This window comes from Camellia sinensis, chromosome 3 (assembly GCF_055761805.1).
Source record: "Camellia sinensis isolate YWXY chromosome 3, ASM5576180v1, whole genome shotgun sequence".
Taxonomy (NCBI): domain Eukaryota; kingdom Viridiplantae; phylum Streptophyta; class Magnoliopsida; order Ericales; family Theaceae; genus Camellia; species Camellia sinensis.
Genome location: NC_138963.1, coordinates 74,254,628 through 74,326,716, shown reverse-complemented (window position 1 = coordinate 74,326,716; position 72,089 = coordinate 74,254,628). Strand labels below are relative to the sequence as shown.

General features: G+C 34.5%; 2 protein-coding genes across 6 annotated transcripts; one reads left to right on the top strand and one right to left on the bottom strand.

The window, feature by feature from the left end:
* The first annotated feature begins 17,967 nt into the window (after positions 1-17,967).
* Positions 17,968-26,094, top strand: LOC114279392 (eukaryotic translation initiation factor 2 subunit beta). 5 transcript variants are annotated; one of them, XR_014364156.1, is made up of 12 exons: positions 18,000-18,105; positions 18,384-18,454; positions 18,558-18,619; positions 20,015-20,126; positions 20,240-20,295; positions 20,401-20,455; positions 20,559-20,650; positions 23,018-23,163; positions 23,914-24,056; positions 24,290-24,375; positions 25,506-25,663; positions 25,816-25,927. XR_014364156.1 is itself a non-coding variant. In XM_028221621.2 (11 exons), the coding sequence occupies exons 3-11, from the start codon at positions 18,572-18,574 to the stop codon at positions 25,891-25,893; spliced, it is 816 nt and encodes a 271-aa protein (XP_028077422.2). In that variant the 5' UTR covers positions 18,000-18,105; positions 18,384-18,454; positions 18,558-18,571; the 3' UTR covers positions 25,894-26,094. The 5 variants fall into 5 exon arrangements, 3 of the variants coding, with proteins under 3 accessions (XP_028077421.2, XP_028077422.2, XP_082776203.1); XR_014364155.1 differs by lacking the exon at positions 18,384-18,454 and having other exon boundaries at positions 17,968-18,105; XM_028221621.2 differs by lacking the exon at positions 25,506-25,663 and having other exon boundaries at positions 25,816-26,094.
* A 14,576-nt stretch (positions 26,095-40,670) lies between these two features.
* Positions 40,671-69,324, bottom strand: LOC114279394 (DEAD-box ATP-dependent RNA helicase 20). Its single transcript, XM_028221623.2, has 15 exons — positions 68,910-69,324; positions 56,647-56,739; positions 56,386-56,550; positions 56,156-56,251; positions 55,145-55,219; positions 50,592-50,753; positions 49,394-49,474; positions 48,508-48,606; positions 44,004-44,099; positions 43,163-43,294; positions 42,154-42,228; positions 41,784-41,873; positions 41,579-41,653; positions 41,038-41,276; positions 40,671-40,889 (listed from the first exon to the last, which is right to left on the bottom strand). Exons 1-14 carry the CDS (start codon positions 69,177-69,179, stop codon positions 41,100-41,102), a joined length of 1,686 nt encoding a protein of 561 aa, XP_028077424.2. The 5' UTR covers positions 69,180-69,324; the 3' UTR covers positions 40,671-40,889; positions 41,038-41,099.
* Positions 69,325-72,089: the final 2,765 nt, after the last annotated feature.

Sequence of the window (72,089 nt, the reverse complement as noted above, 5' to 3'; positions counted from 1 at the left end):
TTTTAATTGATTGTCACATTACTAGACTTAAAAATTGAATCTAATTTTTTATCATGAATAGTAATGCTCTTTTCATTTTTGTCTCAAACTTTGGAAACATGATACGATTAATCAAAGGTAATGTTTGGTTAACTAGAATGGAATTGAATGAAATAATTATTCCATCAAAATATTTATTCTCACTTTTGGTTGGTTAAAAAACATACATCACAAATGAAATCATAAGGGAATAATCATTTCATAAGGAATTCTAAGAAATAATCATTTCATTCCATTTCATCTCATTTTAATGAACTAAATTGAACATTAACATAGATGAGTTTGAAAGATCAACAATTGTCCAAAGATCAAGTTTTGGGTGGTGAGCATAAAACAAGTATAATAAGTTTTTGATACCTTAGTAAGATGGCATACTAAAATTACCTAATAATCGTTTAAAACAAGATTTGAAATGAAATCCAAACAAAACACACAGATCATCTTATTCTAATATAAAATAGTTATATCCTGCCTTTATTCTCGAATCAAACATGGTCTTAAGGCATCATCCTCTTTTTGAGGGATATGTTGCATGATTTGTGACTAAACAAAAACCATTGACACTTTTGAGTCTAATTTTTTTTTTTTTTAAATAAAAAGAAAAAGATAAACTCGAATCTAATTCTTGAAGAGAGGAAAAGCAAAAGAGATTTAGTTCATGTAACAAAGAAACCTATAAATCTTGCACCCCTTTATTTCAACCAGAATAGTCAATCAAATAATTTGTATGTACCATGCTGTTTTGGAATCTATACCCTACTCAAACTTTTCAAAACATAACATCCAACTTATTATTATCGTATTCTTTTTCTCATAAAAAAGTTAAAAAAGTCAAAAACCTTTCCTAAACGAGATTTTTTAGCCCCAGGTTAAAATACTCAAAAAATCCAAAATGCCAACCCACTTCCTAAACGAACCTGTAGTCACCGAGCAATGTTTTAACAAAATTATTAAATATTTATTTTATACAATATTTACATGAGTGTGGACTCAAGTAATAAAACTGCAGGTTCTTGGCCAACATAGGGAAATAATGTGCAAATAAATAATTGTCCTATTTCATCCTAGTAGTTACCTTTTTATATATATAGATATATATACCGGTAAATTTAATATGAAAAATGCATGCAGCTCATAATGGTGATAGGCGTTTTCAAAATTATAAGAGTTGATCAAGATGGATAGGATCTTAAAAGTTTTGTTTTATAATAGATTAATTCGAAATTTGATTAGTATACAATATAACTAGATTGGGTGATTTTGAGAGAGAAGAAAAAAGGAAATAGATTTTATTTGGTCTTAATCATTTATTTGAATTAATAAAGAGAAGAGAAATGAGAATAAATGTAAAGAAATAGATTTATCTCACAACTACTTTTTGAATCACTCCAAAATTGGAGAGATTGAAAGAGAAAATAAATAGGATGATTATTAATTTTAGGGCAAAATTCACTTTATCCTCTTGTGAATTTGTCTCAAAGTGCTTTACCCATTTATGATTCAAATATATACCGAGACATCCCTTATAATTTTAACCTAAAGTGCTATAGTTAATTTTTTCGTTAAATATAACGAAAGGTGTGTCACACTATCTCAAATTAAGAATAGACAATACAGAAGTCTTAAGTTAAAGTCAAAAATTGAATCAAATGTCAATAATATGCTCATATTCATCTTATTTTCCAAATAAATCTTAGTCCTAACCCAACCCTAACCCTAATTGTCATCTTTTATATAATTTTTTTTTTTAATTTAGCATGTTATTAAATGATAAATTGGGTGAAAATTAAATAATATATTAAGGTAATTTTATGATAATAAATTAGAGTAATTAGGTTAATTTATGTTTAATTTAATATACATATATATGTAAATGTTTAATTTAAAATATTATTAAATAATAAATTAGGTTAAAAATTAAAAATTGGATTAAGGTAATTTTATGATTTAATTTTATGGCAATAAATTAAGATATTTAGGTTAATTTATTATTGAAGTTGTTAAATATATATTTCTATGTTTAATTTAAAATGTTATTAAATAAGGTAATTTCTATAATTAAGGTGTTCTGTCTAATTTGTTGAATATATACATTCATATGTTTAATTAAAAATGTTATTAAATATGGTAATTTTATGGTAATAAATTAGGGTATTTAGTTTAATTTATGATTTAATTAGTTATATGGATGCTTATTTTAAAATTTTATTAAATAAGAAATTTTATTAAACAATTAAAAATTAGATTAAGATAAATTTAAGGTAATAAATTAAGGTGTTTAAATTAATCTTATGGTTTAATTTATGGTAATTTTATATTTAATTTAAAATGTTATTAAATAAGGAATTGAGTTAAAAATTAAAATTAGACTAAGGTAATTTTATGATAGTAAATTACGGTGTTTAGTTTATTATGATTTTATTTGTTAAATATGTGGTTAAGATAGAAAATTATATATATTAAAGAAGAGAGAAAAAGAATATACTATAGGGGCATTTAGGTAATTTTATCCTTATTTATAATAGAGTTAACTTTGCATTTTAATCCAAAACCATAAGCGGGTTTTTTGCCTTTATTTGAACTATAAGGCCTCGTTTGTTTTTAGAGATAGAACGAAGAGGATTGATAGTGAATGGATTACTGGTGATAGGATTATTAGTGAGGGGTTTGATAGTGAGGGGATTAGGTAAAATTGTATTTGTTTTGATGGTAGTTGTTAATGTGGAGATTGATAAATTATTACCCTATAAAAGAAATATAAAATATTAAAACAAATAAAATTATGATTTTTACTTGACAAAAAATACAAAAATATTAAACATTAATGTTTAAAAAAATTGCCCATCATGTAAATAAAAAAAATAAAAAATAAAAAAATAAAATAAACCTAATCCCATGTGACTAATTTCCCAATACCATCTCTATCTCCTCTATCTTAATTCCAACTCCAAGGCCCATTCTAATCATATGGGATTATGAATCCCCTCTCCATCTCCTAAAACAAAACAACATATAGTGGGTCCTACCTCAACCTCAATCCCAATCCCAATCCCAATCCCAATCCCACCTCTTTCTCCTAAAACAAACGGGGCCTATGGGGATAAAGTGTTTAGAGACAAAATCGCAAGGGAGTGAAGTGAATTTTTCCCTTAATTTTATATAATACCAAAACTGTCCATCTAAATACTAAATAAAAACATAAAAAAAAATATTTTAGTAATATAACCCGTAAGAGTTTCTTTTTTTTAGGTAGTTTATCCAAACAAGATTGAAGAGAAATCACAATTTTCTCTTTTCTCTTTTCTCTCAAGCTTAACCAAACAAGAGGGAGAGAAATCCATATATACATATATATATATATATATATTTCCCGTCCTAACTTAATTTTTTTTTTTTTTTTTTTTGCGAAGATTGTAGGATGTTAGTTTGTTAGTAAAATTAAATTACAACTAAAGGTAATATATATTTTTCCTCTCCAAACTTAATAAATTATTTCCTCTCTCTCTCTTTGTGCCAAGATTTTAGGATGTTAGTTTGTAAGTGTGATGTCCCGGGTATATCACCCGCTTTATTCTCCTTTTAGTTTCGTTTAATTTCTTAATTTTGAAACTTTGATTTCAATTCGAGGTCTCATCGGTTGTGTGAGTTCACCTTCTAAATTTTTCTTGAGTTAACATCCTAAGCTAGTTCCGAAGTCTAATTTTATAGCGAACCGGGGTGGAGAAGAACTTAGTTAAAACTTCGAATTACATCTGGGTAAACAAAATTGCACATGCGGGGAAGGAGCCGCACGTGTGGGGTGTGGTGCCGCATGTACGGTGATGGGTAGAGTTTTGAGGCTTAACTTTTGGAATAAAAGCATATGCAAGGGAAGAAAACTGTACATGTGGAGGGGAGGAACCACACATGCAACCTAGGGCCTATACGTGCAGAAGGGGGGCGCCGCACATGCAGCAAAAGGTGCACACGTGCGGGAATGTTTAGTGAATATGAAATTCTCTCTCTCTCTCTCTCGCTCTCTCTTTTCTTTTTTTTTCCTTTGTTTTCACTTCTATTACTTTTCTCTCTTTCTCTACTTCATCTTTTCTACTCCCTCTTTATACATTTACTTCACCAATCTTACATTTCCTTTGATCTCTCTAAACTAATTAGGATTTTGATTCTAGTGCTTTGGGACTTCTTGGAGAACTCCTCAAGGGTTGCATTTTGTGCGGTGAAGATCAGATTTCAACACCTTTGATTCAAGGGCTTTTCTTCTTTCAGGTAGGGTGTTACTGTGAGTTATATGTATGATTTTAGCATGTCTAGCTCTTCTTTGACAAATCCATGGCATTATGAGTAGAGTTTTGTAATGTTGGGTTTTGGAAATGCTTGAAAATGTGACATTTCTCATGTTTTTGCCCAAATTGACTTGTTTCATGAACTTATGAGACTCTTGGATGTCCATTGAGGAAAATATCGTTTGAAAATGAGAGAAATTTATTTTTGAGAAAGACCCTAGATTTTGGAAATTGGGAAAAGGTGGATTTTGTGAAAAACTCATGCAAATGTTGGGACTTCTAGTGAGAAAATGATGAACTTTCATAAGCGATGTATTGCTGAGGCACCCATGAGATGGGTGGGTTGTCTTGTTGAGAAATTACCCCTGATAGTATGATTGATACATGCTTGGATTTTGAAAATTTGATATTGATTGTAAATATGAAAGATAGTCATATGTCACACACACACACACAAACACACACACACACACACACACATATATATTGTTGAATGATATTCGAGGAATATCAATGATTGGGATAAATTTGAAAAATGTTGAACATTGTTTTAGCATTGAGAACAATTGAAAATGTGGGAATTTCTCATTGAGAATGTGTATATGTAATTACATTCTATTGCATTCAATACATAGCTTTTGAATAATGCCTTATTAAAACTACGATTTTGGAAAGGAGTCACTGTTTTGAGATGCCTTTTGAAACTTGAATTGTTTTGGGGTAAATACAGTGGTAAGTCCGGATAAGATGTGTAGATTGAGAATTAAGTTAGCCTGAGTGTCTAAGGTAAAATATTGAAAATACGCGCAGGGTAGGTGCCACGTACCTTTTGGTTATGAGCTGGTAAAGTGGGTTTGGTAGAGTCTTGAGGGACCTATTTATAGACACTAGCCTAAAGATTACCTGGGTTGTATTTACCACTTCGTATTGTGATTTTATTGCATCGATGTATTTATGTTTTCAAAATGAGCAATGACATGAGATTTCAAAAATATATAACTCATGGTTTTTTGGAGCATGACATGACATTGCATGCATATTCATGAGACTATTTAAAACATATATAATTTGTTAATATCTTCCTACTGTGCACTATGCTCACCCCTAGTGGATTTATGTAAGAAATGATTTTGTGTTTCAGCCTCAGTGAAGGTGAGTAGATGTTTTGTAAGTGTAAAGCTCTTTTGTTTACTTGTTATATTTTGACAAGCTAAGGGCTTATGTGTATGGGTTTGTAACCATTTATTTGTAACCGTGCTTAAGTCTTGGAACTTGTGGCCCAAAGGGCTTTATTTTGTATTTGTTTCTTTTGTCATCTATCTGTATTACATGCTATAGATTCATACCTTAAGAGGAGATTGAATATGTAATTGCATGTGAACCCATTTTGTAAATCTCTTATATATCAACAGATTCAACTATAGATATTTGATTAGTTAATGATGATATCAAAGTGTTATGATTATTCAACTGAGATGGATCAACTCAGAGTTATCATGTGTTAATTATTTGAGGGCGTTTGTAGACACCCCATTTTTGACCGTCCTCGAGACTTGGTTGTGCTTGTAGGTACACCCAACAACTAGTTCGATTGCTCGCTGAGTACTCGACTGTCACGGCGGAACATCACCGGTTTGAGCTTCCCGGACCCTGTATCCTTTCTGCCCATTTTTTGGACCTCGACTAGGTCCTGTCAAAGTGGACCTTTTGGTGCACTGCCGGCCATGGCATGGCACTGCCGGCTATGTCTTGGTTCTTGCCGGCCATTGGTGATGCCCTGCCGGCCATCAGTGAGCCACTGCCGGCCATTGCTGATGGCCGGCACCCCCCTATCTCAGCTGGTTTTCCTCCAGATCTTTTGAGCCAGCTGGATTTTCATTTGCTCCCCTCCATAAACGTGTACGGAGGGATGAAGGCCTTGCAAAGCTTCTTGAAGAAGCTTTGGCTTTTCATTCCTCTATAAGGAAGAGGCTTCTTCCTTAGACAGAGGTTCTGAACTTTTGAAAGAGAAAAAACTTCTCTTTCTCGATATATTGTGTGTGTTTTGTGCTTTGAAGTTGGATTTCCTTGCACTTTTACACTACAACACCTAGATATACACCACCACCATTGAACCAAGCTTCTTGGGAGGTCTTCTTGAGGTCTGAAAGAAAGCTTCCACCCCCTGAAATTGCTGGTTTCGAAGAGGGTCTTCAAGGGTGAGCATTTCTCTCATTTTTGTACTTTTTTGCACCTTACTTTAGCCCTCTTTTCATATTGATTTAGGCTTTGCTTATAACTGGAAAAAGTCTTGTTTTTAAGTGCTTTTTAAGTTTGGTTAAGGTCATTTTGCTGTTTAGGGTGTGTAGCCCCCTTGCATGCTTTGTTTGGCTTTGTTTTAAGCCATATCTTGAGGCCTCTGAGCTAGCCTTGGTTTGGTCTTCCTACCACTGAAATCCAGTGGGATTTTGGTGGTAGAGGTGTGGTTTTGAGGTCCTAAATCAGAGGGGGTAGTCCCCTCTCTTTGTGTTCCTCTTTGCTTGCATTTTTGGCCTTCCAAAGGACCATCCCTTTATGCATTTTTGAGGCTTGGTTCAGGCCTATTTTTGTGACTTCTAGGACCTGCCTTGGCCCTGTCCAAGGCTGGTTTGGTCATGTCTTGCTTGCATCTAGCATGTGTAGTGTAACAACATCCATAGCTCATCAAAGTAGCATGTGTGCTTGGCTTTTGTTAAGTCCATTTCAATCCATTTTTGGTGATGTTTTACCATGCCATGAACTTGTTTTGGATTGGTTTTGTTACTCCATGCTTGCATGATGCACTTGTAGTGTAAATCCCCTAAAGTAGCGTCATATGCTCCATGCTTTGCCATGTCATTTTAGCTTGTTTGGTTTACATTTCAGCATGTATTTGGTCATCATTTGGCATGATATGACCCTATCCATAGTTGGTTTAATCATCCTTTGCATGCTCCATATAGTTGTAGAACAAATCATGTTTACTAGCCCTTTGTGCATGATGTTTTGACTCATCATACTAGTATCTTTTGGCTTTGCTCAAACTTGATTTATGCTTATTTTGAAGTGTTCTAGGACTTTTTTAGGCTCCCTTGTCCATACCACTTATTCTTTGTATAGCTATAATGCAAATGCTTAGGCTAGTCTTGGGTTTTGAGGCCCCTACCATGCCATACATGTGATGTTTGAATGCCTTGCCCTCATTCCACATGCTATTTCGGTCCATGAAATGTTGTCATACACTTGCATTTGACATGCCTTGAATGCTTTGTATAGCTTGTGCTTTATGCCTCAAGAATGAGCTTTTGTGCATGCCATTAAGCCTAAGCCTTTAGCTCATCATTTCAGTGCATTTTGGGTCTTATTATACCATGATGTAACTCTGTTTTTGGTTGTCCAAGGCATGCCATGATTGGTTCTAATAGGTGCAGTGTATTGCCTCTTTTGTAGCCTTGCATGTCCTATGTTTTAGTATTGTATGCTAGCTTGCTTTGGCCTACTTTCATACATGTTTTAGTCTCATATCAGTATGTACTAGGACTGTTTTGGGTTGCCCTTGCCATATCCTTCATGCTTCGTATAGCTGTAGTGCAATTGGCCTTGCAAGCTTCGTGTTTCGGTGATTCACGCATGCTATTCTCGAGCTATTTAAATGATTTGGCATCATTTATCATCTCATTTCAGTGCATATAGTATTGTTACACTTGCACATTTGTCACTTCTTAGGCACTTTTGAGAGTTGCCCTTTTAGGCCCCTTTGATGAACCTTTCGCATTTCGCATGCTTGAATGTGTTGTTTGGCTTAATTCATCGCTTTGGCTAATGATTTGGACCTAGTTGAGAGCCGTCCATCTTTGGTGTAAGCCCATCTTACCATGTTGTCGCATGCTTGTTTCATTTCGTATGTTGTCGCATACTTGTTTAGCTTTGCATACCTTGCATGCTCACATGTTCATGTTGCATTTTGTCATGTTGTCCAAGGTCATCACCTCACATCATGCTTATATGCTTGTCGCATGCTTGGTTTAGTTGCATGTTTGCACATTTAGGTCATGTTGCATGTTTGCCATGCTTATGTGTTGCATTGCTTGGATTAAGTGTTAATCCGAGCACGAGGAACGACGGGCGTTTCATACTTCAAGTGATGGAACGTGTCTCAATTCTCGGTCGCTGAAGCTCTTGACGATTTATGATAGAGTTCTAGGCTTTACTTGCCTTATTTGTGCATTCATTTTCATATTGATTTGCATAAGTTGGATCTTTGGCCATCATGCATCGGGATGCGTGATTGATGGTTGGGGATCCGACTAGGCCTCTCTCTTGATGTTTTGAGGTGATTTGGCGTGCCATGGTGCGTACATGTCCTTTGGAAACCCTCCATTTTCTTTATTTTGTGCTTCGTTGCAGTTTGGTGTCACAGCACACCAGTGGCCGGCAGTGCCCTGTTGTTGGCCGGCAGTGATCCTTCCATGGCCGGCAGGCCACTGGTGACTTTCCCTACAGTGTTTTGGTAAGGTCCAGCAACAAGCACTGGAAGACACCCTGCAAACAGAGCCTCTAAAGAGCAACCGGAAGGCCTTCCAAAGTAAGGAACCGAAGCGAGCATGCATGTCTCCCTTCTTCAAATAGAGCTTGAACAGCATCGTTTACTGCTTTCCCTATTTGTTTGTTGTCTTTCATTTGATAGTTAATTAATTTGTTAATTGATTAAGTTGTGTAATAATTAGTTGTAGCTAGTTATTCAATTCGGTTCTGTAATAATTAATTAGCTTGTGAGTTAGTTAATTAGATGGCTTGTATTATTTATTCGGACCCTCCGAGCGAGGGCACAATTGTAATAAGTGTGGGTGCGTGTGTGCATGTCTTCCAACCCCATTTCTTTCTCCCTTTTATTTAACCGCTTATAATGGTTAGATTTAGGGCATATTTCAATTAGCATACCTTATGCTATGCATGTGTGCATTCATTCATCTGTATTGCATGCACCGGGCTCGGCGCACCATACTAACTGCATAGTATTTCAAATCTAACTTGAATACGTGTTATCTGTTGCATTTCACATGCCGTCCTAGGATTAGCCGAGCCTATTCTAGACTGCATTCTGTATGCGATACATTAGGCACTTAACATGGACTTGGATCATGCATGATTGCTAACGAGTTCTCTGTTTTGGCGCGGAGTACGATGTAAGTATTTATGCTTTAGCATCTCGCATGAATGTGATTGTTAGCATGACAACATGCTTACCATGTGGCTATATGCTTATGTGATATACCTGCCTGAATGCCTGTGGGTGAAGGCTGGATTACTTGAATTGAGATAATTCATTGAAATCCGCATTTTAGCCTACTTGCGGGTAGCAAACTTCAAACATTTCCAAACAAACGGATATGCAATGCTTTGTTCCAAATTAGGTGATCTAGTCTATACTTGTATGCTGTGCGCATCACACAGTAATTCTAGCTAATTAATCGGAATAAAAACGCATAATGTTTTCAAAACTAGATATCATGGTTAGCAGAAGCCGATCTTTGATCGGGCGAGTGGGGGTGCTCACGAAATGACCTTCCCCAATCGTACCCAAGTTCCCGAGCCGAGGCAACTTTGGTGATGACGAACACGTGGCCTTAGGCAATGAGTCAGGGTTTCCTAAATTTTCTAAAATAAAATATTTAGGTGGCGACTCTGTATCTGGCAAAGCAGTCCATGTTTGGCACTTCTTTCAAAAAAATCTGTTTTCAAAAATGATTTGCCGGATTTGGACTCTTTGATGATTTCATCGGTCTTGCATTGCACTCTGCAAGATTAGATATAGGACCGTGACATTGAGTCCTAAACTATAGTGAGCCCAAATGAACAAAACGGGGGATTCATCCTCCCGGGACGTTCGAGGATGCCTACAGCGTTATGGTTAGTAAAGTTAGATTACTACTAAAGGGTCCACTGCTGCTCCATTAGTTCAAATTCTTGATTTTTCCCTCATTACACCCTAATGTGTGGTTACAAGACTATTGGGTCAAACCTAGGCTCATTTTATTCTCTCTTATAGATATCCAAACCTAGTGCAGAAGAACATGCAAATTCAAATGCAAATGCTAATAATAACATGTATAATTTTTTTTATTTGTTTGGTGGGGAATATTAGAGGGGAGTGGTGAGTAGGACTGCAAATGAATAGAGCCATTCATGAATAGGTTTGAACTCAGCTCGATAAAGGCTCGTTCAAATGTGGTTCATTAAATTTTTATTACATTCGAGTTTGAGTTCCAACTCGTTAAAATCTTAATAAACAAGTTTAAACATATTAAAATTCACATCGTTAGTTAGCTCATTTAACATTTATTAAATAATATAATAAATATAATATTTATATATAAATAATGTAAAAATATGTATAAAAAATAGAATAAACATGTTATTTATATATTTAAATAATATAAATGTAAATAATAGCTGAATTTATTTATATGTAAATAATAGCTAAGTATAGATAATACATTTATGTAATAATAGTAGTAGATATTATTATTTTGGTAAGATATTGATTTTTTTTTTTATAGTATGTTTATATATATTGTATATATAGTTATATAATTAAAATTTCAATTGTAACTTTAGTCTCATATGCAAGTATAAATTTATAATTTTCTTTGATTGTTAAGGTTGGTGAACAAACTCAAACTCAAGTCAAACATGGAAAATGCTAGAGGCTCCAAAATTTCTACTAAATATTTTACTAAATGTCTCACATGGATGTGGACCCCACACTTATGTGGGACCCATCTTATATGAGATATTTGGTAGAAATTTTAGTATTTCTTGCATTACTTGTCAAACAAATGCCAACTTGACTCAAGTTTGATTCTTTAAATTTTTATTGAGTTTGGGTTCAAGTTCAAACTCGTTAAAATCTTAGCCTCCGTTTAGGAAGTGGGTTGGCTTTTTAGCTTTTTGGCTATTTTAGCCTGGGCTATTTTAGCCTGGTTTGGGAAGGACTTTTTGGCTTTTCGGCTTTTTTAGTTTTTTTTTGTGAGAGAGGATTGCAATGATTATGGGTTGGATTTGATGTTTTGCTTTTTGTGGCTAAAATAACCTATTTTATTTTTTGTGACTATTTTAGCCCCAAACCAAGTTCCCAAACAATGCCTTAATAACTCTAAACATGCTAAAATTCAATTCACCCAACTCGTTTACAGCCCTGACGGAGAGAAAAGCCCTTTACACTTTCTTTTGGAGAATACATTAATGTTAATAAATGCCCATTTAGATTTCATTAGTCGGATAAAAAAAGCAAAACAATGGATTCAAATAAGTAAGCAATGGGAGAGAATATATATATATTTATTTTATTTATTCTATTAATTCTCTCAAAAGAAAAATACCTACAAATTTCCTAATAAATGGGCTTTAAATTCTTTGTGTACAAATCCTCTAACATAATACTAAGGAACTCAATTTTTTTTTTTTGTAAATTTTCATAAAATAAAGACATCAATCTGAAATTAAATGAAGCCAATATATTGCATCACTTGGAATACTCTCTTGCCAAACACAAACACTCATTTAAAGAAAGGCTTTTTAGGGATTCATACCAAAACAAATTTGGCAGACCTAGACTTAATGAACCTTTGTCCTTAGCCATTTTAGGAATTATCACTAGAAATCAAACATCCAAATGTATTTTGCAATTATTAACAAATGTATTAGTAAAGTTTGCAATTAATTCTTGAAGTTTTCTCAAGTTCAAATTTAAATTTAAGACAAATCTAACTTTATAAAAATTTTGAAAAAAAGTTTACCTTTTTCTTTTTGGGGATTTAAGCGAGATTCTATCCTTTTTATTCACGAAAGCCTATATTTTCATATTCATATTTTCTCCCTCTACGGTACAAATCACATCTCTCTTTAAAATTTATACATCGAAACTTGTGGGGCAGATTTGGATTTGGATTAACAATTTGTGGGGCCATCGAAACTTTGTTTGGTTGTGTTAAAATGTTAGGAGACTATTAGTCTAATGGATTACCAATCCCTCCGATATTTTCATTGGAGTTGGGATTGCTAGTAGGTAATTCTATTTTCTCACACAAATTTCTTTCAGTACACACACTTCATAAATACATTTTTAGTAGATAAGTGGTGCTACATGTACTAATTAGTGTACTAATTAGTGTATTAACATTAATTAGTGCACTAATTGGTGCATATAGCATTAGTCTTAGTAAACACATAAAAAAATATAAAATTCTCAGTACACATCTCTTTATTACAATAACACCCTTATCTTCAATTTCAAAAATCTTAATTTTTTTTTCCATTCACTCACCCTTTATTCACCGCCATTGTCGCCACTCTTAAGCCTCCATTGCCACCACCACTGCTATTTCCAACTTATCCTTTTTCATCCTAGACCTTCACAATTAACCTCAAATACGAGTGGTTCACAGTGAAGAGCTTGTGGGAGCATATGGTTCATAGCAAAATGTAGTCGCATTTAGAGGGAAAAATAGGCAATGTGAGAGGGATGATAGATGAGACATGTAATGCTAGTGATAAATGATTAGTGTGGTGTTTTAGAATTAGGGTTGGATTGCTGTGGTGTTCTAGAATTATGATATTTTTGTTCTAGAATAAAATTGTATTAAGAAATTTTTTTATTAAGTGTGTGAATTAATGAGAGTTGGTGTATAAAAATAGAATTATCCATTGTTAATCCAATCCCCTAGAATTGAAGGTGAAATACTAATTATCCTATTTTCACAAAAAAAAAAAAAAAAAAGTCTCATTTACATGTAGTGCTGTATGCTACAAATGTCACAACTAAATTCTCATCCAGTCAAAACTATACACAAAAAATAATACTAATAATTATAATTATAACAAAATACCACATAAGATAACTAAATATCTTTTGAATCATAATTAAAATAATGTCATAATTAATATCACAATGAGTCATAATTAACACCACAAGAGTCGTAACTAATACCACAATAAGTCATAATAAATGACCACAAAAATCGTAATTAATGTGCATATGGTACACACTCCTTATAGAATAAATTTTTTTACGTAATTTTATAAATTTAATCTAAACCAACTAATACCACCACACTAGTACACAAACAAGTAGAATTTATCTTATATCTCTAACCTAATATCATTATACTAGTAATCTCATCACTAAATTTCATCGTACTCATTTGCCTACCTTACCTAATCTACGAAACAAACATCGCCTTAAGCTTATTGGAGACTTGATTTTAAATTTTTATTTTTTTTCCTATCTCTTTTTATCGTTTTGCTAAATTTCTTTTAATTAAAATTATTATTTACGTTTTAAAAGCTATTATCAAACATATAATTAGAAGGGGTGGGCATAGGTCCATTGGCCCACCCAACCCAGCCTTATAGTTTTAGGATTTGAGAATATAATTTTAGTCCAGAAGGCTGGGTTAAGTTGATCCCATTAATAAATGGGTTGGGTTTGAAAATTGTACTTCTGGCCTCGCCCAACTCGTTGCATATTTAATTTAATAAATAAATTAATTGATATAATATATTAAAAATATGTATACCCTTTTAATTGAATAGTTTTCTAATTGATGTTAATAATTTATTTGTGATAATGTAGGAAACTAGTATCATCAGAAACAATGTTTAATGGTGATTCTAGCTCTTCAAAATATGATAATGAAAAAGAGGAAGAAGTTTGAAATTTAAACCATAGATTTTTTTTTTTTTTTTTTTTTTCAGTTTGATATACTACTAACAGTTTGGTTTTAAAAACTTTGAGCTTATAGAATTATGGGTGTGTTTGGTTTAAAAAAACTTTATAATGTTTTAATTAATATGGTATTGAATATCTAATTGTTAGTTGCTCGATAGGTCTTAGTTTATTTATGAAAAAATAATAGGCACTATAATGTTTAGTTTTTTCTTAATAACTTATGTACAAGGCTTGATAGACGGCTTTGAAAATTATAATTTATATTAGGGCTGGACTCGAGGCGGGGTCACTGCTGTGCAATGTTTCCTGTTATGCTTAATACTGCATAATTTTTATTTTTATTTTTATTTTTTTTATGTTCTCATTATGTTTTTTAGCATGATAAATTATATATATATATATATATGTTTTATTTTAGGGTTTAGAATTTAGGGTTTAATTCTTAAAATTTATTTTTTTTTATTTTGGGGTTTAAGGTTTAATTCTTAAAATTTATTTATTTATTTTTTATTTTAAGGTTTAAGATTTAGAGTTTAATTCTTTATTTTTTTTATTTTTTATTTTAGGATTTATGGTTTAAGGTTTAGGGTTTAGTGTTTAATTTTTAAAATTTATTTATTTTTATTTTAGGGTTTAAGATTTAGAGTTTAATTTTTAAAATTTATTTAATTTATTTTTTTATTTTAGGGTTTACGATTTAATTATTAAAATTTATTATTTTTTATTTTAAGGTTTAGGATTTAGAATTTAGGACAAAGTGTAATTTATCACGCCAAAAAACATAGTGAGACACGTGAAAAAAAAAAAAAAAGAGGCTAAAGTTGTGCCATTTTAAACACAGTAGGAAACAATAGTGGGGTCACAGTAGTGACCCCGTATCCAGCTGGATTGGAGATGATTATGAAGGTCCAATGTTTGTGTCAGGCAAGTTTGGGCAGATATAAAATCCCTTATTAGATAGTGTCAGCCCAACCTGGCTTGGTGAATGACCACCTCCAATAATTAGGGACTAATATAATATAATTTTTTTTTTGAAATTTGTTTAAAATATGAATTATTTTCTATAATTTTAAAAATTACAAATACCCCTTATCAGAAATTTTTTATTTAACAGAATTAACAGACAATATGAAATTCCTAACAACTCTTCTATGTAACCAAAAAAAAAAATCAAAATTATTAATTGAAATATGTTTTTGACATCATTAAGGCTGTGTTTGGTTAGGAGATTCGAGAAAAGATTTGAAAAATGAAAGGAAAAAGGTAGGTAAAATGTGCATAAAATATACTTATATTTCACTAGTTTCACATAAGTTTTCCCTTTTCCTTTCCAAACCCCTTCTCAAATCTCCTAACCAAACACAGCCTAAAAAATATAAACTAACTTAATGATTTATTAATAAAAAAGATAATTTGTTATGTAATTAAAAATCTGAAGGGGTAAGATGTATTTTCCAAAATCATAAGAGATAATTTGTATTTTAAACAAATCTTAGGAAGTATATTTGTAATGAGGGCTGCTATTAACACCTATCTTATTTTTTTGAACCCCCACCTTAAATCCTAAATTTTAATAAGATTTCTTTTAACATCTCACTTAATACCAATTTTATCCCTATTCAAAATATCATTACATCTAAGTGCACACCCTCCTAATTTTACACACTTTCTCTTGTTGAAGAACAACGACGATGCTTCTCCTGTTGAAGAACGATAACAATCCATCTCTTTCTCTTTGATTTATTCGAAGCCATTATCAGTGAATGACATCATCTTAGGTAACCTCTCAATCAAATCGTCAGAAATCTCTTTTTCTTTTTTGGTTTATTTCGAAGTAAAACCTTCAATACAGGGTGGTTTTAGAGGGAAAAACTCTCAGAAAAGACATAAGTAAAAACTCTCAGAAAAAACACAAGTAGGGGAAAAATCCTACAAAATCAAACTATTCGGCATACTAGTGTTGATTAGATACAGTACTGTTCCGAACCCATCTTCCGAACAAAACCTTAACAGTCGGCAAACCAGTATTGATCAAGTTCAAACAAAACATAATGCAAGATAAATTAACTTACCAATGCAACGACAACCTCATCAGAATCATTGTCGTTGTCCTTCATTACTCTATAAGTATCAACAAATGATGAAATCTTAAACTGATATGTGGTATGAATAGTGCAACAATTTGAAACGACTTGAACGTGCAATATCAAACGACTTGAACGATGAAGTTCAATACATTTAAGGTGATGATGAAGAAAAATACGTTTTGGGTGTGTTTGTTTGGACAGATTGGATAAGGAGAGATTGGAATCTACCAGATTATTAATCCTGAGATATATTGTTCCTAGACTATTTGGTTAGATTGGATTTGGATCCCATATTGTTTAGTCATTGGATTAGATGTCAAGAAAGAACTATTTAATTGGATAGGATATGAGTCCTATGTTTGTTTGGAATATTATGGAGAATGATATATGTTCAAATGACTATTTTACCATTTTTAATTATTTACTAAGTAATAGCAATATTAAACATATCTTTAATATTTTAATTATTTTTAACTAGATTAAATAAAAAATTATTTTCTTTTATTTTTTACACAATTAAATAAATTTATTTTTTAAAAGTTAAATAAATAAAATATCAATAAAAATATATGTTATTTTTTAATTAAAATTTTAAATAAATTTATTTAAAAAAATAATAATACTTAAATAATGAAATTAAATAAAACATCTATTAAAATTTAAATAATGAAATTAAATAAAATATAAACAAAATTTCAAAATAAAACATCAATAAAATATCTATAAAAAATTATTTAAAAAATTAAATAAATAAAACATCAATAAAAATTATAAAATTATAATAGAATTTTACTAAATATAATACATAATTAAATAGTAGAGAGTCAAAATGGTCATTTCATCACCTAATCCCATATCCTCTCTTATCCCTCTATTTGTGTCCCATCTCCCTCATAGGATACAATAGTCCAATGAATTTGAGAAATAGTCCGGCGTAAAAATTTTGAACCAAATAGTGGATGGACTAATAGTTAAATCCCACCCCCCACAATCTCTCAAAACAAACACCACGTTAGGGATTAAGTTGGTGATGAAGATGGATTTCAATCACGGTCGAATGGTTTGGTGGGGTTGGAAGTTGATAGACAATATTGTAGAGTGTTATTCTAATAGTCTTTATTTGGTGAATGAGTGTTCCATTAAAAGTTATCCTTTAGACCCCGTTTGTTTGGAGAGTTATGGGGAGGATTGTGATTGGTAGTGAAGTGCGATCCACTAATATTATGTTTGTTTTGAAAAATGAGGAGGGGATTGATAGTGAGCTCCGGATTATAAATCCCATCGGGGAGGAGATTTAGATGGGCTTTCAAGATTTGGTATTAGAAAAATAGTCTGTTGGACTAGAAATTTTTTATTTTTTACATGTTGAGCATTTTTTTTGAACATTAATATTTAATTTTTTATATTTTTTGTTAAGTAAAAATCATTATTTTATTTATTTTATTTTTTTTGAAATTTTTTATTATTTTTTATTTTTTTAATTTTTTTTATATGTTGGGTATTTTTTTAAAAATATTAAGTTTAATATTTTTGTATTTATTTATTTATTTTATATAAAAATAATTTAACAATCCATACACTAACAATTATCATCAAAACAAATACAATTTTACTCGATTCCTTCATTAACAATCCCCTCATTATAATTTCCCTTTTTTTCTACTTCTAAAAACAAATGAGACCTTAATATAACTTCACTATAAGGTATAATTGTAATAAAAAAAAAATGAAAATTAGGGATTCAAAAAAATAAGGTAACTGTTTTTTTTAGATTAAAGGTCTGTTAATACAGTTTTTTTTATTTTTTTTTATTTTTTTTTATTTTTTAAAAAAAAATTTACGGAATAAATATTTAAAAAAAGGCTCGGCCAAACGAAGCCTTACTTTGGTAGACAAGGTGCCCTAATAACAGTTCAGCAGAGTTCATCGTTCTTTTCGCGAGAGACACACACTCCACAGTTTCTTCCCGGTGGTAACGTTTTTCGAAATAGATCTCGTCTTTAATTCTTCTATTTGATCTAATTTTTGAATTTCATGTCAAGTTCAATATGATTCCATGCTTTTTGATTTAGGATATGTATAGTATTTCCACACGTTTTTGTGCGTAAACACTACGCACTTTTGTATTCGAATTATATTAATCAATCGTATGTATCAAATATTGAGCAGTCAGTCATATTTGAATGGTTTCTGGTTTCGAATTTTTTGTATTTTTAATCAAGTTAACGTTTTTTTTGTTTTCTCATCTAGGGTTTAATTTAATGAAAGTCAGGTTACTGTTAATATCTAGACCCAATCATATCTAACTTGTTTGTTTTGAGGTGCAAATTTGATTTACTTTTTATTTTTCCTCTGAATTGAAGCTGCTAGATTTTGTTGTACTTTTCTGTGTATTTGTTTATTTGATTTGTTACTTTCTTGTAGATTTTGATTCAATCATGGCTGACGAAGAAATTCCAAATGAAGTGAAGGAGGATGTGGCAGATGTAAGTTTCTTTTATTCGTGTAATTATCATGTTTTATTTTTTGGGGGATAATTGATTACAGGGTAATGGTTTTTTTGTTGTGTTTGTGGTCATACATGATTGCTCTTTTATTAGTTTTCACTGTTACACTTGTCCCTTTTGTTGTGTTTAATGAAATGGGCACAATTAATATTTCAGTGTTCCCAATCTATATGTATCTTATATATTGTTGGGCTTGTTATGTGATTGTATTAGGGACTGGGTTGCGACTTGCGATTAAGATGTCTAGGTAATGCACATGCTATCGGGCATGCCTTTGAACTTGTGGTTTGTTGACAAGATCTAATGTTACGTTACCTATATGTATATATTGACATGCAATGATGCTTTACTTATTTAAAACATTCACTAAAATAAGTGCTTTTATGTTGTTTTATTATATTTTTGAGGTGTGGTTTTCTTGTGTAACATATCCTATTTTTTGTGTTTTAAAAAAAGAATGTTTGATTGAAATAGTATTTCAAAATGAGAATTGACATAGTGAACAACATGACTCATGAGGTACGTTTTTATCTGTTGCCAATTTCAAAGTATAAGGGAGTAACTTAGGCAATGTTTGGTAATGTTGACAGGTTTTTGTTTTCATTTTATTTATGTAAACAAGAAACATGATTTTGTTGTTTTGCAAAAAAAAAAAACAAAACAAAGAACAGATAAATATGTTTCCAAAACAAATTAAAACACAAACAAGAGCACATGTTTGGTGAATTTTTGGAGGGGCTAGAGTGGCTGGAGGGTGATGTTTGAGTGGCCGGAGGGAGGAGGAAATGGATACTTTTTTCTCAAAACAAATGAGAACACTTCTTTCCCCCCAACAAATTTTGAAATTTTGAAAACAGTTTCCATTTTTGCGGAAACAAAACAGCTACCAAAACGTATCAAAATAATAATAATGATACCAACCATGCCAGACTCCACCACACAACTTATAACCCATAGCATACTTGATTTTGGAATATTTTCTCTTGCATTTATTTGTGAAGGTAAGTATTCTTTCAACAAGTGTATGGAAAAGCAATAAATTCGAACACTGAAAGTTAGGATGTCATCTGATTTGGGCCATTTGAATGTTGTGTTTTGTTTTCACATTGCCAGAAACAAACTGTTGCATTATTGCATACCTAAAATATGTTGCTCAATTTAAACAAAGGTCTCATCTTGATTTTAGTTACATGAAATATTTTTATTCTTGGATGAAGCATCATATTTGTGTTACCATTGGTTTATGATTTTGTGCCACTCAACCCCCATAAGCCTATTAGATTAGTGTATATGCATTTATCCTTGTGAAATTTGCTAGATGATACCTTGAGTTTAGCATTGCGTCGTAGGTCTTAATATATAATTACATTGCAGATTGCCCCATTTGATCCTACTAAGAAGAAGAAAAAGAAGAAGGTTGTAATTCAAGATCCTGCAGATGATGATGCTGTGGACAAATTGGCTGAGAAAACTGAAAGTTTATCAGGTATATGAACTTCACAACCAAGAATTACTGGTAAAGTTATTTTCTTATCTTGTTAGACTTGCTTTACTTTGTTGAAGAATTTGTTAATTTTGAGACATGCATTGCGCCTGCAGTGTCTGATGGTCTTGAGAATACCTTTTCTGGTTTGAAAAAGAAGAAGAAAAAACCAGTGAGTTTTATCATGTCTATTGAGTTATCATGATGTTTACGTTAAACAAATTGAATTATGCTGAAATTTTATTGATGTGCTGGTGACCTTGGTAAATTATTTCAGGTGCAGACTGATGTCTTGAGTGACGAGAAAGAAAATTTGGGGGATGATTTTGATGGTAAGAAGTTCTGTAATCAACACTTGCAATTAATTAACTGGTGGATTGAAGTTATATTTGTCATTTGTAAACGGAATGTAAGAAGTTTCCGTGCACTTTGTAGATCATATTGGTGAGGATGAAGAAGGAGAAGGAATCATCTTGCAACCGCAATTTCCATGGGAAGGGAGCGACCGAGATTATGAATATGAGGAGGTACAGCCCCCTTTTCTCTTCCGCCAAAACAATGTAATTTATATCACTAGAATATTCAACAATGCTAGGGACAGGAACATGCTTTCTAACAATCTTGCTAGCTGACTCATAAGCCTTGGTGGAACCCACTATCAATTGGTGTGGGACTCACAAAAAGTTTTTGAGCGTGTGTTAGTAGGAGTGCCAGTGTCCCTAACAATTTCTCTAATAACTTAGGGTGAGACTCATTCTTTATTCTTATATTATGCCTGTGATTGTTATTTGTATATGCATATGTGGTTTGCATCATTGTCGTTGGAATACTAGAAATTTTAGTGTTCACTGCTTACTGATATGGATTTTGAGGTTCTCTTAATATCTTCCAAGTCATGTTAGTATCATTTGGCAATGAGACCAAATGTAACATTATGGGTGATGCAATTAATGTTTGTTTTTTGCATCCACAAAGCCGCCATGTGTTGGGGCTCAAGGGTTGCCTGACATTTAGCTCTACCCATACAAGGCTCAAATCCTGGCTTTGGGCATCTTCAAGTGATGGAAACTTGGGGTGCTAGATGTGAAGGCACTGGACTTGATCTTTAAAAGCTTTCCCACACTAAATAATTGTTGGAGGCAAGTCAGTACACATTGGATAGCCTTGTGTCAATCTAGTTTGTGATTATATTTGCTTGCAAGCTTAGAAGAGCATAATTACTACTGGTTATATTCAAATCACTAGGGAGTGAGTGTCCTGGCACTAGTAGTTAGCCAAGTAATGTTGAGATTGGATCTGATTAGGCTAATGTAATTACAAATTCATAATCAAATTTCTAATATCAGAGTTAGAACCTAAGTTGTGAATCACATTATGTGCATGATCTAAAGTTCGACCATTGATTTATTAGATGAAAATTAAGTTGCTTGTGGAGGTTAGGCTGGTCTGAACTAGCACTTGATTCTTAGCTGGCTGGTTAGGGTTAGCATGAACCGTACAAATGGCTGGCCTGACATTTGCCTAGCAGCGCCTTTTACCCACTCTGTAGTTTTAGGTGCTGGCTTGACGTGATTGTCCCACAATGTTGTCCGGACACTTTCCACTCAATTAGTCTGATAAATCTTTTGGAAATATCCTTAAACATATTGTTTGTGGCTGTTGAAGAAATTCCTGTAAAAGTTTAAATTAGAATTCCTTGTGATGTTTATTAATCTATAACTAAGCCCCATGATACATATATATTTTTTGTGATTTGGTTTGTATTACGGATGTGTAAATACAATGAATGATGTGGATGTGCTGTCAAGTACAATTTTATTTCTTTATTATTTAGTGAGGGGTCTGCCAACCTGAATATGATTTTTACAAATGATTGATGTTAATTGCCATTAATTTTAATTATCGTATTGCAATTACATTTGTACTCTCTTTTCATTGGAAGATGGAAACACACAGTGGCGGAGCCAAAATTTTGGCTCAGAGGGGGCACCATTGAGTTGAAATCTTAACAAAAATCACAATCAAACTTAACCTAATTTTTATTTGATGGTACGAATAAAAAACCATTGTAATGCAAAGCTTATATTCAAATATAAGCTTGAGTTAACCGATCTTAATCATTTTTTGTTTTTAATTTGATTTTATGTATGATGATTACATGGTTCAAAAAATAATTGCATGCTTTATAAAATATGAAAACGAAATTATATTAAGTTGCACACACAAAAGAGATGTAGATAGGAATAAGAAGAAAAAAAAATGGAAATTAGAGGTGAATAAATAATACAAAGACACTGCAATATATCACTTTTTCTTTTCTTTTTTTTTTTTTTTTTTTTTTCATTTTTCCTTTTTAACAGTTTTGAATCAAAGGAACTAATTATGAGTATTCATATAAGATGTGATATAACAAAAAACTCGTTGACATATAATATTTTTCTAATATAAAAAAATTGGCGACACATATAGTAATATATTAAACAAGTTTTTTTGAAGAGAAAAGGTAAAGAAATTGCTGATTTAAAAATTTAATAACATACTCGAATGGATTAAATTGAAACTTTTTTTTACTAGAGGCAAAAGTGCAATTTTTCAAAAGTTGAGGGGGGGGCACATGACCCCCCCGGTCCTTACTTGCATCTGCCACTGGAAACACGTATATGTTGTTGATTTCAAAGGTTAATAATGGCCAGTTACTGAAGGATGATTCTGCTGCAATGTTTTATCCCTGCTATATGTTCTGGACTTTCTTTAAAATTATTGTGTGTTAAGTCTGTCATATAACTGTCTGTTCCCGCCTTGAAGGAGTTATGCATCTACGAAAAACTAATTTGAGCAAGTATTGTTACTTTCTCTTGTCAGATCTAATTATGTTCTCATTAAAATGTTTGCAGCTTCTGGGTCGTGTGTTCAATATCCTACGTGAGAATAATCCAGAGCTTGCTGGGGATAGACGTAGAACAGTCATGAGGCCTCCACAAGTTCTTCGTGAAGGCACCAAGAAAACTGTGTTTGTAAACTTTATGGATCTCTGCAAGACGTATGGCCAAGATCTTTTTGATTTCCTGATATATTACTTATTCTTTATCTAGGCTACTTGGACTTGATAGATGTTGTTTTACTATGCCTATGGTCCCGTCTAATGTGTGTGTATGCATAGTTTGATTATTTATGAATTTGCATTGTGTATGTGTGTTGAAATCATTGTGTGAAGGATCTGGATTTGGTGGTTATTACTTGTCTCCATTTTATGCCATGCTTATGCATACATGTTCTAATTTGAGAAATACAATACATTGAATTCATACTAATATATTGTTATGAGAAATGCAAAGCATTTAAGTCGTATTAGTATTCATTGCTAAGAAAAGGAAACTTGAACAGGGCTAGATTGATTGTAAAATGGAATGAACTTTGGGATGTGAACGACAATTTTATTGATATTTTGGACAAAGGGAATTTAAGACAATGTACAATTCAATTGGGTTTACTGAACAAGTATTTTAATTTTTTGCTGTGCTTTGTGTTATGCCTACCCTTTAGTTGGATATGCTAGTTCAGCCATCTATTCTCACACATGCAGACAGCATGAAGTGTGCCATATTGACGGTTTCTGCAATTGAATTTATGATTGGTTTCGTATTTCTCTAAGGTTATTTATCTTCAAGATATTGCTTGATGCCAACTCCTTCGAACAGATGTTGTTTTTGCCTTTTGTTCTCTTTTATTTATTTATTTATTATTATTTCTAATTTTTTTTTATCACCTTTTACTTCCACCTGCACTCCAGGATGCATAGGCAGCCAGAGCATGTCATGACCTTCTTGCTGGCTGAAATGGGGACAAGTGGATCACTTGATGGACAGCAAAGATTAGTTGTGAAAGGCAGATTTGCACCAAAAAATTTTGAGGGGATCCTGCGGAGATATGTCAGTAAGTTCCATCTGTTTACTAATGTTAGAAATATAAGATAAAGATAATTGCCAAATGTGGGTGTAAAAACTGAGAAACAGGTTCTTTTCTTGCTAACTTGTGCCTTTTTCTACCTGTTGGAGGCTTGAATCTGATTGACATTGGATTCTTGTGTCCTCTGCATTTTAAACATTTGTATTGTGTGCTCATTAGCATTCTTGAATAGTGATTCAATTTGTTTATTTATTGTGCAGATGAGTACGTCATTTGCAATGGTTGCAAGAGCCCAGACACAATTCTCTCGAAGGAGAATCGTCTCTTCTTTCTCAGATGTGAGAAGGTAATATTTTGTTCTTCCTCTCTGTGTGGGTGTGCGTGGTGGAAGGATTTTGTTTTGCGATGGCTTTGTTCTTGACCTGCATCACTCTTCAACTTGTTGAATGATAAAAACTTTAGAACACATTGGTGTCTAATAAGATCTTTAAACTTTCGTCTTCTTATTATCAGAAATGAGAAAAAATGTGGGCTTGTTTAGTTACTTTAGCATTGTTTTCAAATTTTGTGTTTCTGGGAAAAAAAATGAGTAGTTCAAAAACATCCATCGTTTTCATGTGGTTTCATTTTTATGCGAAAGTTTTGAAAACTTTTTCTGTTGCCTAAAAAATGGTTTTTTATTATAAAAAAAAAAAGAAAAGAAAAAAGAAGAAACTTGCTGAATAATTTTGCTGGATACAGTTTGCCAAACAAGTTTTATATATTTTTCGAATAATGAACATAGAAAACAAAAAACAAAAACAATACTAACAGGCTTTCAATTTTTTCCAACTTGACCAGCATTCTTCTAAGGCCCCATGATAATTAAGGTTTTGCATCCATTGTTCTTCCTTTTTTTAACAAAAAGGAATCTGAAACAGTGCCGAGCCCATAACTATTTGCTTAGGGGTTGTTTGGGATGACCTAAATAAGTGCACTTTTTGTCTTTTTACGAAAAGATGTGTAGAAAAGTAAAGAGGTGATGTGATGGAAAAAAGATAAAAAGATGGATTATTTTGTGTATGCCAAACTTGGCCCTAGTTTCAAGAATTTTATTGAAGAAAGGAGAAGAAAAATTTTGTTTCTTTGTGTGGCCTTCTGTTGAGGGTTTTCTGTAGTAATGTTTTGACTGGATAAATTCATTCATTCAATCGAGTGGAAATGACCAATGCAAATGCTGGGTTGTTGGTATGCCTATGGGTGTTGTCGTGCCACAAGGCATGACCATTGAAGTAATGAAAAAGAAAAAGTTGTTGGACCATCTGTTCTATCCCATCGAGTTACTAGTTACGGGTTTGTTGTTTAGTTCAGTAGTTTTGTTCTTGGTCTCTGCATTTAACTGGAAGTGACGAGACCTTTGCAACATGGTATTGAGGTGTAAGAAACTTATTATTCCACCTTTTCTCCCTTGAAGTAATTATTTCTTTTTACTACCAGTATTCCTTCAAGACCTATGATGTTTTGAAGATTTGCCTACATTGTCTGTCATGTGCATGGAGGAGGAGAATCTGAAACTTTTCTGTGGCCACATGAGTACTGCTCACTTAGTCCTAATAATTGAATTGAAGAAAGCAAACGTTTTTCTTCCTTTTGTTGTCAGACTTATTTATTTATTTAATCGGGTGGAAATGGCTTACCCTGCTGTTCCATTCTGATTTGTTTATTTATTTATTTTTAAAGTTCATAGTTCACTTTTCAGATGGAAAACTGACTGACTTCTACTGTTTATGTTTTTATTGTCTTGTAGTGTGGTTCTGGGAGATCGGTTGCTCCAATCAAGGCTGGTTTTGTAGCCCGTGTTGGCCGTCGGAAGGCTGGAACATGATCAAGCCAGTTACATTTCTGTTGGGAGGTTTTTTCACATATATGAGGAGATCTTTGTGACGGTCATTTTCAGTACTGTGTTTCAGTAAAAAGTGATTTTAGCATGACAGTATTTTTGAATAATGCTACATCCATCTAGTTGTTGACTATATGGTAAAATGGCAGGGGTGATTTTGATAATGAAGAGCTTTCCTTCTATTAATTTGGCCGGCTAATGCTTGTGGTAATTGTGACTGTCAGCTATGGCCTTTTTTGGATAATTTGTTGATTATGTCTGTTAATCCTTTATGTGCGTGTGTGCATGGAAGCAGTTTCAGGAGTCTGTTTTGAAAAATAGGTGTTCTAATTGATGGGTCTGCCAAAAAGCATGGCAGAGGTAAAATTTTTGTTCCAACCCGCCTATGACTGACTATATGGTAACATGTTGAGTTGCTCCTGCATGTGGCGTTGTGCATTTTTTTCTTAACATTTCTATGTTTCCTTATTTTTTACATTGTAGTTACTTGTACTGTTTTGGTTGGCATTGGAGTGTTTTCGATTTGTGCTCTTCATGTAACTTTTAGATTGAATGACTATGAAATAAGCTGATATTTTACCGCATAGTATGCATATTGTAGGAGATATCAGTACTTTTCTGTGAATCTCGATAGTTATGACCCGTGTTTAAATTTGTCTCTAGTCATCAAATGTAATGGTGAAGACATGTCTGGCCATCACACTCTTTGGAAATGAATGCTTCTGGGTTTATTGTTTTGTATTTGCCGTTATACCATGTGAAATGTTGCATTGAAAAGATTATGCAAAATCCATAATCATTCATCGCTTGCAAGGAAATTGCAAAATTGCAATTATTTTTTTGGGTACATGGTAGCCTTGGGAGTGGGATTTCCACCCTTGACTTGAATCCTGATTGAATTTAGGGACAGTGCAACCGCTTGCTGTTGTGGCGCCAATCGCCACCATTTCCTCTTGTTTAGTTTTTAGTTTCGAGTTTTAGTTTTAGTTTTAGTTTCCCCCCCCCCCCCCCCCCCCCCAGTGATTGGAATATATTTTTCTGTCTTCTTTATTTTGAGTTGTTGTATAGTTTGTTCTCATGTGTTGTTGTTTGTATAGGTGATCTTCTACTTTGAACTGAAATTTTATGTGTTCTTCAATTTGCACTCTGTTTACTGTTAGGTAAATGTAACAATGTAACAAGTTTCAGGGTCAATTACATTTTTGGTCCCCACAGTATGAGTTGTCATTTTGGTCTTCAATTTTTAAATTTTGTCAATTTCGTAAAATATGTTTTAATTTGATCCTCAAATTTTTAATTATGTCAATTTGGTTTTTGATATATGAAATGTGTTTTAATTTGATTCTCCAACCAAATTGAACCAAATTCCGTTAATAGAAGCCATTAAAGTCATAGGTAAATATGTAATTTTGAATATTAAAATGACAGATCACAGGTCTTGAAGATTAAATTATGTGAGTTTTTACCTAAATGATGCATTTATTGACAGTTAAATTAAAGGATTAAATTGAAACATTTTTTTTTATATGTCAGAGACTAAATTGATACAAAATTTGTACTTTCTTTTTTTTATTAATTTTATTAATTTAAACTTTGTCCCCTTAGAGCATCTACATCAAAATAATCAATTTTTTAGTTAACTTTTAACTAAAAGTCTGTATTTCTATTTTATCTAACCATCTTTTTAAATATATTATCCAAAAATTCTCTATTTTTTACTCTATTCTATTTTTATTGTATTTTTTTTTTCCAATTTCAAATTTAATATTTAAAAGAGAATTAATTTATGTAACACTTAAACCCATTTTTGTCCAAAATTTATTAGTTTTATGTATAAAAAAATAATTATTGTCATCTTTTTTACATTAGAATTTATATTTTATTTTATTTATCTTTGAGTGTTAACACTACCTACATTTGTTTCGATCCCTTTAAGCTTACTGATAAAGATGTTGATTTAATTATCTCTAAATGTATAGTTTGTTGTATCCAAACTTCAAGGAAGTCCATATAATTTATCCTAAAAAATTTGTATTGAATTTACATATAAAATTATGTGATACTTTATGCTCTATTCATTTCAATTTAAATACCTATTATTCTTACTTATATTTTAAAAAATACACAATTATATCAATCTAATTCAATTTTTTTAATACAAATTTTGTTTATAAATAATTTTTCTTAATTTATCAGATTGTGTTTTTTTTATTTCATGTATTTCAGTTGTATTAGTTTTATATTTCACCACTCATGTTTATTATTAATATAGTAATAATTGATTAAATGATAAATAAATATAATATATTAAATATTTTATTACCAAAAATCATTTACTGAATCTTCTTTCCCTAGTTTTATGTAACTAGTGATTTGATATTCAACTAAAGTAGTCAGCCAAAAATTAAGTTTAATAAAATATATTTCTATGATTTTGTGTTATAAAATAACCAATGGAAGACTATAATGAATTTGATAATGATACTCCGGCCAATGTTTGTTTAGATAAATTGGGTTAGATAAGACTAGAATTTCCAAGATTGTTAATCTTGGAAATCAACCTTTTTAAATTGTGTATTTTATAATATTTTTGGACTGGTTTAAGATTATAAGGAGTGATTAACAATATTCTATCAATTTTGTAATTTAGTTAGTTAGCCTTAACCTCTCGTTAGTCACCCATTTGTATCCCACCCTCTCTTGGATTTAGTAGCCTCCCATATGGGGATCATGTCCAGGTGGATTATTAGTTCGGATCTCAATTTTCCTTCTCAAATGCAAAATTTTGTATTTTGTTGAACTATTAACTCAATCCTAAGGCCACATTCGTCTAAACAAATATGGGTTTATTGTAAAGTTTTAAATTTGAGTGACAATGTAGTAGTGAAATTTGCATTTTTTTGTTGGCTTGTGTGGTCTGATAACCTTTGCTGATATAAACAAATTTGTGTTTCAAGCAAAGTCTTTATCTTGTTATTTCCATGAAACCAAACTCATTCACAAAAAACAGGGACAGCTCCTGTTCTGTGAATTAATAGTTTTGATGGGACAACATATTTGTCTGATGAAATAAGTATGTGACTTGGCTATGGTATGTTGTGTTTGTATCATAGATTTAGATAAGAATTTGGGAAGGGGGCGGAAATTGGGAAAAAAAAAGAAGAGTATATTTCACTATTCTTTTTTATTTCTCTTTTGAAATTTTTATTCGTATTCATTATTTAAACGCAACATTAAATTATTGGCTTTGGTATTTCTCTTTTCGAATTCTTATTTGAATTCATTATCTAAACACAACCTTAAATTATTAGTTTCAGGGCGATCAATTCACATTTAAGTTGGCAGTAGGTTCATCGTGATATATTTACATACATTTTTAGAAAGTGTTCTCAAGACGGCTTAGTAAATACATTTTTGGAAAGTGTTTTTAAGATGGATTAGTAAATGTGGAAAAAAATTTCTGGTATAAAATATTTTACATTGAAACATTAAGATCTATTTGATTAGAAAGAAATAAATAATGAACAGTAAAAAGTAACAAAACGTGAAGTCAAAGAAAATGAAATTTTCTCCCATACATTATTGTTAGGTTGAAAATTTTGTAAGATAGAAAGAGAATTAAGAGTTATAATTATTATTATTATTATTATTTGGGTGAGAAATTAGATGCATAATTACTATGCTAATATAAATTGTATAGAAAAATTAAATTTTTTTTTTATAATTTTCACCACTTTCATATTAAACAAAGTCAAAAAAAGATTTTTACTTTCTCCATATCTGTCACTATTTGCTGCAAAGCTTACAGGGAAACAATAAACTTTATTTGTAGGTAAAGCTGCAACTTTTGATTTGTATTAATAATTAATTCATGTCATAATCTTATTTTGTTCTCATACTTGGAATGAAAGTATAGTATTACATAAAACTAATAATAAAACTTTCCACAACAGACTCAACCACCAAAAAACAAAACACACTTCTTTTGCTGATGATTCTGCTGGTCTTATTTATTGGAAGATGCCATCCCCTTCTCTACTTATAGAATAGAACACTTCTAGCCTGCAAAGTGCACAAGTTTGTTTTAATTTTGACAAAATGTCTCTATACCATTATTTAACATGAAAATGAAGTGTTAGAAACAGATTCTCATAAACACTTGTTAATATGACTTTAAAAATTTCGAAAATTATTTATACGTGTCATTGTTATAAATAAACCAATTTTCATAGATGTTTTGTTTTAAAATGAAACGTCCGTATTGAATCACATTATTTTTTAATGAAAATTTTGTATGAATTTTTCATTCATGTAATATTACTTTTTAAATTTTAATAGATCATGAGGTGTTGTGTCTATATAAAACTAGGGTGTCCCTGCACAAAACATGATTTAATAATTAGGAGAGGGAGAATGAATGGATTGCCCAAACATATTAGAATATGTTGGACAATTTTTTTTTATATAAAATATGTTTTTATTTTGATAATTCTAATACAAGAATTAGCCTTTTAAGCATTTTCACAATTTTTGTTTTTTTCTTTTCTTTTTTGTTAATATAATATTAATTATTTAATAAAGTGAAGGCTTAACTTGGTGCATTGAATTCATTATTTCTACCTGTCTAGTAGATTTTTCATCATTAATTTCACTTCGAACTAATTTAAATATAACTTCTCACTTACAAAATAATTACAACTACTTATTTTTTCATTCTATATGTATATATATTTATTAGTTTGGCACACAATATATGTGCCTTCCTTCTAGTATATATTATAAAGTCTGAGTTGGCATAAATTTTTCACAAATGTTACATATAATTCAATTTCTTATCTTCTTTTTTATTTTAATTTTTTCACTGTTAAACACAAGTGAATTGGTTCCATACGCATTTATTAATGTGGGCTTCACTACTTTGTGTCTAAGAGTGTGAAAGCGATATAAGAAATGAGATTACATAAAAGCATTACTCTTTTCTAAAATACTCCTTGATAATTGCTTCGATCAAATTCTGTAACTTCTCACCTCTTGCAATTATCTCCCGACCAAATTCATTGGAGAAAAAAAAAAAAAAAAAAAACTCTATAATTTGACCATTGTAATGAAATAAATATTTGATTTTTAATTTTATTAATTTAAACCTTAATTATGAAGCAGGCTTTGAGTTCCGTTGCATTGCAAGAAATCATTCCCGCCATTCTCCCTTCCAGTGAACTCCACATGTCTGCTAGAAGAGTTCCCGAAGTACACTTATTGCTTCGACTTCATTCATACACTTGTTAGCTCAATTATACACTTAGGTGGAGTTCAATGACTAAAATACTATATTTTGTCAATTTTACCCAACGAAAATAGGTTGATGGTTTAAATTAAAAACAAAACAAGAAATTAAGATTTAAATTGATGAAATTAAAAATTAAAAATTTATTTAGTTACAAAAATCAAAACGCCAAGATAGATAGATAGATGGATATAGGTATAGGTAATACCTTTTAAGGAGACGAGGAGGGGCAGGCATTTTTGATGATGTCGTAGATGTGGTTAAGGGTGATCCCGTTGGGGTTCATGAAGAAATAGCCACGTTTGACATGATGAATGCAAGAGAGAACAGCTCTCGTCTGATCTGCGCACCCACCGGCCTTACAGAACTCCGCCTCTTCACCCGGACTTACCACCAACACTCCTTGTTCCGTTAACATGTTATTACTCTTGCAAGTATTGTTCTTCTGTTTTCTCACATCACCCCCACAAAACTCACTAATAAGCTTCATTTAATTTTGATTAACAGTTGGTATACTCGATGCGTGCGTAATTTAAATAAGTAAAATAATAAATAAATTATTTATTATATATTGTATGTCAGTCATGTGGTAAGAATTTTTTTTGATAAGCCTCACTCTTCCTTTTTGTCTAATTTTTTGTTTAAAAAAAAAAAAAAAAATGAACACTTGCCAAAATGAGAGAAAGTTTCATAACACCAGGTGACTTGCTCACTTTATATAGTATAGACATAGATGTAAAAACAACTACTCACTCTATTTTTGTTTTGAGATTTTTAAAATTAATTTTGAGTTTTTTAATTTTTTGTTTTTGTTTTTGTATTTTGTAATTTTTAGTGATTTTTTTTTCATTTACATTTTAGTTAATTTTTTTATATGCACTTAATCTAAATATAGTTTAAAAGTAAAATATTTGTGAAGAAACCTAAAAGGAATTCAATAAATAAATATATATATATATATAATGTACTGAATTGTTTTTATATTTATTTGTATATAGTGAATTTAAAAAAAAAATATTCACAAATATTGTATTTTTAAGTGTATCTAAAAGGTTTTTTTTTTTTAAAAATGATTAAAACATTTATAAAATTCACTACAAACCAAAAAATACGAATTGCAAACTTGAAAATTGTTTTTGAAAAGTAACAACAATACTACAAATTCTGAAAAAAATGTCTAGAAAAGTAATATAAAAAAACACATTCATCGATCATAATCATTTTAGATGGAGCTCACATCACACCAATTCTAAATCTATACCATACATCTCATTTCAAGATAAAGTTTGTAGTGTTTTTTCATGATTCATGACATTTTTGTCAAAGAAAAATACCGAGGATAGATAATTTTAGACATACAAATTTAACTACAATTATGCAAAAAGAGAGTTAAACCTTATATGTACAATAAATTAAAAATTGACGTATATCATGTTATTTATTGTAGGTCAAATTATGAAAACTTTTTAAGGATCTCAGATATTTTTCTTTCTATTATGCATAATATTTAGTTAGAAAAAAAATGGGACCAATGAACTCTTTCATTAAAATAAAATAAAATAAAAATTAAATACACAAAACATATGTTCCGTGTCATTTTGGTTCTCAATACTTCAAATGTGTCAATTTCACCTCTAATTTTATAAAATAATAGTTAAATAAAAAAAAGGTATAGGTATGTTTTTATATATTTTAACTGTAGTTGCATAGTCAAATAGGAGATACCCTGAAATTTAGCATACACCAATGAGCACTTCTCCAAGCCTGAAATGGGCTTAGATTAACGTTGCCTTCCGGATATGTTCTGTCTGAAATCAAAGGTAAATCAAAGTGAAATTATCAAATTTGTTTTTTACATCACAATGATTTGAGAAAACAATAATATTTTTTTTTAAAGGAATGTTTATAGATATGTTAAAAGTGTATTGAAGTTTTAACTGTTTTTAACATTGATTTCACCTTAATAAGATTGTCATTAGTATAACCCTGCTTTTAATATGGAAATAATCTGGCTTACTGCATTAGGGTGCATGAAAAACTACACAAAACTAAACCATGTACCACTACAATGTATCCTTAAAAAATATTAAAATTTGAATCAAATTTATTTTGTGTGATTAAATCACACTAAAAGCTTCATTTGGTAACTACAGCTAAAAAATCAAAAAGTCACTATAAGTTATTGTCACATCACTCTCTCTATTTTTCTGTACATTTTTTCGTAAAAAGTCAATTTTTTTTTAAAATAACTTGTTTCCAAACGGGGGCTAAATTTAAATTTACACTATATAATTCTAAATATTTTTTTTGAATACATAGTATTTTTTACCACACAAATATACTAGAAATCTATATATCTGCAGAATGGGATTCATCAAAAAAATAAAATAAAAATCCAAAGATGGGTCAAAATAAGGAGGAGGAAAAAGAGGGTTACTTTCTGCTGTGGTGCATTGAAACATAATGAAGACACTGAAAAGGAAGCAAAGTAACCCAATTCTCCGACCAAAATCCCAGCGATTTTCCATCTTTCTCGGAGGTTAATCAAGTGTTCCTAATTTGAGGAATTCAAGTTGAGCTAAGATGATGTGTTTTTATGCAAAGTAAAACTGTTTTTAAATACACCCCAAGTGGCAACAAGGAATGTTGACATTTAGGAAGAAGAACCCAAAGCTTACACAAAAAACTAGGGTATGTTGTGTCTATATATAGTATATGCTTGAGAATATAGAAAGATAACAAGAACAATGCAATATATAGAGATCCAGCTGGCAAACTGAATTTAACAATTGAATAATGCTTGGGACCCCCTTTTGGGGGTCACCCCCTCACCCCCTTTGCCACATGGCGGGTGGTGATTGGAGGAGCAGGAAAAAAAAGAAAAAGAAAAAGAAAATGTAACCAATGAGAGAGAGGGGGGGTCAAAGGGGGTGGGAAGAAAAGGGGGGAGAATCATTGTTGTTTAACAATTATATATAGAGAGAGAGGGGGGTTAGCTAACTATAATATGTGTTTTGTCTTATTTTTTAGGCTCAATTTGATTAGATAGATAATACACAAAACTGAAAGGAAAAACAATTTTTTTTTTGATTTAGATAGATAGAAAATCCTAGAAAGTAATGAAAACTTAAGTTTCTTATACAATTTAAATTAGCTTGTTAGTTAAATTAACAATTTGTTGCAAAATATATAAGAAAATTTATTTTCTCACAAATCTTTACTTTTTGGCCATATTTCTCTCTACAACTCCCTGTTATGCAGTGGTTATATTTTTTTTCTTATGATTTTTTTTACAAAATTTTTCATCTATTCAAATGCATGCAACAAATAATTTATTTTTTTCCCCCCTTTCTTTCACTTCACTTTCTGCCATTTTTATTTTTGAATGTACGTTACTTTCTAAACAAATGGAACCTTATAGGTGAAATCGAGAAATGTATTAGGACAAACATGCAATTTGGTAAAACCTTGTCTTGCTTGTAAATATCGCAAATTCATATTAATATCCCATGTTCTTACTATGTTCAAAAGTAAAAGTGCATTTTCCTCCCTAAAAAAAAATTTAAAAAAATAAATAAATAAATAAATAAATTAAAGTGCAATTATCAAAATCTTTGATGTATGTATAAGCAAAAAGGAAAGGAGTTTTCTACTATTTTTATTATGGAATTATGATGGAGTTATGGAGTTAAGAGAAGTTAGAGACGAAATAGGCAACAAAGGAATGGAGAGAAAAACTTTGCAAGTTTCTACAAAGCCTACAAGTCTATAAATAGGCTTTTACAAAGTTTCCATACAAAATTACAAAGATAATAAATGAAAACTTACAATTATTTGCTGTGTTCTACAATTATATACACAATTATACACTGTCTACCCTCCTCGATTTTCAAAGGGATAGACTGAAACAGATAAGATTTGGCTGATCTTTTCTATCTTGTAACGTCAGCTGAAAGGATTTGTCTGACCACTTTCTGCCTAATAATGCAAGTTGTTTCACGTGTCCTGGATAAGGTTAGAGTCGATAAGGAGACAAGCTGCATTTGATAGTGGGGTCCACTATGCTTCCATTTGGTTTATGAGATTGTGATACTCTTCATTAGTCTTTGATGAAGGGAAATTAGGATCCTGGCTATATTGCTCATTTCAAAAATGTTCTATATCACCCACGGTCATGGTTAGTTCCAACGGAAGATCCAAATTATTTCTCTGTTTGAGATTTAATAACATGTCAAGAGCCTTATTAACTTGTGTAGGAGACATTTGATATGTTATGGGAAAATGGGTTACAAACAGTGTACTACCATCTATGACCATGAATGACAATTTCGCTGAGCCATGGATATTGGACGCTGTCTGTGAAATAGATATTAAACTGTTTATCCAATATTTTGTCAAAGAAAGTTTTTGAATATTTTCCAATCGCTCTCTCCAGCGATCTTCATCTAAATAATCATATTCAAACTCAAAATCTTCAGTTTTTTTAAGATACCAAATTTGGTATGATTGGAAAAAATGTTCTCGTTCCCACTAACCAACAGTACTGGAGATTCAGAAAGTAAAATATTTACTCTATTGGAAGTCTTTTACTACCATATAGAGCATTGCTTTGATGATAATTGGATATTTTATCCATTGGATTGGATCTAAACTTCCGGAAATAACTTGATTAGTTATTCCCTAATCTATGTTTTCAAAAAACCACATGTCATGGTTTGCCATGATGGTTATTTTGAGAATTTCATCTTTAAAATTTAATTTATCATAGGATTGTTCTAAGATTTGTCTAATCTTATCACAATGATTCTTAACTCGATTTTTGATTATCATAAAAATTTCTTTTGGAAGCAAAGTTCTTGCTTTTTCAAAAAGACATTCTTTTTATTGGTTCAAAAACTAGATCAAAAAACTCTTCTGATATGAGGTCTGATAGTTGAAGAAAATTGTTTATTTTTTCAAAATTAAAATCTTCGTTTCAATTCATTTGTTTAAGGATATAGAAACAAAGATTTTGCTAATCTTTTAATTTAGTTGTTTGCTCAGCTAATTTGTTGGCCAGACCTTCCATGTGTTTTCGAAATTTCACTTTGTTGTCTACAATGTGAGTTTTCCAAACTCCATTGAGTTTTGTATAAATTTTTCTGGATATACCAAGGTTGAAAAAATCTTTTATCTCAGATTCATCTGGTTTAGATGTCTGAATATTAGTTAGAATTAGGTTAGTTCTCATTTGACAAAAATTATTTTGACAAACAGGCATAGCTGATGCACTGTAAAAAGTTTTTCTAGTTTTGGTCATGTTATCATAGGATTTGTAGCTTGCTCCTGAAAATCCCTAAACTTGCGTATTGCAATCATTCCATTATGTGTAAATTCCAAGTTGTCTTCTTGCAAACACAACATAAACTTTTTCTTGTCTGGAAATTACTTTTTTAGCAATTGTCACCCAATCTTCTTGAGCAGGTTTTTTTTACCTTTGTCCATTTTTTCCTCTTGGTCTAGAGATTTTCTGCAAAAATTAAAATTTCTTGTTTAGTAATTTAATTTTTTGAAACAATTCCTATTAAGAAAATATGCAAGAAAATTGTTAGTACATTTAAGATGTTTTACCTCAAAAGTATATTAAGAAATTTTATTATACCAGGCTAATCGTCTTTCTTGCTCAATAGGTTTTTTATTGATCAAGAAATCTCTTACTGTTTTAGTATCAGTGCGTGCAATAAAATTTTCTAGGGTTAAATAAATATGAAAACTTTTTATTGCCAATTTTATTGCAAGTAATTCTTTTTCAAAAATAATATATTTCTGTTCATTTGGTTTAAATGTTCCAGAATTATATTCACAAATTAATTCTTCTTTTTGTAATTTTATGGGTATTGAATTTTTTCTTGGTCTAATCCCATTTTCTGATAAAGGTATCTCTTTATCATGCCATAAATTACTTGGTATTGCTTTAAGAACACATTTCTAGCATGCTTCTGAGGCATATGTTTCTAAAATTAATTTGTCACCTGCTTTAGGAATATAAATGTCTGGTCAAGTTTTAACATTTTCTTTAATTTTTTTAATTAACGTAACATCTTTTGTTGTCCATTCAAAAATAACATTTTTCCTAAATTTGGTTAACCAAGGAATTTCTATTTTAAAAATATTTTTGATATAATTTCGTTCATAATTTAAAATATCTAATAAACTCTGTAATTGTGTTACATTTTCAAGAGTATCAAGAAAATCTCGTACTTTGGACAAAATATGTTCTTGTAATTTTAAACCTTTCTAGTCTAAAATTATTTCCCAAAATTCAATTGATTCTTTTTCTAGTTCAATCTTTTTTAGAGACAAAATAATTCCATATTTTTGGAATTTTTCACAAAGTAATTTTAAATGTTTTTTATGCTCCTCCTTGGTTTTAGATAAGATAAGTTTATCATCAATATAAACTACACAATAATCTTTAAGATCTTTAAAAATTGTATACATTCACCATTGAAATACCTGTGATGCTATATTTAACGCAAAAGGCATAACATTCCAGTGGTAATGTCCTCTAGGTGTATTGTAAGCTGTCAATTTTTTTGACTCTTCAGTTAATTGAATTTGCCAAAATCCACTCTTACAATCAAATTTGCTAATATTTTTGATCATTTGGTTAAGTTAATCAAAACATCTTTTATTGAAATAAAATATCCATCAAATTCTAAATTTTCATTTAACCATTTATAGTTGACTATCATTCGAGCTTTTCTTCTTTTTATTTCAGCATGGTTTCTTACCATAAAAGTTGGACTAGAGTGAGGGTTTCTAGTTTCTTCAATTAACTCTTTGTCCAAAATTTCCTGGAGTTGAAGATCAAATTAATCTATATCTTGTCCAGTATAGATCATTGGTCTTACTCTAATGATAACATTAGGATTTTTTAATTTTAAACTACAATAACGCGAACTACGTTGCTATAGTTTTAATAGATGTTCACTAAAATTTTCTTCCAGAATTTTGTAAATCCAATGTGATTCATCAATAGTTTTGATAATGGGGGTTCAATCACCACGCGGAACGGAGCGCAAACTCTTTATCACAAATATATTTATGTTGTTCTAACAATGAGATATGAATTAAGACATTGTTTATGCTTAAGGAAATGACTTTTTCCTGTATTTGCATTGGAAGATATATAGGGTCAAAAAGGTTTTAATTCCACTTTATGCTCCCCTTTGAAGTTGGCACGCTGTGATGAAGGGTAAGCAACATTTCTCATTTCTCATTGATGCAACACACACACACGTGCACGTGCGCGTGCACACACACAGACCAATTTTCTAATACTGTATTTGGTTGAGAGATTTGAGAAGGAAAAGGAAAAAAAAGTGTGCAACTATAGGAATAGGGTCAAAAAGGTTTTAATTCCACTTTATGCTCTCCTTTGAAGTTGGCAGGCTGTGGAGGGAGAGAGAGTGATGAAGGGTAAGCAACATTTCTCATTTCTCATTGATGCAACATAGACGCGCGTGCACGTGCATACACACAGACCAATTCTCTAATACTATATTTGGTTGAGAGATTTGAAAAGGGAAAAAATGTGTGAAACTATGTAAAATATAAATATATTTTATTTATATTTCACTTATATTTTCTCTCTCTTTCACTTTTCAAATCTCTTTTTAAATCCCCCAACAGAACATAGCGTAAATACTTTATATGAAGCTTTTAAAACATCCATGCAAATCAACATTTGTGTTTACCCACACCCCAAAAGGAATTGTAACAATTTGCTAACAAAAGTAGACAAGAAGTCAAAAAATAAAAGTTGGATATGTGAGTAAAATTGATGCATAACTAACACATCACTAAGTCTAAAAAGTGAGTTTAACTTTTGAGCTTGAATAGCAATGCTCTTGTTGATGCCAGGGATCATGTTCTCTCCCCCAATGCACTTTCAGCCTATATGAAAATCTTGAAAAAAAGAAACCTCAAAAACATGATTGTGTGGCTAAAAATGCATTAACAAGAGCCATGAATTTTGTGGGAAGGTAAACTGAGCTACGTTTGTGGGAAAATGGACGGCCAACAGTAACCAAAGACGTGAGTAGGAATGGCAACGGGGCGGGGTGGGGGCGGGGTGGGGGCGGGGACTACACTCCCCGTCCCCGATCCCCGAAGCTACAAAGTTCCCCGTCCCTGGCCCCGGCCCCAACCTCGATCCCCGGCAGGGAACCCATCCACCCTCGCCCCCTAACGGGGATCGGGTTTCCTCGACCCCGAATAATTCCCGTACAAAACAACAACAATCAACAAAGAAGATGATGAGCAGCGAAGAGAGAGTGAAGAGAGAACCATAGATTTGTTCAAAACAACCACAGATCTGTCAAAACCCTAACAGAAAAAATTTAGATATGTTCAACAGATAAAACCCTAACAACAAATTAGATCTGAATCCATATATATATATATATATAAATTGATCAAGATTTTTCAAAAAAAATCATCAATCTGTTCAAAAAAACCACAACACAGAAGTGAATGAAGATGGCGATCGGTGGTGCTGTGGTAAGAGTGTTGTGCAACGGATGATGGCGATCGGTGGTGTGCGATGACGTTGGTGGCAAAATCGGTGGTGTGCGACAACGTTGGTGACAGGATCGGTGGTGTGTGACGACGGTGGTAGCGGGATCGTTGGTGTGCGATGACGGTGGTAAAGAGAAAGAAAGAGAGACGCTAAGAGAAAGAAGATTGTTGGTGGCGAGTGAAGATCGGCAGTGGAGAAGAGTGGCAAGTGAAGATTGGCAGTGGAATAGAGAGAGAGAGAGAGAGAGAGATATACACGAGGGATTCAATGAAAAAGAAGCTGAAAATGAATGGGAGGCTGAAAATGAAATTTATAAATATATTATATATATGGGCCATGTTCGGGGATTATTTAGGGGCGGGGGCGGGGGCAGGGGCAAGGGCGGGCTAGGGTCGGGGTTGGGGAACTTATCCCCGTCCCCCGCCCAAAAATCATCGGGGATTTAATTTTTAATACCATCCTCGGCCCTACGAGGAGTAATTTTCGAAAAAAAATCCGTTCTGATCGGGGTCGGGGGGTCGGGTCCCCATCGGGCTGCGTTTAAATTGTCATCCCTAGATGTGAGAGAGAATCACGCCTTGGCAACAATTGTACATGAGTGAGTGCAAATTTTAGACAAAAAAAAAAAAAATGGCATACCAAACTAACCCAAATATCACTTTTGAATATCCTTTTTATCATTTGATATACTGATTTCGACCTCGTGGCTGCTGCAACTTGCTGCATTTTTGCAGCAAATAAATTTTCAGATAGTAGTTGCATTGTGTACATCCAACTAAGGGTGTGTTCACTGTCATTTTTCACTTATATTTTTCAGAAAATCGAGGTATCAGTAATTGACTTAAAATTGGATGGTAGAACCATAAAAAAAAAAGAAGGAAAACTGTAGAACTATATCGTTTCATACAAAAAGAATTCTTCAGAAAATTAGCTTCATTTTTCAAGATATATGTCCAGCTACAATACTGTAAGACAATCCTACAAGCCTTCAAGAAAAAAGAAAAAAAAAAACATCATGTTAACTGGTCCTTGTAAATGGTGGAGTATCAACAATAGTGGAATGTAAACTTACAAGCACGTCCTCCTGCAGCACGTTTTGCACGTCAAGCCCCCAAAGTCACAAGCGATGCACACCTATAAAATTGCATTTACTTCATCAAAATTGATGAAAAATGTAAAACATACATTGGGGGTTTGGGGGGGAGGGAGAAGAAAAAAAATATGGAAATTGAGGAGAATCATCTTGTACACAGATGTTGCTAAGCAACCATATACTACAAACCTCGGATTATTGGGCCCTTTACTCTGAGCATGCCACTTTACCGCAGCAAAAGTAGAACTTCATCAATCATCCCAAGCACCATCTGCTGCACCTTCGGTCTTGATCGTTGATGGAGCTATCATGTATCTATACTTGTCCTCTACGTTGATTGACGTGGGCCCCACCAATGAGAGTTTGGACAGTGCAGTCCTTGCCTCTTTCTGTGCAGTGGCTGCTTCTCTCTCCTTCCTTCTAGCAACCTAAGAGTCAATAGCAGTAAAAGCTTTAAAAAAGTAATTATAAAAAAAAAAAAAAAAAAAAAAAAAAAAGAAACAACAAATACATGAGACTGAAAAGAGGTATTTTTCTTTTCCTTTGTTTCCCTGGGCACCAACAAAAAACAAAGGAAGAAAACATAAATGAGGGAGGAAACTGAGTGAAAATATCTTTACCAAATTCATTCCCCCACAGTTGAACAGGGTAATCAAAGTAGAAATGAAGTGCATAATAGAAATAATTTTTTTTTGAGTTTTCAGATGAAAAAGAAGGGAAATAACTATACCTTGCCGGTTGCGAAGGCCACAGTATTACCAGACTCCACATCTGCAATTGCTTTTTTTATTTGTGCCACAAGGAACTACAACATGCCATCAGACCAAACAAACAACATAAGAATGAAAACAAAAATAATAAATGTGTGAAAAAGAGAAGTATAAAAAAACAAAGAAAAAAAAGAGAGTGAAGTAAAAGCTGGAGAAGGAAAACACCATGTCACGATCAGTACAAAATGAAGTAGCTTGGCCTGTTGATCCTGCACGCCCTGTCCTTCCGATTCGGTGTACATAGTCTTCCATGGTCTAAAATTGAGGCAGACAAAAATGAAGCATCAGGTTTAGGTATTCCAAAAGTAAATTAATGGTGACAGAGGTCAGCTGACAAGAAGCTGATAAATGAGTTAGAGAATGGGTTTATGACAACAAGCGCACTTAATTTACAGAACAAATACTCTCCATATACAAGACTTTTTCTACTGATTATATTTTTTTTCCAGACAACTCAATTGCTACATTGGCAATACATGAACCTAAAAGAACTACAATATTTTCAAAGAAGCTACCAACTTGCAGCACAATATACCTTCGGAAGATCAAGATTCACAACATGAGCAACTCCAGTGACATCCAATCCACGAGATGCAACGTCAGTGGCAACCTGCACCAAAACAAAGAAACAAACGACGCAAATAAAATCATATTATAAAACCTTTCCTGAATCGAGTCAAGTAGAATAAGACCAAAAACATGACAAGCAAGATGACAAAACATGAGAATGAAAAAAGTGCATGTTCAAGAGGTTTGGTTGCCTCACAAAATTGTGGAAATGGGCCACTTCTATCAATGGGAAAACTCACATATATGATATAGCTCAATTTTATAAAATATACAAATATTTTAGCTCAATAGTAAAACCAGCTTAATAACCTTAAGGCTATGGGTTCAAGTCACGGAGCAACCACTTTGCGTACTATGCCAAAGGTTAAGTGTGTACCTAATCTTTTTCCTTCCAAACACATTAACGTGTACTAATTGGGCGTTGTTTTTATACAAATATTTCACATTACCCTACCAAGGCCTCTATATAAACTTGCTCAGCATTGAAGGAAAATATTTATTACATATTGAAATTGAATGGCTCCATATCATTTCACATACTGTTCAAAGAGAAATTCATTATTATAAATCCGACTGCCTACAAAGTAACAGCACATCGTTAACAAATGCAAAAATAAAATTCCATTTCAAAAGAAATTAAAGTTAAAAGTCATACAGTATTTGAGGTAATGGTACTTATTTTATGGCCACAATCTGGATTAATGAATATTCTAAGGGAAGTCTAAAGCACAAATTTTTTTTCTAAAATGGACTACTCATTGCGCTGGTTAATTTGAAAGCAAGTTTCTTGAGGAGTGACAGCACAATATTATGCCATAGTGACAAATGATAATTCAGTGTATTGACAGGGCCCATTTAACCACCCAATGGAATGTGTTGATGCCAATTAAGGATAATATACATACAAGCCCAAACAGCAGAGCAGAGCAATTGATACTTTCTAGCAATATAAGAGGGAAATATAAGGATATTACCAGGATGTTTGTAGAGCCAACCCTAAAATCGTGAAGAGCTGCCTCTCTTTCGCTTTGACTGCGGCCCCCATGAAGAACAACTGCATGCAAACCTTGAGCTATCAACGCCTCTGCAACTTCATCGCACCTAGTCTACATTCAAAACCAGATTTAAGTACTAAAACATAACCAAAACCAAAACAACCACGTCTTAAGCCCCATAAAATGAGGTTGGCTACATGAATCCTTCTTCTCTGCTCGACTCTATCAACAGTCATTTGGTTAGTCAAATTAAGAAGATTCATATCTTTATTTACTATACTAACCCATGTAGATCTAGGTTTGCCCCTTCTCCTAATACTTTCATTTACCATCACTGTATCACATCTCTTCACTATCAAGTACAGCCACATAGCCACTTTATTTCAGAAAATCCACCTATCCAATTTTTTAAAATGATTTAAATAGAACTACCATAACTAGCAGTTCCAGACAGACAATTGTCAAGATTCTAGAATAAGCTCACTCAGTACATCAACGCAAATATGCTTGAGGACTCTTAATTCCAGTTCGGCCATAAAATTGAAAACGAACACGTGAAACTGATAGTGAGCAGAAGCTGCAATATAGAATGCATGCATGTATAGTAAAACATAACCACGTGGGTGCATTTACTGATGTACAAAGCAAAGAGGCTGAGTGGATAAACTGTGTTTAAGGAAATTGATGCATAAACATATTAAACCACGATATTGCCACTCATGTAGCTACAGAACACTAGAAAATGGAAAGGGAAAAAAAAAATAATAATAATAATGAAGAAGAAGAAAGTCTGAAATATTTATTTGGTTATCAGCAATACCTTCCTCTCCACAAAAACAATGGTCAAAGGAAATGGGTGGCCAGATCTTTCAGCCTGAGTGGATTCCTCAACAAGCAGCGCTAGAAGCTGGTCAAGCTACAACAAATCAAACATTGATAAATTACAAAAGGGTCAACATATCTCACAACCACAGGACCACATGAATAGCATAACATGGGCCAACATTCGAGAAAGATTTAAAAAGATGCTTGTCCCAAGGCCAGTTGATTTCAAGCTAAGGGCAGGGAAAGCCCAAACCCAACCCCCAGTGGTAAAATTTTAAGTCAAGCACTGTTTCGAGCAGAAGGAATTTAGTATGATAAAAATATATCTTATCTGAACAACCATAAATAGAATGACAAATGAAAGCTAGAAAGGAAATTGTTCATTCAAGAGGCAGCAATAAGAGAAACAACCGCCAAAGCTGGGACGTAGTTGAAAAGAATCATGGCATTTTCCTACAATGTTTCAATACATGTTTCTAACTAAAACATTTGAAACAGACCGGGAAGTCTGTAACGTCAGAGGGCTCAGCCTGACCCAACCTGAGACCAATCCAAGCAATGGGCTACCTTAGTATTAAATGAATTAAATAAGTAGCATTTGACTACAATGTATAATGTATTGTTCATGTGGTCAGAACAGATGCACTTGCAGTGGCCTTTTCTACCATGACTACTGTACCAATAACAAAGTAATATTATCATTCTTGCGACTAGGGCTGCAAATGAACTGAGTTGTTCATGAACAACTCAAGCTCGACTCGTTAAGAACTCATTCAACTTTGTTTATTTGTGTTAATAAACGAGCTCGAGCCCAATATTTCAGCTCGTTTAATAAATGAGCTGAGCTCAAGCATATATGAGCTCGACTTGACTAAGCTCGGCTTGTTTAAAGTTTTTTTTAATTATTTATTATTATTACTATTTTATTATCGTATATTTATATTTATAGACTTGCTTCGAATATTTTGATATTTATATTAAGTTCGAGATGTCTTCTATCTCATTGTTTGGCCGATGTGGGATAAGGCAACTGTGTCATTTTAAAGCAATGGACATAAACATTTATAATATATGAGACCTGTCAATGTGGGACAGATAGGGCTGCAAATGAACCGAGCTGTTCATGAACAAGCTCGGCTCGGCGCGGCTCGGCTCGGCTCGGCTCGTTAAGGGTTCCGTTCGGCTCGTTTAGTAAATGAGCCGAGCTCGAGCTTGAATATTAGGCTCGTTTAGTAAACGAGCCAAACTCAAGCTCACATTAACTCGGCTCGTCAAGCTCACCTCGTTTATTTTTATTTAAATTATATAATAAATATATTATTTATATATTAAATAATATAAATAATATTTTTATTTAAATAATATAAATAATATTAAAAAAAATTATTGAGCCGAGCTGAGCTCGAGCTCGAGCTCAAGCTCAAGCTCAAGCTCAAGCTCAATAAACGAGCTTGATAAGTAAATGAGCCGAGCTCTCGGCTCGGTTCGTTTGCAGCCCTAGGACGGACAACAAACTCGTCCAACAAAACAACACCAATGCTCTCTAGACCACCAACATGCAAGTTGTCAACAAACATTGTAATGTGATTGATGGTGATTAGTGGCACTATTTGAATTTATTTATTTAAATGTTTTATTTATATTTGTTAAAACTAATCATCAATCTTTAAAATATTTTTCAATGTAAAGCTTTTTATAAGAATTTTTGCTACTGCCTTTTCTTTGAGTGTTTGGCATGTAAATATTTTTTCAAAATCAGTTAAACTTGTGGTTGGCATTTGTACTAACCCGGTATGTGACATCAAACACACATCATACTACACCTATTGAACCATCTCGACACTCATGAATCCCTAGTTCTCCAACCCAACTCACACAACCTCCACACACTAAAACACTAATACCAATGTGAACACTCATTCGTAAAATGACTTATCAAAATTTGTTCTGCAAGGCATTTTCCTTGATTTGGTGTAAAAGATTTTACATGTAAAATGTTGTCCTGTAATTATGTGCAACCAAAAACCAAAAAATAAAGAAAATATTTTTGTGAAAAATAAATAGAGCCTATAAGTTTATGGAACCATTTACCAAGAATCAATCATTTCTTAGTAGTTGTCTTAGGCAAAAAAGCTTCAATTAGTCCCCTAGCAATTTGATCATATATAGTGTCATTTTCTTATTACATGAACACACACAGATACATAAAACTACATACATACAATGGGGTCCTACTAGAATACAAACCCTCAAAAGGATGTGTATCATATGCAAGTTATGACATTTATGGTATTGATTATCATAACTGTCATAATGAAATCAATTTCAGTCATAACTAAAAAAAATAATGAATCATAACCAACACATCACATAAGGTATAACCAAAGACCTTTTCGACTATAACTAAAATAATAATCACAAGAAGTCATAACCGAATCATAGCTAACACTACAATCTATGATGCACGGACACAGACACGACACGGACATGCAAATACGCAAATTTTCAAAAATGGGGGACACTACACGCTGGGAACACATTTAATATATATAATTTTATTTATTTATTATATATCTAAAATTTAAAAAAAAAATACTGGTCTCCATAAAATTACAATAATAATAAAATTAATAAATACATTACCTAATTTTTTTTTCAAATAAAAATAACTTATTTTATAAATTTTAATAAAAACATGGATATAAATAATAAAACAAAAGAAAATAAAAAAGGAGAGGAGAGAATAAAAAAGGAAAAGGAGACAGAAAAGGGAGGAGAGAGAATAAATGAAATCAGACGAAGAGAAGAGAAGAAAGAGAAGAAGATGAAGACAGAAGAAGAGACGAAAGAAGACAGAAGACAAGACGCAGACAAAGACGAAGTGAAGAAGAGAGAAGAACAGAGAAGAAGAAGAGAGAAGAACAGGTTAAGGTTTGTTCTCTCTGTCCTCGCGTGTCCAACCGCGTGTCCGACTGAAAAAAATTCTTAAAAAAAGGGGGGACGCGTAGCGGAGAGTGTCGGACACGTGTCCACAGCGTGTCCGACACTCGTGCGTAGGCCTTAGGGACATGTCCGTGCTTCATAGACTACAATTAATCATAATCAAAGACCACAAACGTATAAAATTCCCCATATATTATGGTTTTAAGATTGATAATAAATAATTCTTGTGAGTTTTTGGTGGTCAACAGGTTATGAACTTCTTATCAATCCACATAATTCTTGTGTTGGATACATAGCAATTGAATTTTGAGACCCAATTTGAACTTTTTTGCAAGTGCCAAATATATAAAATACATTAGAATGCTCAATTGTCTTTTTATAATCTTTGAGTCCCACATAGGTCTCCAACAACCCTTGATAAGCAGGGCTGGGAGCAAGCTTCCCTTCTCAAATATTTGCTTCAATAGACAAAAGTTGCCTTAATCGAGCTAATCTGAACCAAGTTCGAGCTTAGTTAATGTAGCTCGACTTGAGCTCGAGCCAAGCCTAAACATTGTAATACTCGGCTTGGCTCGGCTCGTTTGCAGCCCTACTTGCAACCAACAGTGGTATGAAACTGTTAACATCAGCAAAAACTCAAAGAGGTGGGATAAAAATGAAATTGTCTGTTTCGACAACAATCACCACCCAACCAAATGCCACCTCCAAAATTAACTAGCAGATCCCCAGCTTATCTTCAATGAAATTGTCCCCATAGAAAGCATGTTTCCAATTTCACATTCTCAAATTCAATCTAACCATTGCCATCCACTGATTTGATCAAGCTTCAATAACCTTCCATCTACACCTTCATGAAGGTTTTACTGTACTTCAGACCTGAGCAAGTGCCATCTACCAAAGGATAATCACATACACTTTCACAGCATGAATACACCAAGAGCTAAAGGAACATGTCATCAGAACATGGTCAAGTTCAAAAATTAAACACCAGAAAGGCGCCCAAAGTCTCAACCAATGTTATAAGCTAATACTGAATGTGCTACATCATCCCATTTATGCCAAAGCTGGAAGGTAGTTTCAACCAATTATTCTGTGTCCATTTCTTTGCCTTGTAAAGGCTTCATTTTGATCAGAAACCTTCCTCATTGGTGCAGCCGTTGATCCTAACCACTGACTTCTCTAAAAATACATCAATTTCCAAGCTCATCGGTACGCATGCTGATGGCTCTAACGCATCTTCTTCTTATATTTATTCATCCATCTATTAGATTTACTTATCATTTAATAAATGATGTTTTAGATTTTTAGAGTTTGGACTAGTAACCATGACATGAATAACGAGCCATGCTGGTCCCTTGGACCATAAAATTTGAAAAACAGTAACGAATAGAAAGGAAACATGTTCAAAAACAAAAAAACAAACACCAAAAAAACAGGGCCCCCAAATAAATGCAAACACAGAATACCTGCATGTTGATTATAAAAATTGATGGAAACAAAGACAGATTACAGTGTTTCCAGTATAATGATAGTTTCTGCTTAGTGCCGAGACAAACCTTCTCATTTTCTGAAACCTTCACCAAAATTTGGGCTACATTTGCTGTTGGGCTGCTCACCTTTCCCACCTTTACTCGCACTGGATTAGTCAGGTATTCCTGATTATTTGCATAATAAAATAGAAGGTTAATTGTGTAAAAGGTTCCTCGCGGCAAACATTAATCAAGTAAAATAAATAGCGATGTGTGTAACGTCGTAGTGATATTGTCCGGTTTGGGCTAGGCCCTAATGACTTAAAATGCGTCATTACTTGGTAGGGATGTGAACTCACTGGTATAGCCCATAAACTTTCCTATCTAACTGATGTGGAGTGGAATGTAACATTCACCCCTCGGAACCACAGTCCTCATGTGGTGCGTCATGTAATACTTAGCTTGGCACAACACTTCGCTCACGCTCATGGGATTCAAGAGGTGGCTCATATAGACTTGGCTCCCACCATGGATGACACACACACCACAAGGTAGGTCCCACTCTGATACTAATTATAACGTCTCAATCCCTAACTGTAATGTTATTGTTTGCTTTGGGCTAGACCCTTACAGCTTTTTAAAATGCGTTGTTACTCACTTATATAGCCCGTGAAACTTTCCTACACCTAACTGATGTGAGATGGGATGTAACAATGTGTTTGCAAAATTATTCCAACAATTGTACAACAAAAGTACATATTGATAGGTTTTGAAGGTTCCGATTCCACATTTAAAGAACGTAGCTAGTATATAAAAACAAACTCATGGTTCATGAGACTAATAAAAGATACAACAGTACTACCAAAACTTGGATATGCTACCAGGTCAAGAAAACTGATTGAGTAGGTTTTGAGTTGAAAAGATGGGACTTGCAAAGAAAAAATTAAAAAATAAATTGTAGTATGGACCTAACCTGTGCAAGTGCTTCAATCTCCGTAGGCATTGTTGCACTAAACAGCAAAGTTTGATGCTTTTCTGGAAGATTCCACATCACCTGAAATGGGATTAAAGACAGTAAATTTTTCTTCCATACGATCAATCAAACAAGGTATAGAAGGGGATGGGAACAAGTTGCAATTGGATATGAATAAACTCAAAGGATGCTGTTTTTTCCCCAAGCATATGACACGTAATGTTAAGGAAAAAGCCAACCAATAGCTACCACGCTAGATTCTAGGTAGAAGGAATACGATACAGACAAATATTCTATAGAACAGAAAATGAGATGACAGCACAAGTATTTGCCTCATTTTTATTATTTTTATTTTTTTTGGGGTACTATACATACATAGATAAAATCATAAAAGTTACAAGTAAATGGCTAAAGAAAATAGCGCAACAAATGCCCACCCCAGTGTTATCAAACTACATTTAGTAGTTAATAGCAATAAAATGAAATTTTAATCAATAAAAAAATTTCACTAAAAGGGACAATATTCATAAAATTTTTGGTACTACACAAACATAGATAAAATCATAAAAGTTAGTAAGTAAACTGGCTAAAGAAAATAATGCAACAACTGCCCACCCCAGCGTTATCAAGCTACATTAAGTATTTAATAGCAGTAAAATGAAACTTTAATTAATGAAAAAATTTCATTAAAAAGTATAATATTCATAAAAAGTAATTGCATATTCTACAAATTAGTTCACCGAATGCACAAGCTTAGGCCATCAAAAGCCCATGCCTTTTAATCCAAACACTGAGAATTCAAATAAAAAAAGTACATGTACAAGAGTGGCAACTATAAGTGGTTCATTGATTATCATATGCACACAACAAAATCAGAGTTGTACAACAAATATGTTGGTATTTCAGCTATAAAGTGAAACACAAAAAACAAGTCAATATCAATACTGTCTATGCACAAAAAATTCAGTCAGCTGTGTGCTTATGCTCAATCTTCCAGCAAACGCATACACTCCAGGAACATCCTTTAGAAAGAGATATAATTTAGATTCACAAACTAAGAAAGAAAGAATAAGAGACAAGTAATAGAACAAATTATGAATGGCAAGGGGGTAACGACCATTTAAAACACAATGAGATTTATCGAAGCAAGGTGACAAGTGGAGAGCAGTTTCAGTAAAAATATTGAGATACCACTCACTTCTCTTATCTGTGGTTCAAAGCCCATATCAAGCATTCTATCAGCTTCGTCCAAAACAACAAATGAAACTCTAGATAGAGAAGTGTTTCCTTGCTGTAAGTGGTCAATAAATCTTCCGGGAGTAGCAACCACTATATTCACTCCTGCTCGTAGCTCAGACCTCTATCATGGCATTCAGCAACAAAAAGCACACAAGGAGATTAGGAGAAGTTAATTTAAACATAATAAATATGAGGGAAAAAACAAAGAAACATTACAAGCATTAGGAAGAAACAAATAATTGATCGAAGCCCACCTAAGGGGGCTTCCCCAGAAAATTGAGCACTCAACAGGGCAGCTAGGTGGCGTCTTGGGCTGGACCTTCCAACCCTTTTTCCCCCTTTAAGCAACAATGGGTGACTAACTCTAAATGGACAAATTCAACAGTAGTAGTAGTGGTAGGTTTTCATCTACCCAATTATAAATCAATATACCATAAATTTTGTAAAATAACCTTAATATTACAAGTAAATGAACAATAATAGCAATCCTAGATCCTAATAGTTATTTCTTCAACAATTATGGATTAAAATTTTATTCATTTAATAATCTATGATGTGTTCAGTTTTTATTTTCCATTTTGTATTTAGATGTTGCTTAGTATGGTCTACTTTGGATTACAATAATACTTCAAGTAAATTACAATGACCCCCCCCTAAGGTTTAGCGAAATTACACCTAGCTTAACAGTTTTGGCATAATTATGTCAACCTATAAAGTACAGACATCTCTTCAGAGGCAGCAAATGGGTGTCCGACACATGTCGGAACACGGACACGGACACAAACACAGACATAGACACACGTCGAACATGTGGTGGACACGTGTTGGACACTCTACCTAACGTGTCCTTTTTCTTTTTTTTTTTTGAATTTTTCCAACCAAACACGCTTCAGACACTCTTGGACACGTTGTGGACATGTTAGAGGCACAGAGAGAAAAACCCTAACCTATTGAATATAAAGAGAGAGAAAGAGAAAGAAAGGGTGAAAAAGAACCTGTTGAAGCCCTAGGTCGAGGTATGTTCTTCGAACCTGTTCTTCATTTCCTCAAATATGTTCTTCGTCGTTTTTTTTCTTCTATTTGTCTCTCTGTCTGTGTGTTTATCTCTCTCTCTCTCTCTCTCTCTCTTTATATATATATATATATATATATCTATCTATGTGTGTGTGTGTTTGACTCCTCGATTCTATCTCTCACTTGTGTTCAACTCTCTTTTCTTCTCTGCATGTTCAACTCTCTCTCTCTCTCTCTTCTATTCTATTCATTTTTTTTTCCCTCTCCCTTTCTTCTAACGTGTCCCCTTATATATATATATATATATATTTTTTAATTAAAATTTTTTTTTTCTCCTCTTTTCCTTTTTCTATTTTTTAGGTATTCTCATTTGCTCAACCTAAACATACATAGAATAAATTATTTTTTATTTGTAGGAAAAAATTAATTTGTAAATGATATTTGATATTGAAGTAAATAAATAAATATATACATTTTTTTAATTTTACATATAATAAATAAATAAAATTATATACATTAAGTGTGTCCCTAACGTGTCGTGTCTTCCATTTTTTGAAAATTTGCGTGTCCGTGTATCCATGTCGTGTCTCGTGTGCGTGCCTCACAGATGTCAACCACCCCTCTAATAATAGAAATCATAACAGATCCAATGGACAATGTGAAGTGATCTTTTACCCTTTTCTAGTATTGTGAAATTATTTTTTTGTACTTTTTTTTTTTCTTTTTCTTTCTCTTTTTGGTCTCCACCTAGCTCCACTATTACTCCAATGCACACCCAAAAGACACCACCACACAGCCACCACCATAGTGAAAACCACCACTAGAGCCGTCATTCCCTCCTTCCTCCTCCTTCTTCTACCAACCAAAATAGGCAAAACATAGATTCACCATGGTCGCAAGCATAACAGAGACAGTGTCGGCTTCAATCTCATCACTATATTCTTGTTCCCCTGATTCCTACCCACTAGTGATGAAACACTTCCCCTAGTCCAACAGGATTACAACCATAAATAGTGAGGCCCCCTCCTTCCTCCACCATCTTCTACCGGCAAAACACGGATCTACCATGGTCGCCAGCATAACAGAGACTGTGTCGGCTTCAATCTCATCATTGTATTCTTTGCCTCTCTTCCAAGATTGATCCACCCCTACCAAGGTTCTGAAAAGCGGTTGCGGTCGCCGTAACGGTGGCGGTGACGCGGTTGCGGTTGCGGTTGCGGTTGCGGTTGCGGGGTGTAAAGGCCGTAGTGTAACCGTTGCGGTAACCGGAACCGTGAATTTTTTTATTTCTCGCACAATTTGAAAAAAACTTACCGATACGCATATTTTTTTCCATGATCATATTTATTTGGTTAAAAATAAATATTGATCAATTTTTGTAAATTTTTAAATATGATCCAATATATTTCATATTTTTAAATCACTATAAAGTTTACCCTCCCCCTCCCTCTAGCGTTGACCAGCCCCTTTCATCTCCCTCAAATGTCTACCCATCCGTTTTCACCCTTGTCCAACATCAATCAACCCACCCTTGTTCCTTTCCCTCCAACATTGACCCCCTTCCCCCCCAAAGTCCAACATCAAATGACCCACCCATCCTTGTTCCCCCTTACCCACCCTTTTACCCTCCGCTCAACGTTGACCCAACCTTGTTCATTCCCCTCCAACACTGACCTACCCCTCTCTCCCCCCGCCTAGGTGTCAACCCCCCATGTTCATCCCCCTCTAATGCTATCCTTTCCCTCTTTCCCGATCCAACGTCAACCAACTTATCTTTTCCATCTACAATCACCACATCAAACCCATAAACAATTGTTTTTGAATGATTCAATGATTCCATTGGAGGTGAGATAAGGGGAAGAGGAATGGATGTTGAGGGGTGCTAGGTAGGCAACATTGGTGAATGGAAAGAAAAGAGGGGCCGGAGGGGGGGGGAAGGGGTTGGGGAAGCCACCCACCAATGATGGGAAATTAAGGAGGAAGGCGAGAGAGGTGGGGACAATCTATTATCATATACATCTACATGTGTGTATATATATATATATGATATTATTTATTATATATGGTTAATATTAAATTATTAAAAAAATAAATAAGTAAAATATAAGGGCCAACTTTGACATTTAATAATTTTCTTTCATGGCATGTTACTTTTTTAATGATACTTTAACAACATGCACTAATTTATTATATGAACTTTAACATTTAAGGAAGGCTTGTGTAATTATACCAAAATTGTGGAGTTAGGTGTAATTTTACCAAAACTTGGGGTAGTTATTGTAATTCACCCTAAAACTTACGATCAATATAATTTGCATTCTCCATAATTATTTATTTCTTGAGAAGATGAAATATCGGTGCCTTTGTAATTCATATCATATTTTATTTCATGCTCAAATTGTTTTACACTCCATTTGGATGAGGGATTTGGTGAGAAAAGAAAAGAAATGGTGAGAATAGGAAACTCTTTCATTTGTTTGGATGGTTAAGTAGGTGAGAAATAATGAGAGATAGTGAGAAAAAGATTCTTACCAAACCTATGTTTTGTTTCTCATCGAAAGTAGTGAGATTTGGTGAGAAATGAATTGGGTTTAATAAAATTATTCTAAAATACCAAAATTGCCCTTCTAAAAAAGTATAGCTTAGGTTGTTTTGGTAAAATAAAATACAACACTTTCCTTTCTTTTCTCTTATTTACTTTATCCAAACAAGATAGGTAAGAAACCACATTCTCTTCTATTTTATTCATTCAAGCATAATGGTGAGAAACCATAATCATTTCATTTCTTTTCTCATCTAAACGAGAAACCACAATCATTTATTTTCTCACCTCCTCTTGCGATCCAAACGGAGTGTTAGTACAGTATATTTTCATAAACCCATATATCCGTATATAGGTTTTGAACCTATGTTGACAACATGACTTCAGATTTATGATTTTCTCCTTGTGCTCAAGCAAAGAGTACATGGGTTGTTTTTATTGATTTCATGTTTTTATTTCTATTATTATATATTGTCAAGTAATATATATTTCATGTCATAACATAACTTCAAACAATTCCTCATTATTAGTAATGCATGTTTCTTAAATTGTCTAAACACTAATTTTATTGAAACCAATAGAAGCATGACAATCTAAATAAAACAAACAACTTGAAGTGACTAAGTAATTTCTATATTAAGTGAGTTAGCTAGTTGGCTGCATGATCGCATGGGCGAGGCTAGATCCATTGCCTACGGTGGCCCAGTTGTTGTGACCCAAATAAGAAAAATGTAAAAATTTTCTTGATTGTCCTTACAAGTCATGACTACATGACTGGAGCATCCTTCTCTATAGACTATAAGAAACCAAAAAATTAATGAAGCCACATAGCAATTAGTACAAAACATTTCCTAGAGGATTCCAACATCTATAAAACATAAACCATTTACTCCACATATATCATGACTCGAGAATTTCAACAACTACTAAAAATAAATCTATAACCAAATCTGCACCTGCTCAGCAATGTTTGTTCCACCCACAACTATTGCAGTTCTGAAGGACTCCAGAGATCTACTAAAAGCTTTGACCTACAAATGGAAATCAGGATTCAAATAAAATTCATGTCATGCTTGATTTAAGGAACCCCAAATATATGATCATACATGTCCTTATTCAGTCAGTAAACGTAGAGTTCAAATCAGTATAAAGAAAAAGTGTCAGTAATCAGTAATTTATAAGGAACATACACAACAATAGTGGACATAAAATACTCAATCCACAAAGCATAATCACACATAAAAGCACCTGGATTTTTATTTGTTTACTTCAGCAATGAAGAACAATGCTCATCATCACCGAGATTACCTTCTCAGACAAAATTGTTGAACAATTTTTTGTTTTAGGAGTGTTTGTCTTAGGATAACCCTTCATTCACTATGTAAGCCAAGTGCAAGTTTGGATTCTGTGCCAATGGATTTTTCGTTGTGTGTGATAAAATAACACCCGAAGGTTTTCAGTATACCAATGTATCCAAAATTATTTGTAAACTAATTTTCTAAAAGAGAACACAACAACCCTCCTTCCCAGTGAAAGTTATCTTACCCTGTACAAAAACAGAAAGGGCGTGTTTGGTGTATGATTATTGTTTTTTATTTATTTATTTTATTTTTATAATATGTATGATTGATATATGCAAAGTTGTCAAATCAAGATTTGAAAAAATTAGAAGAATGAAGTATGGAAAGAAAAACAAAAACAATAGAATATAATGAACCAAAGTCACAACATTCTATGATGCCTGAACAAAATTTCAAAAAGCAGCAATGAGAGCCAAAAGCAGGTAGAATTGGAATGTACATATTCCATATGTCAAAACCAAAAATTCGAACATCATACATTGTCACATAATCTTTTGGAAATTACATAAAAGTGCAATTGTCCTATGACAAGGCTAAAAGCCTAAAACAGACACGATGACAATGTCAATATTCAATATTCAGAAACTAGAGAAAATATTATCACACCTCTTTCTCTATTTGTTGGGCAAGTTCTCTCGTTGGAGCCAATACCAATGCCAAAGGCCCGTCACCACGGTGAATAGGAGGTTGAACTAAGCAATGCTGCAACAGAAGAGGAAAAAGTAACATCCTATAGTATAATATCACTAGTTGTGAACTAATTGTTCAAACCAATGGTTCTTTTTATTGAGAAGAAATATAAGGTCCATAAGCATATAAAAAATCATGCAAAAGACCTGTATCATCGGAATGGTGAATGCAGCAGTTTTTCCACTACCAGTTTCTGCACAACCCATAAGATCCCTTCCACTTAGAGCAACCGGCATGGCTTGAGCCTGAATAGAAGTGGGCGTACTGTATTCATGAAAGGCAATATCCTTCATGATGCTTGGGTGCAAGCACTGAAAACAAATACAGAATACACCATCAAAATCCATCTCGAACAAATTAATTTTCCAATTGAAAGTGGATGTCGTTTTTAAAACACATAAGATTACCATGTCTGTAAAGGATTCAATTGGTGCTGGTGCAGGAGAGGATTCTGAAGCTACATCAACATCAACGTTAAGCCGTAGCCGGACCTCTTCAATCTGCAGATAAATGTTAAAAGGTCAAGATAACTAATTCTAGTTAGCCAGTTGGATATTTTAAATGTCGATTATGACCAAAATGTCAGCACCCCGAAACTAAAAACAAAGTACACAAATTCATATACTACAATAGGACTAATACAAATTAGCTAAGTAGCACAAACAAAGACATGCAACACAATACCAACACGACACTGACATGCCGATTTTAAAAAAATGCAGGACACAACACGCTTGGGACACATTAAAGATTTGTAATTTTAAAATTTTGTTATACGTTATATATATGAATAATTTATTCAAAGATAATAAAACAAAATGTAACATAACACATTTTTTTATATTAAAAAACTATATATTTCATAAAATTAAACATCAAGATATCGATTACATAACAATTACATTCTAACCAATGCAAAACAACTATATAACATTGTATTACACGTAATGTATTTATCTTATAAATGTTTCTAAGCATATTTAGAATGCATAAGCAATATCATGAAGAACGGAAAACATTGTTATAATGAAGGAATTCATCATATGGGACATATTTGGAGGGTTCAAAAAGCGTCACCAAAGTGTTGCCACTGATATGAATTTGATTTTTTAATCAAAACATGTTGAAAAAGTGTTAGGACATGTTTTTAAGAGTGTCCAAAGAGTCACAACACGCTTCCTTCGTAGAAGTGTCCATGCTTCTTAGCAAGCTAGCAAATTCAATATTTTAAATGTTGACTTTGACCAAATATGAACTAGAAACAAAGTAGTAAAAATATTAGAGGATAATTGTGCGTACTGAATACCGCACTAGATGATTATGGATCGGAGCTCCGCACTTGATTGGACTATCCAGGAATCGAGACCCTATAGCAATAAGCACTGTTAGAGCTACTCGGCCGGGGTTGGCCGGATAACCCCTCCTGTGTGGGAGTGAGTGATCGAAGAAGATGAGAGGTACTCTCTAAGTGCAGAGAGTTGTGTGTTTAAGTGAATATGGTTTAGCTTAGATCAGCTACCTTCAGTGTGAAGTCAGTGTAGTTTACATAGAATTCCTTGCTTGTTGCCCAAGATGGTTTCATGGAGCTCTGGTGCTGCAAAGTTTCCTTTAGCATTGCTCAAGGTGGGGGACCATCTGGTAGTTAACAAGGGTGTAAATACTCATTACAACCATGCTTGTAACAAGTCACATTCCCTCGATCAACTGTTTCCATGATTCTAGGGGGAGGGGACCAGCTGAGGTGGCATCCTCCATGTGCATGCATTCACAGCTTCCACGTTTCTCTGTTGGGTTCTTTTAGCTCGGTACCGTCGTGCCTCGGCTCGGCCCCCTATGAGATTGCTTGTAGAGATGGGCTAGCCCAGTAGGATATCTTTGTATGGGCTCAGCCCCTTTTGGGCTCAGTCCAAGGATCAAATCCCGCAGCTCGGCCCAGCCCAGCATCGTGGCTGGACTGACCTTTCCACTACGGGTTAGGCCCAAGTGCTTGAGGACTTGGGTGGATTGTTGATGATGTAATTGGACTAATCTAACTGGCCCATTTGTTTATCCTGCTCCTCAGGACTTGAGTCTAATGGATTGGGCCAGCCCAAGACTTGGATCCGACTCATTTTATATTTAGTCCCTTTATTTGCTCCCTAGCTCGCGCTAAAGTTCCCCTTGGGGGGAGCTATTGCTCTGTACTCCAAGCGTCGCGTCGCTTCGGATCTGCCCTAGTTCGGCCTTGGTGACGGTTCAATCCTAACACACGCCCCCTGCATGTGTCCTTTCATGGTGACACGTGGCGGCGTGGTACTAGTGCACAGAGATAGTGCGCCAATTCCATACTGATGGTCGTGATTTATGTACCTTCACGTCGGCTGAGTGCAATAAATGCTCTAGGGTTATCAATCCAAACCCTTTCATCTATCTCTAAACTTTTAGAGAGTCCAGAACCCTCGCCGTCCCTTTGAGTTGGTCTCGACGGTGCTCTGCCCAGACGTTCCGTTGCCCTTCTCGTTCTCGTTTCAAGGTTCCCTATTTGTCGCTGCTATTTTAATCTCTTTAAGCTCCCCTGAAATTTATCTTTTCTTGTTCTTTTCTATCTTGATCGCCCTCTTTGGCCCTTGTGCCATTGTTTTCGGCGTCTGGTTCTATTCTTCGCTCAGTTTAAGTTTTGTCTTTGTCCTATTAGGTCTGGTTAATGGGGAAATTCCGGTCGTTAGTTGATACCCCTGAGGCAATGGCCATGTTTCACTGAGACTATGGTATCCCCGACGATGTGACCCTTTCGTTGGCGAAGGTTGACGCCAAGCGCATGGGCACCAGAAGTATCGTTGCTTTCCCAGTCGCAGCCATTGTTGAAGGAGGGATCCGATTTCCCCTTGATCCTTTGGAGCACCGCTTCCTGCACCAAGTTCAGCTTACCCCTATGCAGGTGTCAGTCAATTTTTTACGAGTTGTCTGTGGCATCTCCGCTCTTAACAGGCAGTTGGGTTTGAGCTTGGACATCTGGGACATTTTGGGTTGCTATACCCCTTCACACAACAAGGATCACAATACTTATTATCTCCGTGTTTGCTCGGCCGATTGTCATCTTGTAATTGGCTTACCTGATTCGGACAAACTTAATGACGATTTTCTACAAGTCGGTGGTAATTGGGAGTTTCCTGTTAGGACTGAGTTCCAATCTGAACGGATGTCCCAAAGGCCGCGTTTGTTTTGGGGTATGAGAGGGGGATTGGGATTAGAATAGTTGTGAGCCCTATTTAATGTATTGTTTGTTTACAGAGTTGAGGAAGGGACTGCTAAGCCAAAGGGCTTAGGATAGGCCTTGCAGATGGGATTCGGATGAGTCTCCAGGACTTGGTATTAGAAAAATAGTCCAGCGGACTAGAAATTTTTTTTTTTTTATTTTATTTTTTACATGTCAGGCATTTTTTTTTTTTGAACATTAATATTTAATTTTTTGTTAAGTAAAAATCATTATTTTATTTTTTTCTAAATTTTTTTTTATTTTATTTTTATTTTTTTTAAATTTTTTACACGTTGAGCATTTTTTTTTAAAACATTAATGTTTAATGTTTTTGTATTTCTTTTATTTGTTTTATTATTTTATATAAAAATAATTTAACAATCCCTACACCAATAACTATCATCAAAACAAATATAATTTTACTCAATCTCCTCACTATTAATCTCCTCACTATCAATCCCCTCCATTCTACTTCTGAAAACAAACGGGCCAAAAGGATGGCTACCCAGGTCTGAGTCCTTCCTCCTAGTATTTCTATGTTTTTTGCCTTGTTTTGAATGCCGAATGACTAACAGTGAATTTGTAAGCCGAGAAGAAGGGACGCAGGACTGCTGAGAGGGAGGTATTCCGTCTGAGCAAGGTTATTACCTTGGCTGAGAAGTCCAAAGAAGCTGCCATTGGGGTACAGGCCCAACTTAAAGGGAAGGTGGCAGAGCTGGAGGCTGTTATTGTGGTGATGGCCGCTAAACGTTCTGCTTTGGAGAGTAAGTATTGGCAGCAAGGTTGGGATGAAGCTAGGGCTGCTTACAAAGAAGAAGTGCTGGTGTTGCGGGACTAGCTTTTCTGAAGGGTTGGACAAGTGCTCTGGCCGCTGCTCAGATTCCTGAAGGGTCTCCTTTGTTTCAAGATGTTCCTGTTCCCTCAAGGTCCTTAGGTCCGAAGACTATTGCTACCCCTGCCATTCTTCCAGCTAAGACTTCCTCAGGAACTAATTCTGTAACCAAGACTCTGGAGAGCGATACTGCCAATGAGACAGTGAACGTTGAAGAGGTTGAAACCCTAGAAACTGAAGCTGTAGGAGATATGGTTAAGGAAACTTCTACTTCTCAAGAAGTTGGAGCTACCTCTACTTTTCCTTCCCAAGATGGCCCGGATAAGATTGTGGATGCTACTCTTGAAGTTCCTCTTGTTGAGGAAAGTTGAAGTTACTTTTGGGATGACTTGAAGTTTTTTGCTTTTTCTCTCTCCTTTGTTTTCATTTTTCTGCTATACTAGGGCTCGGTCTTCCTGATGAGTTGCCCCCTTAGGTTGGTCAAGACAATTTCTCATTCTTCTTGCTACTATTTCGTGGGGATAGCTGTGCCTTTGAAAGAATTTCACTTCTAACATTGCAGTCGGATATGTTTTGTTTTCATACTTGCATTTGTTCATACTATTTGCCCCTGACCGAGCACTATTAGGTCCAGGGGGCCGAATAGATGCTCGGTTTTCATGGTTGCACTGATTGTTGTAATTTGAATGAGAGTAACTTACTTACGTCCAAGTTGACTTTTAAGAAAAAACAATTGTTTGCCCGCACCTGGAGCTAAGTAAGATTGGTACTGAAGAACCCGCTCTCTGGGAGAACTGCTTAAGTTGATGTTGATGTTGATTGTATAATTGCCATTGAATGGGACAAATAGATGTAGAGGAAAGATGTCATACTCAGATCCAGGTTGGTGCCAAGAAAACAATTGTTTGCCCCTGCCTGGAGCTGAGTAAAACTATTGTTGAAAGTGTGATCGTTGAAGGGTTTACCCAAATCTGTGCCAACTTTCTTTGGAGTGTAGCAGTATTGGGGTGTTGATGTGATGATACTTAAGAAATTCTGTGATTGCCAAGAAAAAGAGTTAAAAAATTTGTTAGGGCAGTTTCCACCAAACAGTTCCATTTGGCTAAGGTCCATTTTGGTGGCCAAACATAACTCCACCAAGCAATCCCACTTGGCATGTCTGAGTGCAAATCAAAACTAAATTCCATTCAGTCGTGCCAAAACTTTTTCCGTGTGGTTAAAACCAAAGCTAAATCTGTTTGGTAAACACCAAAGCTAATTCCGTTTGGTAAACACCAAAGCTAATTCCGTTTGGTAGACACCAAAGCTAATTCTGTTTGGTGTAACACTAAAGCTAATTCCGTTTGGTAGACACCAAAACTAATTCCGTTTGGTAAACACCAAAGCTAATTTCGTTTATTTTGAAATATGCCCCTTGGGCTTAAGTTGAAAAGTCCAAGTTAAGTAATAACCTGTCCTGACCACAAAGCGTGTACAAGTACTTGGAAACAAAAGTTCAAAGAAATAGGGAGGCATTCTCATTAAGTGAAAGAAAGATGCTTTTACACTTGAGAGATAAATGTGAGGTTGAGTCTATTGATAGTATTTTTTGAGATTTGCTACATTCCAAGGCCGAGATATGGCTTTGCCCCTGATATCCTCCAAGTAGTATGCTCCGTTTCCAGTAACGATTGTAACCTCTTATGGACCTTCCCAGTTAGGTCCTAATTTTCATTCGCCAAGCACCCTTTTATGATCTATAACTTTTCTCAAAACCAGTTCTCCAGGTGCGAACTGCCTTGGGAAAACTTTTTGGTTAAAACTCTTGATGAGCTACTGCTGATATGCTACAAGTCTGATCAATGCTGCTTCTCTTTGGCCCTCTGTCATATCCAGTGCTTGTGCAATAGCTTCCTCATTACTTGCACTTTCAAACAGCTCCGATCGAAGGGTTGGGAGACCTACTTAGAGTGGGATAACAGCCTCCATTTCATAAGTTAGGGAGTACGGTGTTGAAATGGACCACGACGTTCCTCATGACAAACCACTTTATGTTTGCTTCTTTGATGCTTGCCAGTGCTTCAACTTCAACCCACTTGGTGAAATAATCAGTTGCAGCAATGAATAATAGTCTGTTCCCAGTGCCCCATGCCAAAGGTCCAACAATATCCAGGCCCCACTGGGCAAAGGGCCACGGGCTGGTAAGTGAAGTAAGAGTTTTGGCTGGTTGATGAATTAATGGGGCAAATATCTGACATTTGTCACACTTTTGAACGTACTGTTGTGCATCTTGCTGCATCCATGGCCATCAGTACTCGTAAGTGAGGGCTCGGTGCGCCAATGACCTTCCAGCAACGTGGTATCCACAAATCCCATTGTGAATTTCGTAAAGAACATTTTCGACTTGATTTGGATGCACACACAACAGACAAGGACCGAGATAGGAGCCTCGGTATAGCTTCCTAGATGGTGAGATCCAGAACCGAGCTAATCTACGTCGAATTTTGTTGACTTCCTTCTTGTCTTCGGGAAGAGTGCCAGATTTCAGAAAAACAAGTATTAGATCCATCCAGCTTAGCTCTAGGTTATTGCAGAGGACTGGAGATACAATGCTTGGTTCTGGCACAAACTCAACCCAAGCTTTTCTAGCATCTTTGGCATCTACTGATGAGCCGAGGCAGGCCAGAGCATCAGCGTGGCTGTTTCTGTCCCAACTGATTCGTTCCACTTGTATGGATTGAAATTTTTTAAGTAGATCCTTAGCCTTGTCTACATACATGGCCATTCTTTCGTCTCGTGTTTCATAGACCCAGTGAGTTGGTTAACAACCAATTGAGAATCGTTGAAAACTAGAAGTTGCTCTGCACTGAAGTGTTCGGCACTGCGTAAACCGGCTAACAGTGCTTCGTATTCCGTTTCATTGTTAGAAGCCTTCCAACCAAGCCTAAGAGCTTGCTCCCAGATAAATCATTCTGGTGATATAAGTACTACCCCTGCCCCCGAGCCTCGGTTATTGGATGATCCGTCGACGTAGAGCTACCAAATGTTACCAATAAAGAGTTTCCATGCTTTTGAAGCGCATTGCTTTCCTAGTTCGGTAATGCGTGGCACCTCTACCGAGCTAGAGTTTTCGTGCTCGGTGCTCTGGGCAGAAGCGAATTCGACGACGAAATCCGCCAAGACCTGGGCCTTGATTGTTGTTTTGGGTTGATATCGAATGTCAAACTCACCAAGTTCAACCGCCCATTTCGCTGTTCGGTCGAAGAAATCAGCTCGGCTGAAGACAAAACTAAGGGGGAATTCAGTGAGGACATTGATGGTGTGACCTTGAAAGTAATGTTGCAGCTTTCTTGAGGCGATGAGTAGTGCGTAAACTAGCTTCTCCAAGGGTAGGTATCATGTCTCACTGTCTCAGCATCTAGTAGAGTCTTGCTAATGTAGTATATTGGCCTCTATTCCTTTTCAACCTCTTGAATCAATATTGCACTTACGGCGTGATTTGAGACTGCAAGATGCAGTTACAGTTCTTTCCCCGATTCTGGAGTAGACAAGAGAGGTGGTGTACTGAGATAATTTTTGAGGCCTTGCAATGCTTCGGTACATTCAAGACCCCACTCGTATGTAGCCTTTTTCCTTAGTAGCTAAAAGAAGGGCTTCGTTCGATCTGGAGACTTGCTGATGAATCAATTCAGGGTGGCTGCCATTCTAGCCAGCTTCTGTAGCTCTTTAGCCTTTGTTGGCACTTCGAGCTCTTGTATTATTTTGATTTGATCCGAATTTGCCTTGTGTCCTCTGTGAGTCACCATGTACCCTAAGAACTTCCCTGTTCCTACCCCGAAAGCGCATTTCGAGGCATTAAGGCGAAGTTGATGGTTTTTCAGGATATTAAAAATTTCTCTCAGGTTTGTAAGGTGGTTTGTAGCGAGCTTGCATTTTACTACCATATCATCTATGTAAAGCTTCCATGGTTCTTCTGAGCTGATCCTTGAACATTCGAGTGATCATTCACTGGTAGGTTGCCCTGGCATTCTTGAGGCCGAATGGCATTACTTTGTAGCAATAAATGCCTTTTGGAGTAATAAATGTTGTTTTCTCTTGATCTGGGCCAAACTGTGGTATCTGGTAATAGCCGCTATAAGCGTCCAGAAAGCTCATACGCTCATGTCCCGCTGTTGAGTCTACCAGTTGATCAATGCGAGGCAAAGGAAAGCTATCCTTGGGACAAGCTCTGTTAAGGCAAGTGAAGTCAACATAGACTCCATTTTCCGTCATTCTTTTTTACTATAACTGTGATGGACAGCCATTGTGGGTACTAAACTTTTCGAATCGCCCTTGATGCTAGGAGCTTGTCGACCTCGACAATTACTGCTTTGGTGTGCTCAACCGAGGATCTTCGGCTTTTCTGCACAATGGGCTGAGCAGAAGGGATGATGTTGAGTTTATGGCAAGCAAAATCTGGACTCAACCCTGGAGTATCATATGCTGACCATGCAAATACCTTCATATTTTCCCTCAGCAAATCCAACAGCTGAAGTTTCTCATCAGCGCCTAGCGAGGTACCGATAAGGAAATACTTTTCTGGGTCATCTTCCTTTACTAGGACTTTCTCCAAATCCTCTATTATCTTTTCCACTGGGGTTCCTCCGACATCCTCAAAGACTGATTGTTCGGCTACTTCAACTGTATGTACCCGATTGCAGAGTTGTTTAGCCTTCATAGCTGCCATGAAGTAATGTTTTGATGCAACTTGATCCCTTGAGATCTGCTCTACTCCGTGTTCCGTTGGGAAGCGGATGAGCTGGTGGTAGGTTGAGGGGACTGCTTCCATTTGATGAATCCAAGGACGACCAAGTATGGCATTGTAAGGAGAAGGCGTATTAATAACTAGGAATTCTATCTGCAGGGTCTTTGTCCCAGCCACAACTGGCAACACTATCTTGCCAAGTGGCCATTCAGGCTGTGAATTAAACCCGACCAATGGAGTTGCCGCTGAGGTGAGGTTCTGCTCAGAGAGACCGAGCTTCCTGAAGAAGTTGTAATACAATATATTTGCTGCACTACCCTGATCTACCAGGACTTGTTTTACGTCAAATCGTTTCCCAATTTCCACAGTTATAATCAGTGCATCAATATATAGGTGTTGAATACCTTCTAAATCCTTTCTAGTAAATGAAACAGTGCACAATGAGGGCTTAGGTACTGTACATACCTTTTTCGGCGCGGCCCTACTGACATGACTTGTTGAATCTACACAGCTTTGGCAATTTCTTCTTGAAGTGCCTCCTCGTGCTCGCGGCTGGTTGTTCCATGGATTACATTTATTACCAACCGAGGAGGATGCTCAATGTTCAGTTCCGGTAGAGGGTTCCCTTGCTCGGTCACCACTTTATCCTGATCAATGTAGTCTTAGAGGTGTCCAGCAGCTACCAAGTCTTCCAGGTGTTGCTTCAATGCTTTGCAATTCTGAGTCATATACCCCCTATCTTGGTGATAGGTGCATCTGAGCTTCTGATTACGCCGAGCTGGATCTCCCAACATTTTTGGCGGCCAAGTAAAGAATGTCTCTCTCTTGATCTTTTCCCTAATGCAATAGATTGGTTCCTTGAATATTGTCACAACTGCTTCATGGGATTTAGACTTGTCTACTTCCTTCACTGTGAGTCCTCGGTGTTTCCCCCGATCCACTCTTTTTTTGTGCCAAGTTGTTTGTTCAGTTGATGCTACCTCGATGGGGATCTGATCATCTTTGAGGCGAGCGTACAACTCAATCCTGGCATGCAAGTCCTTCAGTGCTGTGGCTGGGCGCTTGGTAAGTGACTGTCTTAGCTTACTTTCCGGACACAGACCGTGTTTAAAAGACATTACAGCCATCTGTTCACTACAAACGTTTTCTTCCAGATTATTATACTCTTCCCAATACCTTCTAGCATAATTATGCAGCATGTCCTCCTGTTCCTTTCGGAGACCGAACAGTGTATCTGGCTCTTTTGGGATCTTAGTGTTGGAGATGAATCTGGCCATGAACTCTTCATAGAGCTGCTTCCAGTCGTAAATCGATCCAGTGGAGAGACGATCGAACCATCGAAGTCCAGATTCTCCCAAGCTGGACAGAAAGACTTTGCACATCAGTGCCTCGTCTCGGCTCCATAAGGACATCATCTGCCGATAATGGTTGATATGTGTCTGTGGGTCTGATTTCCCATCGTATGACGTGAATTTTGGTGGAGTAAATTTCTTGGGAGGTCTCATCGCTTCGATTTCTGGGGAGAATGGAGAGGAGACGAGCCGATCCAATGCTTGGTGCTCTCTCTAATGGATAGTACGGTCAAGATCTCACCATTGCTCATTTTATCTGTTGCCAATCAACCAAGTACAGAGATCCTGAGGAGGATATTCTGTCTGCTGGCTAGCTGTTTTTTGCCTTTTAACCCTTCTCCGGCGTGAACCACGGGTGTGGCTGCTCGCTCCCGCACTTTGTACCCAGATTGGCTGGCTTTGCTATCTAGATTCATTTCTGGGAACCTTCTTCACTGGTGGTTCACGAGATGGGCTCCTCTGTCGCAAGCGAGAGGGCTCTGCGTCAGTCCTCTTCTCTGTTGGGTCGCCCATCACCCTTTTGAGTTGTGCTTTCAGTTCCTGTATCTTCATTCCCATGCAATCAATGATTCGATCCTTGTAATCCTTCTCTAGTAGAAAATGACGAGAAAAACCTCTAGCGAAGAGCAGTCAATGCTCAACAGATTCCGGAGTCCGGTATTTGTTTTCAATCTGTTCTTCCAGGACTATCGGGAGTGCCAAGCCTTTATCCTTTGTCTTCTCTGTTTGTGGGGTCAATGCCGAAGGCGGGATGTCCTCAATCCCCATCACCGAAATCAAGTGCAGAACTCAAAGACAAAACAGTCCACGTTCACCACACCAGTTGCGCGTACTGAATACCGCACTAGATGATTGTGGATTGGAGCTCCGCACTTGATTGGACTATCCAGAAATCGAGACCTTACAACAATAAGCACCGTTAGAGCTACCCGGCCGGGGTTGGCCGGATGGCCCCTCTAGTGTGGGAGTGAGTGATCGGAGAAGATGAGAGGTACTCTCTAGGTGTAGAGAATTGTGTTTAAGTGAATATGGTTTAGCTTAGATCAATTAACTTCAGTGTGAAGTCAGTGTAGTTTATATAGAATTCCTTGTTCGTTGCCCAAGATGGTTTCATGGAGTTCTGGTACTGCAAAGTTTCCTTTAGCATTGCTTAAGGTGGGGAACCATCTGGTAGTTAATAAGGGATGTAAATACTCATTGTAACCATGCTTATAACAGGTCACATTCCCTCAATCAACTGTTTTCGTGATTCTAGGGGGAAGGGACCAGTTGAGGTGGCATCCACCATGTGCATGTACTCACAGTTTCTACGTTTCTCTGTTGGGTTCTTTTAGCGTGGTACCGTCGTGCCTCAACTTGGCCCCTTATGAGATTACTTGTAGAGATGGGCTGGCCCAGTAGGATATCTTTGTATAGGCTTGGCCTCTTTTAGGCTCGGCCCAAGGATCAGATCCCGCAGCTCGGCCCAACCCAACATCGTGGCTAGACTAACCTTTCCACTACGGGTTAGGCCCAAGTGCTTGAGGACTTGGGTGGATTGTTGATGATGTAATTGGGCTAATCTGACTAGCCCACTTGTTTATCCTGCTCCTCCGGACTTGAGTCTAATGGATTGGGCCGGCCCAAGGCTTGGATCCGACCTATTTTATATTTAGTCCCTTCAATAATGTTTTGTTTTGGTGGTTACCCTACCGATTTCATCACTTTTTTTGAAGATTCCCCTAATGACTCTACAGAAGCAAACAGCAATTAAAGTACTACTACAAATATAAAAAGCACTGAACTTTAATGCTAAAGTCATAAAGAAAACAACTCGTTTGGGAAATAACTTTTTTAGCTTAAAAGTCAAAAAGTTACTAAAAAAATAAAAAAGCCAACAACCTATACCAAAAAGTCAAAAATTCTCTTTTCTCCCTACATTTTGCACATTTTTTCGTAAAAAATTAAAAAGTCATCTCAAACATTATAATTTTTTTAACATCATATTTTATTCAAAAAGTTAGTAAAAAAAGCCTCTTCTCAAACGAGGCTACAAAAAAGCTATACTTGCTTGAGAACACATATCATGCATGATACTCATTATCTCCTTCAAACCGAAATTTATACTCATTTTATATCACATTTTCTACAATCAAAAACAATACAGCATCATCAACTTTCTCTTGGATCCAAATGCTAGACAGTGATGCAAAAAAATCCATATCTATGTGCAATTGGTTGTGAACAATTCTGTTAGAGAAGATTATAATAGAAACAAAAGAACACTGTAAAGATTCTAATATCGATTTATCACAATCTTCGACGCTTTCAATTCGCTTTTACTACATATTCCACAGTAATCAAAACGGAGAATGAAGTGCCTGAAAACCCTAAGAAACAATTAAAGCACAGGAGGCGCAATTTCATTGAACAGAACACTAAAACAACAGAATCTTCTCGAGTTGAAGACCAAGCACCGATTCAACCAAAACCTTGGAGGAACAAAATCCTTGAAGAGAAACGAAAGAATTACTAAAAAAGAATGGAACCTGTTCAGGAGTGAGACGGAGAACGCGTTCGGAGGGCTTCCAGTGGGGGAGGACGTGGTCGGGAACGGAGCTCCGGCGAGCTGCATTGGAGAAGGAGGAGGTTAAGTAGTTGTTGACGTTGCCGTTGGCGGTGGAGGAATGAGAGTTGAACTTGTGATAATGATCAGTAGTAGTAGGTGTAGTAGTAGAAGGTTCTAGGGTTGTAGTTGAAGAGGTTGTGGTGGTTTTGGTGGCGATCGAGTTCCTCAGATGCGGAGGCACATAAGACATTGTAGAGAGAGAGAGAGAGAGAGAGAGAGAGAGCGCGTTTGTGTGAAGTGATGAGGTATGGAGAAGAAAGGGGAGGGGGATTGGATGCGTAGCAATTGGGGAATCAGGGGATAAATGCCACACTAGTTGAAACTTGTGGCTTCGTTTGGCGTGTTAATTTGGGTTAAAATCATTTCAAAAAATAAAATAAATTGAAAAATTAATAAAATAAAGTATTATATTAAATTATAATTATTTTAATGATAATAATACATATCATTAAAAGTGATGTTCTAAAATATCACTAGTGAGTTGACACACAAAAAAAAAAAAAAAAGACAAAGCAACGCTGTGACAGTGGATGGAGCCCACTGCCACATTATTAGTGCTTAGTGATCTTAAATATATATTTTTTTTATAATTTCAAATTAAAATAATTAAAAAATTAACTTATTCCACGAATGAAAGCTATACATGAGGGTACGTATTATATACTATTGTATGATATAGATGCAATAGTGAAAAATTATTTAGGCTAAGTTTGGCAACTCAAAAATAATTCATCTTTTTATTTTTTTATTTTTTTCTATTACATCATTTCTCTACTTTTTTACACATCTTTTCGTAAAAAGACAAAAAATACACTTATTTAGGTCATCACAAACAACCCTTTAATAATTTTGAAATATCACGCAATCACATTACAAGTTTATCACCGATTACTTAGCCTTTGTATTATTTCCATATTCTAACATAAATTATAAACTCCTATCTCTATTTACCAATTAAAATCTCATAAAACTTCACATAATCATACTTTGAAAATACTAAATAATGACGCTGCAATGGTACTAATCGTACAATCATCTCTCGAGTTATCTTCCAATCCACTCCTCCTTGCAATGAGTCTGTGGGCCCGTTCCCAAATTCTGTTGGCGCGGTGCTAGATCGACCAAGTTTTATTACCTCAATTTTGTTTAAATGATATGAATTTAGTGATGCGACGATAAGATGAAATTATTTTAATAATAATTATTATTATTTTATTTATTTATTTTAATGATATTAAGGTCTTATTTGGGGTGTCTTAAAAAAGTCAAAAAGTCACTATATTTAAGTCACATCACTTCTCTATCTTATCACTTCAAACCCAACCCATATACAACCCATATTTCATAAAAATTCAAAAAGTGCATTTATTTATATCATCCCAAACCACCCCTAAATCTAATTATTGTTGATAATATATGATTTTTTGTCATATTTTATCAATTTTTTGGGGTAAATTTTATATTTTTAGCAGCACTAGTATTTAGTTGATTTTGTAAAAAACTACGACATCGTTGATAATTTGCTATTAAATCATCTCCAACGGTTCAGTATTTTTTTCATCAAATCTAAGTAAAAAAATGACGATTTCCTCAATCTGATATAATTTGTTCCAACGAGTGTATTGTAACTTGTATCAAAAGGGCAAGGACGTCTGGCAAGACGACCAACCGGTCAACCGGACAAGGTACTGAAATTTTTTCCCCCCCTCCATGAGCAAGCTCTCATCACTGCTTCATATGTGTGTAGCAATATTTTGGATTTTGGTAGAAATGATAAATAAATTAGATAAATAATAACAATTAGAGGGGAATAAATAAATTGGATTTCGTATCCAGGCTTCTTTGCAGGAAGAGGGAATGATTTCTTTCCGAAGCTTATGAATGATGTTCCTGTGTTTGACTCTCCAATTATTTTAAGCATGTCCTTCAAAATGCCGGAGTTTGCTGCTTTTGGAGGTGAAAGAACGAGGAAGAAAGCAAGCAAGAAACAGAGTGGGGAAAAGATTAAAAAAAAGATACAAAGGTGGTCGACCTCTTAGTGTAAAATTTTTACAAAATTTTGCTTGAAGTGATCATCCGGTAGGACATTCGGTCGGTCGTCCGGTAGGCCCACACCCAACGGCTATACATAGTAAATTGGTGAAAGGAGCTAGAGATCTTTAGTTTGGTGAAAAGTTTGGGGCGTTCTCAATTTGATACTGTTTTGGTGAAACTGTTGGAGCACAAAAAGTAGAATTTTTTCACCAAATTTGAATTTGATGATGGATTTGATGAATGGTTGGAGATGGTCTTAGTACTACTATTTGATTACGATTTAACAACAGATTTTAAATATAAAAATGGTGATGAACACTTATATAAATAAATAATAATGATAAAAAACTGGTTATTTCTTATAATAATTTTAAGATATTTTGATTTTAGGCTCACTATACTTCCAAAATAAGAATACTATATAAAGATTTTGACCATTACCTAAACGTAGTCAACATAGGGCTTTGGCGTTGGCAAGTTTTTAGTTTATAGAGGTAGTGGCTAACCTCAACCTTTCCTTCCTTAGCAGGCTCAGTACTGATATGTTTCTTTTCTTACCTTAGATCGTAACTTTAGAGGTTATGTTCTTTGGTGATGTAGGAGACCTAAGATTAATAATTTGTCATATGAAACAACACACTCTTTTTTTTATAAAAAAAATAAAATAAATAAATAAATATTTATTGAACAAAAAATTTACAAGGCAATGGGTATTTGTAAATTGTTAGAATGACAGAGTATTGTTTGTTCTAAGAAAGCTTGAGATCCCAATTTTTTTCTTAAGCCTCATTTGGCAACTTTCTGTTTTAGTCAAAAAGTCAAAAAATCACTATAAATTGTCATATTACTCTTTCTATTTTTCTGCACATCTTTTTATAAAAAGTCAAAAAGTTACTGGTCTGTTCCAAACGAGTTTCAAGTATACTCCAGTTAATCTATGCCTCATTTTGCTCTCTCTTAAGGCCTTTATGACCCCATTTAGTAAAGCTGTGAGAAAGTGATTATAGATTATGACTTAAAGGATTATATATTATAACTTTAAACATATGCTGTTAACATATTTGGT

What these genes read in the sequence shown, in the direction of transcription:
- LOC114279392 (XM_028221620.2), top strand. Translation starts at nt 18,572, where the DNA reads ATGGCTGACGAAGAAATTCCAAATGAAGTGAAGGAGGATGTGGCAGAT. An exon ending in TGAAGGAGGATGTGGCAGAT is followed by an intron (nt 18,620 to 20,014) that starts GTAAGTTTCTTT and finishes ATTACATTGCAG; the next exon opens with ATTGCCCCATTTGATCCTAC. An exon ending in AAAAGAAGAAGAAAAAACCA is followed by an intron (nt 20,296 to 20,400) that starts GTGAGTTTTATC and finishes AAATTATTTCAG; the next exon opens with GTGCAGACTGATGTCTTGAG.
- LOC114279394 (XM_028221623.2), bottom strand. Translation starts at nt 69,179, where the DNA reads ATGTCTTATGTGCCTCCGCATCTGAGGAACTCGATCGCCACCAAAACC. An exon ending in TTGTTTTTGTGGAGAGGAAG is followed by an intron (nt 43,295 to 44,003) that starts GTATTGCTGATA and finishes TTTTGAATGTAG; the next exon opens with ACTAGGTGCGATGAAGTTGC. An exon ending in TGAATCTTGATCTTCCGAAG is followed by an intron (nt 41,874 to 42,153) that starts GTATATTGTGCT and finishes CCTCAATTTTAG; the next exon opens with ACCATGGAAGACTATGTACA.